Genomic DNA, 72,089 nt, shown 5'->3' on the forward strand with positions numbered 1-72,089 from the left:
TTAGTTACATGACTACTAAGTAAGTATTTTTTTACCTTAAAATATCACATCAACAAATATAACAAAAAAAAAGTAACAATATTAACACTTGAAGCTAAAGGCTAAATTCTGAAAATAAAAGTATAAGGACTAATTCTAAATTTATGAAAAGTAGATAGACTTATTAGACATTTTAACCTTGATGAGCGGTTGATAAGACACGAATCTTTCGAACAAAAGAAAAAAGACGAGACACGAATCTGATACCATTCCATTTACATCAAAAGTGATTAAAAAGTGTGAAAGGATGGACTTTGACGCCTTAACCATTTCCACTAAATAAATAAAAAGGAAAGTACGATTCTTCTATGCTGTAGGGGCAACTAAAGTTTGCCTTAACCCCTTCATGCTTGACAAATATCACATTTCCATTCCATAATTTGCTTAAACATCTCCAAATCTCAATAGTAAAAAACCCATGTGAAATTGCTATAAGATGATAAGGACTAAAAGGCAAAAGCAAATTAGTCTGTGTGAACACATTTAATGTCATTATTATGAGAATGTTGCTTTTCCAGATAATGGATTTACTTGTATAATTTGCAGCTGTCATACAATTTCAGAACAGAGAGGGAAGGCTAAACATGGTTTACTTACCTTTTCTCTTGATTTTCAACTTGATTTCATATTTTCCCTCTTCTTCACATGCACAAAATGCAGACCTTATTCTGCCATTGAAGGCTGTAAACCTTGGTAACTGGCTTGTTACTGAAGGATGGATGAAACCTTCTCGTTTTGATGGCATCATTAACAAAGATCTTTTGGTATATACATAGCTTTCCCTTTTCTTTAGCTATGGTTTCACTCATTTAATCATGAATTTCCAATTTTTTTTGTGTATTTATTTGGTATAGGATGGAACCCAAGTTCAGTTTCGTTCAACAAAGCTAAACAAGTATTTGTGTGCTGAAAATGGCGGTGGAACCGTCGTTGTAGCCAACCGTCCCTCACCTTCTGGTTGGGAAACCTTCAGGGTTTGTTCTTTCATCAGCTTTTTTGTTTAAACTACAACATAATACTTGAAGTCTTTCCAATTTTTTTGCTTGGTTGGATGCAGTTATGGAGGGTGAGTGAATCATGCTTTAACTTGAGAGTGTTCAACAAGCAGTTTGTGGGATTAGGAAGTCAAGGTGTACAAGCAGTTTCAGATACACCTACTGATACAGAAACGTTTGAGATTGTAAGGAAAGATGATGATCGTAACCGAGTTCGATTCAAAGCATCAAATGGTTTGTTCCTACAGGTACTTTTGCTGCACTCACTACAATTTGCAATGACTTTCATAGTAATGATTTTCCATTTTTAAGGAACAAAACTTTTCATAATTAGGCACAATCGGAGACACTGGTAACTGCAGATTATGCAGAGTCTAGTTGGGATGATAGCGATCCATCTGTGTTCATAATGACAATCGTAAACACCATACAAGGTGAATTTCAAATCACTAATGGTTATGGCCCTGATAAAGCCCCTCAAGTCATGCAGGTAAGGGCTCTTTTTTTACTCTTTAAACAAGCAAGTTATAGCAATAGTATCCGAATTGACTTTGTACGAAACCATGGTTATTTAGGATCATTGGAATTCTTACATCACTGAGGAAGATTTCAATTTCATGTCTGCAAATGGACTGAGTGCCGTGAGGATACCTGTAGGGTGGTGGATAGCGCAGGATCCAACTCCCCCTAAGCCTTTTGTTGGAGGCTCTTCAATAGCCCTCGACAATGCTTTCACATGGGCAGAGTAAGTAAAGGAAATCTTCTAGGATGAAGACAAAACAAGACTTATTTAATTTAAAGTTCTAAACAATCTTCTGGTTCATGTGTGAAATTGATGCAGGAAATATGGGATGGAGGTAATTATTGATTTGCACGCAGTCAAAGCCTCACAGAACGGTGACGAACACAGCGGAGCAAGAGATGGTTTTCTAGAATGGGGCGATTCCAACATTGACGAGACTGTGGCGGTAATAGAGTTTCTTGCAGCAAGGTTAAAGATGACACTAACCATTTCTATGTCATGCCATGTTCTATTGTATCCTTTTCCTTCTTTCAATTGAATTTAAAGGTTCAATATAATTGTTGGACAGATATGGTGTAAGACCAAATTTGGCTGCGATTGCATTAATGAATGAGCCTAGAGCACCGGGTGTAACATTAGATGCACTTACAAAGTATTACAAAGCTGGATACGATGCCATAAGGAAGTACACAAATGCGTATGTGATCCTATCAGCTCGTTTAGGACCAGCTGATCCAAAGGAGCTCTTCTCATTGGCCAGTACTATGAATCGAGTAGCCATCGATGTGCATTACTACAACCTCTTTTCAGACTCCTTTACTGGCATGACTGTCCAACAAAACATCGATTTTGTCAACAATCAACGAGCCTCCGATCTTGGCAGCTTGACCTCGGCTAACGGTCCCCTGGTTTTAGTTGGTAATTTAAGTTTTGGAACAGGTTTAGTTTTAGCTGTATGCAAATGTAGTAGGAATGAATTTCAAAGTGGTGTTTTTTTTGCAGGGGAATGGACTGCAGAATTTGCTCGAAACGATGCATCAATGGAAGATTACCAGAGATTTGCTAAAGCACAGCTAGATGTTTATGGTCGTGCAACATTTGGATGGGCATATTGGGCTTATAATTGTGACAGAAACCATTGGAGTCTCAAGTGGATGATTGAGAACAACTTTATTCAGCTTAAGTGACCAACTATTTGATTATCAAGCTTTAAAATTACAATAAATGAGGTTGGCATTTAGTTCTCCTGTTAAAAAAGTTGATGCAGGGGAAACCAAGAAACTCTTTTCTTTTTTTTTTCCTTAAAATGATAATAGTAAATTTAAATCTAAAGTTTAGCTCATTCTTTTCAGATTCAATCATACCTATGATAAAGGAATAAATAATTGTGGTCGATAAATACTTGATCAAAAAAATTAAATTAAATATTGAATGTACTATTAACTCAACCATACAAATTTTTAATGTCAAACTCCAACATGCACAATTTTGCACCATTTTCTTCTTCAAGAGATATACTTTCATTTTTAATTTTTTATAATTATTAGTCTTTCGTCAAAGTTTCTTATCGATGTAGTTTTCCTCCAAACTGTCATACTTGAAATAGTACCTTTAAAATTCAAAATGCTTAGCTATTTTTCAATAACAAATAAAAATTATTTTCTTGATGATGAGATTACATTAAGTTTTTAAGAAAATTATATGCTATTGTTTTTATTTGATATTTAAAGAAGAATTTAATGAATTTTTACTAAGTTTATCAAAAAATTATATAAGTAATATACATTTTATAACAAAGTAAGATCTTTGTTAGTAATTTGATATATTTGGAGAGAGAAAAAATTGTTAGGATTCAAATATTACCACATGTCTTATTTTATTATTAAATCTTTGGGTTCATCTTGTGAACCATCATATCACTTCGCACCTACTTCGTAAGTCCGCCTCGTAAACCATCACTCCATCATTTCATAGGATGCATTTCACCGCCTTATGAAAATGTCCTTACCGTTAAGGTCTTGCTCACCATCCTATGAGATGCAACCATCTAGTCATTTCTCCATCACCACCTCGTAAGGTCACAAGTCATTTATCACTAGTATAATGTGAGGTGTGATCATCTCACCACCTCACCAAGTACATACGAAGGAGATCACATGTGAGCACTTTACATATTACCGATATCTCGTGATGTGAGATCACCTCACCTCTTTGCGAGTCTGCCTTGCCAAATAAGTATAGGAGAGATCATGTGTCAGCACCACACATACCACTGATACCTCGCGAGGTAGTCTATATGCGATTTGACCCCATCAAGCCTCACCACCTTGCATGGTGGAGCATGGGCACTGTCCACTCCTTACGATGACACCTTCTTACCAAATAGACACGTCTAAGGGAATGTGTCCAACCTAAAAGGGAGAATGTGTCATTTGCATGGCGTATAATTAGCTCCTAGCACATCATATCAGGGAATCATACCTTATAAATATGAAAGAATTTCTCCCAAGAGAGGGGGGATGGGGAGAACACCTCAATAGACTTCAAGCCAACTCAAAGTAACCTAACAAGTCTTTTAATAAGTAAATTTCATTTCATCTGATAAAGTAAAACTTTGCTAAAAAATGAACTCACAAAGTAACTTAACATTGTTTAATAAGAAAATTAAAAAAGAAATGTGTTGAAATGGCTCTGGGTAAGAACAGGGATAGAGATAAAAGGGGCTATTTTACCCAAATGATTCAAAAAAATAATTATTTAGTAAACGATCCTGGTTCAAAAACAATCACCTAAATGACCTAAAATGAATAATAAAATTGAGTTATGGGTATTAGATGGTCGACACTGCTATTTTTCTGTTAAAAATTTAATTTTTGGGGTTTTGAACACTTGACTACTGACACCCATGCATTTGTTTCAAACCGTATCATACTATATATTTATAATAGTATTTTTAAAAAAATTAGGGTGTTGATACACTAATAGTCGGCACCCCTTTATCTGATTAAAAAAGATATTTTGGGCATGTCAAGTGTTGGCCAACAAAAGCCCACACTGACCCAACAAAAAGGAGATGGAAATATTGCAACATTAATCCCTCTTTGTTGTCCCACCTTTTTTATTTCCCAAGTTTGATTACAAATTTTATATTTTAAAATAATATTGGACTACTTATCATGTTGTTAATTAATATTTCATCATTCATATTATTATTAAATTTAACAATTTATTTAAATTTAATATGCAAAATTAAATTAATTTTTTCCTAAAATTAGAACATGCGTTAATGATTTTCATTTTTACAATAATTCAAATAAACATTGCTAAATTATTGTTTCTTTTATTTTAAAAATAACGTGTAATATATTTATAAATTTAGAAACAATTAAATAGTATAATTTTAAATAGACTTAAAAATTTTAAATTTAGAAATAAGGTGTAATATATTTATAAAAGACACTTAACTTAAGTTAAATTAATTTATAACAAAATAATTTGAAAATATTTACATTATTTTTATATTTTAAAATTTAATTTATAAATAAATTTATCTTGTATATTTCGAAAGAAAATAAATTATAATCTATAATTTAAAGTTACAAAATCATAATCTATAAGGTAAGTTTTATCAACAATAAGAAAAATAAATTTATCTTGTATATTTTATATTTTAAACCTAAAACCCTAAAAATATACCAGATAAATTTATTTATAAATAAACTATTTTGTGCTCACTTAGCTCAATCATTAGATTGAAGAATGAAGCTTTCTATTTCAAAGCAGAATGCTTGTCCATCATTTCAATTTTTTGAACTGACCTTTTCTCTAATCACAACAATATACTCTTTATAACTTTAATCATGTGAAATTTTCCATAGCATTTTAATTTGAATTTAAATTTAAAATTGATGGTTAAAATATTCTTAAAATTGAAATTTTCGACAAATATTAGGAAGTGAAAATATTTTTCTTTAGTTTTGTATGACTTATGATGATGGTGAATAACATGTAAGTTCAATAGTCATGAAAATAGTGTTCCACGCGATGAGATTAAGGACAACTATCATAACGTGAACATTTATTTAAAAGGTAAATTACATAAATGATGCTCCAATTATTAATTTTTTATTAAAACATTTAACTTAAAAATTACCAAATAATTATTTAATTTATCAATATATTTACTTTAAGTCTAAAACCGTTAAAATGCTAATAATAGACTGACGTGAATGGCATGAATTTTAATCATTAAAATTTTCAAATAATTTCCATGTCATTTTATATTTAAAAAAAACTATTTTTAAATCCAAAACTTATTTCAACCACCTTCAACCTCACATCCCCGCCATTATCAGCAATACCTGTGATCTTTACCACCTGAAGAGAGGGAGGTGAACCTGAAGCATCAACAAGGTAACTATAATGTTGTTTAGATTTGGCTGGACCTTTGAGCAGCGTAACAAGCCAACTTCCAACTGATTTAAAAGGGTGAGTAAAGCCATTTTTAAGCTGGAGGAGTGATGCCTCAAAGACTTGCCAGAATAAAGTGACGACAATCATCGCCGAAAGAAGGCAATGGGTTATAGTATTCTGCTTCGTTATTGCTTTAAGCTCTTTCACCAACTCTTCAACAACAATTCCCCCAGACCCACTTCCATTTTCACTTTTTTGTATTTGCTTTATCAGCATCATTATCATCATCCTTTTGAAAGTTTTAACTCCTAAACTTCAGATATTGCTTCAGGGTGTTATCTTCTTTTAACGATTCTAGCTGTCCAATAATAATAAGACGGCATTTTTTTTTTCTGATGATGTTTAAATCAGTTCTTCAAGATGAAGAAAAACCCATTTTGTTTGGGGGGAATCAAAACAATGGGGTTGGTGATTCCAAGGGCATCTTAAATGGGGATTTTGAAGAGTAGGTCTGGTTAGTTCATATGGAGTTGCTATGAATGGCTTGTTTGGTTTTAGATTAAGATTTGGATTTTGTTATGTATTGTACATACCTGAGAGAACAATGGGGCGAGGAGGTGATCATCATCGTTTCTGTTGTTCTGTTATCTTGAGTTGATTTCAGGATTGCCTGATTGACAAGCTCAATATCTTGAGTTGATTTCGATATTGGGCATGGAGGGTAGTACATATATCTTCTCCACGCGTTATTGGAATGTGGGATTGGGAAGCCTTCGACGGTAAAAATCATAGGTATTGTTGAAGATGGCGGGGGATGTGAGGTTGAAGATGGTTGAAATAAGTTTTGGATTTAGAAGTATAGTATTTTTAATTATAAACTGACATGGAAATTATTTGAAATTTTTAATGATTAAAAATATAAATTGAGCGATGATTTCGTAAATTTTTCCTAGTTAAAATGATTATTTATGTAATTTACATTTATTTAAATTTTAATATGGAAATTTTGAGTTTCTCCTATTGGTGGAGATCCAATAATATAAAATATATATAAAAAAATAAAAGTAAATTAAAAGCATACCGAAACAAACTTTCAAAACCCTTAAATTAATCTTCAATTTGCTTCAAAATTTAAAAACAAAACAATTTTTTATTAGAAACACATTAAAAATCAATTAAAAGAGTTTAATTTGCTTTCGACGGAAATAAAGGAATACGGCTGTTTGTAAAGAGTCCACTGAATATTACTAGTTAATAGTGTTTAATTCATTTGTTTGTTTTACATTAAAAAAATCATAAAGTTTAAAAATAAAAGAAAATACAAATCACCAGAATAAGGTGAGATGGCAAAAATCGCTCTTAACTTAACTAGTGGTTAAAGGTTTGATCTTAACTCCGAGTTTGAAGCAGCTTTAAAACTCGTGTCTAATATCTACCGTTTAATATTCCTACATAATACGAGTAGAAACGTAAATAATCCTATTAGTTGAAAGATATAAAAAAAACAAAATCACATTAAAACTCTTAAAATTTTGTTAGTTTAAATTATGTTTTATATAATAAAAAAACAGTCTAAATTATGTTTTAATAAAAGAAGAAACAAAATTGTTGTTAAATTTCATTGTTAATTTGTCCAATCTAAACCATAAAATTAGCTTTTAAGTGAATAGGATATAGATTTGATTTTAGTCAACAATGTTAAATGGAGCAGTTTTGAGAATTTAAGAATTTGGTTGAAAATCTTTAAGAATTGATTGAGAATCTTAATAAAAAAATGTTAAATGGATTACTTTTGAGAATTTAGGGGTCGAAAATCTTTAAGATTTGATTGCAAATTTTAATCAACAATGTTAAATGGAGCACTTTTGAGAATTTAGGTATTTGGTTAAAAATCTTTAAGATACGATTGGGAATCTTAATCAACAATATTAAATGGAGCACTTTTGAGAATTTAGGGATTTGGTTGAAAATCAATAATGTTAATGGAGCACTTTTTAGAAATTAGAGATTTAATTGAAAATCTTTTAAGATTTGATTGACAATCTTAAGTAGATAACTTTTAGTTTGTATCTTTACATATATAGTGTAGCAATATCACCTTAAATTTTTTTATGTGATATAATTTAAAAATTGACATTTTCATGATAATAATTTATCACGTGTAATTATTAATTATATTGAAAAAATTTATTCAATACAAATTTCTTATAAAAATATAGTGACAAATTTGGAATAAAAACAAGTCCATATATTTTGTTAATATCTCCAATATTCCTATTGTACAATAAAAAGTATTAGACTGTATTTAGTATAAAAATCTATTACAATAATAAAAATTTTAAATTTCAAATTTAATTTTTTTAAAATGTAAAATCTAAAATGGAAACTATATAATTTTAATAATTATAATAATACAAGATAACATAATATTATTCGATATATTTAATTTATTAATTAATTTTAAATATATTTATATTTATTATTCACAATATATACTTATAAATAGCATGACATAATAAGTTTTTATTGAAAACTTTCTAAGTGGTAGAAAAACTTTAGATAGAAGATAGTATAAACTGAAAACTCAAATTAATTACTAATTGTTTGAAATTGTAGAATATCAATATGAACATTCAAGGCAAACGTGGAAAGGGTAGACCTCGTAGAGTTGTACTCTGGAACAACTCATAGTTTAGGGAGAAAACCCAACTAAGGAATATATAAAAAACTTTACTGCCAATGATGGCAGAGGCCATGAGAACAGAGATATGGGAATGAGAAATCAGAACAATGGAATCGTGGGAGACGATGTTGTGACTCAATCTATGTTGAGAGCACTCCAAAGAGTCGCTGGATCGAGTAATAGAAATGAAAACGGAAAGATGATGGCCGAAAAGCTCAAATCAAAGGGGGTCAAACTGTTTAAAGGAGTCACTCATACAACTCCCACCACAGCCGAATATTGGATGGAAACGACAGAAAGAATTCTATAGGATCTTCAATGTACTTCTGAGCAAAAATTACAAGGAGTCGTATCCCTATTAAGGGACGAGACTTATAGGTGGCGGCAAGCAATTGTTAGGGGAACATTAACGAATAACTTGGAATTATTTCCAAGATACTTTTAAGAAAAAGTATGTGGGTCCTTTTTACGTGGAAACTCACAGGTGAGAATTCATCGGACTTAAATAGGGAGATATATCGGTTTTGGAGTACGAGGTAGAATTTTTGAGATTAAGTTGCACTCGAATTAGTAGCAACGAAGGAAGGCAAGAGTGCGAGGTTTGAAGAAGGGCTAAGAAATGACCTGAAAGTATAGGTGGCACTCCTCCAGGAAATGAATTTCGAAAATTTGGTTGAAAAGACTAAAATCTTAAAAGAAAATTAAGCGCATGAAACGAGAAAAGAGACAGAAATTTCCAAATAAAAGAGATTCAAGTTCAAATGATTCAAACCGCATACCTATAAAAAAGGCTAGGCCACAACCCGAATCCAATGACGAACGTGCTCCAAAGTGCTAATATTGTGAAAAACACCACAAAGGTGAATGTTGGAGAAAGATCGGTGCTTGTTTTAAGTGTGGATCAAAGGAGCGCAAAATAAAAGATAGTCCTCATTGGAATAATTCCACTCAATCACAAAATCAACACCAAAACTAAACTCAAACACAAGAAAACTGTGGTCTTAACCAAAACGAAAAAAATAGAGGCCAGAGAGCACTAGCACGAGGTGTAAACCGTGCAGAAGCGAGACAACCAACTTTAGTTTATACGACAAGAGGACGGGAGGATAAAGATGTCGTCGATGACATCATAGGTTCTTAAAAATCTCACCTTAAAAAGAAATCAGAGTGGCGCAGCAGAAGCAGATCAACCTAATATCTTATCAACTTGAACTATCTCCTGAGCTAGATCGAATCCACAATGTGGTCCACGTATCTATGTTACGACACTATCGTTCTAGCCCTTTTCATATCGTTCTCGTTAAAGAGATCGGGCTCTAACCAGACTTTTCGGAATAAGGTAAGTTAAAATTCGAGGACGAATTTTCTTAAGGGAGGGAGATTTGTCACATCCCAAAAATAGGGATAAAATTTAGAATTATTTTTAAGCAAATGGTAAGAGAATTTAGTATGCCTTCAAAAAATTTTTGTTAAAAGTTGTCAAAACATTTTTTGTTAAAAGTTGTCAAGCATGAACTTCCTGATTCAGTGGTAAAACCTAAGCTTACCCATAGATCTCAAGTTTGAAACCCCTTGTGTACATTCAACCAAAATATTTTATTTTTACCCCATAAAAGTGTTGAATTTGCAAAATAGTCTAGCCAATTTTTTTTTCAATATAGTCTTAATTTCACATGAATTCCCAAATATCTATTTCAATTAGGGAAAAAGAGTTTATAAATAGCCAACCCTTTTCAAACCTATAATTGATATCTAGAGAATTTTTCAAGAAAACTCCCAAAGTTCCTTCTTTGCCAAAACAATTTCCAACTGAGGAATTCAAAGTTTTCAAAATCATCCCTCTCCTCCTAAGTAGATCATCAATCTCCTCATCCGATTAAGGTTTTTGTGCCTCCAAATCAGGTGTGGGATCTAAGCTTAAAATTATTGTGTACAGTTAATTGGTGTACTAGAAAGTAAGAAATCAATATAGGTGAACCCCATTAGAATTGTTATACAAACCTATAGGAAATAACATGCAAACCCTATAAGAATTATAATACAAACCCCATAGAAATATTATGCGGACCCTTAAAAAATTGCATGTGAACCCTTAAGTAGATGCTAGGCGAACCCATATATACGAACCTGTATGTGAACCCTGGATACTATGTGAGTTACACAGGACATGTGAACCCTAGGCACATGTGAGCTACATAAGATGAGCGAACCCTATATAGTATGCGAATTATACATGTTTAGTTATGTGAAACATACTTGTTTATTATGTGAACCTTACATCATACAATATGTGAACCATTTATTCATGCGAGCCTATTAAACATGTGAATCTTCAAGTAAGTACTTGTATGAGAATTGTATGTGTGAGCATGTGTGTAAAACCTATGTATGAACCCCTGTGTACGAGACCCCGTGTGCGAACCCCTATAAGCAAACCCTAGGTGTGAACTCATCTGTGTGAACCCTAGGTACGAACCCATCCATATGAACCCCTAGGTGTGTGAACCCTAGGTGTGTAAATCCTAATGTGAAAACCCGTAGGTGTAATCCCTAATGAGCGAACCCCTAGGTGTGACCCCTAAAGTGTGAACCCACATGTTCGAACCCCTCAGGTGTTAATCTATAGGTATGTGAACCCATATGTGCAACCTTATATGTGTGACCCTTGTGTGCACAAACCCGACTTATGTATGTGTTAACCAAACCAAGTGTGTTAGATCACACGAAACCACTATATATGTGAAACTGTTTTAGTTCTAAAATTAATTATATATATGAAACTGATGAGAATGAACGCATGTTCACATGTCATTAAATATGGGTATGAAATACTGAATGTAAGCATCGAAAGATGATAAATAGCATGATATGCTAAGAATATGTGCATAATTATATTAAAAATGTGTATAGAGGACAGAAGAGTTCCTTAGAAGATAGTGGCAATTTAAGTCCACACCGAAAGTCAGTACTGCACAAACAAGACAATGTCATCAAAACCGGATAAGTCAGAATGGTAGTTTAAAAATCCATCAAAATCGAGTAGATCGGTATGATAGTTTATTACAGTAAAAAGCTATCAAAATCGGGCAATCGGGATGGTAAGTTATTGTAGGAAAAATCATCGTCACAAATGAAAAGTAAATGATCATCTTCACCGGGAAATCTAGGATGGTTAATTTTTTATATGTGTTTTGGTATGTCGAGCGATCCTCAAGGGCAGTTAGGATGGACGGGTGGGAAATTTGCATTTGCATTGCATCATACATAAACAATATATACATTGATATACTATATGTTCCATATGTTATGCTTAACTCGTTATTATTTCTAGGTTTTTTTGTTTGTGGAGTTATATATATTGATTTATAAGTTAGTCTCACACTGAGCCGTTGTAAGCTCATTCCCCCTTTTCCTTTACCTCTCAAGTAACGTAGAAAATTAGGACTTGATATGGCATCGGAGGACTCTTTGATTAGCAGCTTGTTTTATTATTTAAAAATATTTCATTTATCATTTATTTTCGGGATTGTAATTATTAATTTCTTGCTTTTATATCTTAAAGTTTGGGATTGATTAGTTATCTATTTTAAAGTATGAAACTTAGTTAATACTCGATATTTGCATGTTTTTCAGTTTAGAAAATCCTTACTTTAAATATTTTTCACTGCTTTGCAAAATACTTAAAGTTTTGATAAAGTCTTTTCTTAAATACCTAAAATTATTGTCCTAAAACTTCACATTAATAATATTGTAATCAATTTATTAAGTAAAGTCGGTTTAAATTAATGAACATCTTTCTTAAAAACAAAAGAGTGTTTTACATACAAACCAACCCTTAAAAAAGAATGATATTGTAGGATCACTTCGGTGGTTGAATGTAACGCCTTTGACTTAGTTGAAACTCCTAGGTCGAGTTGGGGGTGTTACAATATCCATTAAAAAAATTATAGTCAATAATAAATCACCATACCACATAAACTTAAAAAATATTTTTTTTAAAAATAATTTTATTTGTATTTTTTTCTTTTACATTATTTCTCTCTTTATTTTTTCTATATTTCCTCTCTTTTTCTTTCTTATTCCTTTATAATGTATGAAAATACCAACAATGCTAAAAAACTATCCTTTCAAAATCGAGACGTTGGCGATTAATTCTGTTTTTGAACTTTTTCATTTACTTACTCTACTTGACGGGATCACAAAAGTTATTTCATCGATCAAAACTAGTGTTTTTAAAATCAAACTGGTTGGATTAGGGTACTGGTCCAAAGATAGGGGTTGAATTAATTAACTCATGAATTGATACACACCGATTGAACCATGCTAAAAAAACCAGTTGAACCATTTTCTCTATTTTTTAAATTTTTTTATTTTTATGAATTTTTTAATAATTTATTTGATTGAACCATACGAATTGATCAAACCAAGAATTGGTGGCCTGACTAGTTCAACCATCGGTATAGTTTTAAAGAAAGAAAAAAAATACATAAAAGAGAAAATAATTGCCACATGTCAATTTTTAATTGGTTATTTTTTTAAATATATTTAATGGTTTATGTAAAGATTGAACTAAAAAGTGTACCAATTTGGAAAAAAAAATAGGTACTATTTATGACCAAAATATGTTTAGGTACCAAAATGGGAAAAAGAGACATAGTTTAGGTATCAAATTGTGAGTTAAGGCTCTTTTGAAATAGACTTAACAATTCGACTAACGAATGTACCACTTGTGACAAAAAAAAGTTTAGGTACCAATGTAACACCCTATACCCGGCCTAGATGACAAAGGCCAAGTCTGGGAAGCTACTTCGAATATTTCTCAAGCACATTATTCTGAAATTTAGTCTTAAGCAACACCAAAAGAGTTTAATAACTGTAAAACATAATACGACAATTTTTATCTTAAAACATCACATGTCTTGAAATTTCTAGAAATAAGCTAATGATACTAATAATAATAAAGTGGCTAAACAATATGATTGTGTAACACCCTTAACCCGTATCCCTCGCCGGAATAGAGTTATGGAGTATTACCGGACAAACGGAATATTAAACCATTCAATTCATACATCAAAAATTAAGACTAATTATATAAATCGTAACATGTTAGACTACTCATTAATTTATTTTGATATTAAATTCTAAACCGTACGAATTTACCTGGACCAAATTGTAGAAGTTACATAAGTGTAGGGACTATTTCGTAATTTTTCCTTTTCCTCAAGTATCTATAGGATCTTGATCTAAAATGTAAAATTCTTTATTTATCAACATATATTTCATTTCCATCCATTTTACAATTAATACTCTTTTATTTTAAAAATTACACAATTACAGAAACTTTTATAATTTTTGTAATTTAGTCTTTTAACCCCAAATTCATCAAATTAACCATTTTTTTCTCAAATAAATATTTATCCAAATATACTAGGCCCTCAACAGCCCATAACAAATATCAAATTCACTATCAAATCCTAATATTTTGACATTTTCACAATTTAATCCTAAAATCAAAATTAAACAAAAATCACTTTACAAAATCATCAAATAATATAATCAAAATTCCAAATACATGGTATTCATCAAAAATCATCAATGGAAACTTTCAAAATTTTTAACAAAATAAAAAACAAAGGTACTGACTAGCTGGGCCTAGTTGCAATAATCTCAAAAACATAAAAATTACAAGAATACGAGTAAATTTACATACCATGCAAAGCAAAGAAGCAACCGAAACTTCCTAGGTCAAAAATGGTGGTTTCGGCCAAAAGTTGAAGAAGAATGAAGAGAAATGATTTAATGTTTCAATTTGTTTTAATTAATTTTAACTTATTTACCATTTTGCAATTAAACATGCCATTTTTTTATCATATTTTTTCTAATTGCCGTAAAAAATATAACTAGGGTTTAATTATCACTTAAGTCCTTCCTTAATTATTAATTAACCTATTTAATCACCTAAATGCATTAATTAACAAGTTTTACACCTTTTTTAGCTTAGTCCTTTTTCTTTAATTAACTATCTAAACATTAATACTTCTAAACCAAATTTTAATACAACTATATTGACTCCATAAATATTCTAAAAATAATATTTACGAGTCGATATGACAAAAATTTATGGTCCCGAAACTACTATTCTGTCACCACTGAAAATCAGGCTGTTACAGACCGGGTTCCCGATCCGTTGACCCGATATAGGTTATTTGTAATTCAGTCAACATAAGAAATAAATTAATAATCCTAAAAAGAAATAATTATATATTCAACAGGTTTAAGATAACAACGGTAAAGTCTCAAATTCGAATTCAGAATCAGATTTAGAAGGTAAATTATTCAGTTTAACAAATCGAAACAACTCAGACCAATAGTATGTTAAATTATTCTCAGATATAGAACAGATCAAAGTAGATGCAGTTTCCCTATCCCCTATCCCCTACCCGCTACACACCATCTCCGATCAACCCAACACACCAAATAGGGTATTGAATACCTATCCAACCCTACACACTAAACAGGATCGGTATGACACGTTCCGATAATTGCAAACTAGTTGCTTGATCAGAATACAAGTACCAATTGTTTAGCCATTGTCTTATAATAGAATACTTCCTCATTTACTCAATTCCTACCCAATGCAGATGCAGATTTCAAATGCCAGTTAATACAGAGGCCTATACGACTATTTAGATACAGTTCATACTTGTAAAGAATAAATCAATATCATTAACAATTTTCACACACAATACACATACAGATTTTCAGTACTCAGTCTTAAATCACAGAATAATAGTTTTTATAGTTTAATTCAGTTCATACGGCCCCCATAAAAGGCCTAATTCATGTTAAACGATGCTTGTGACCCGAGGGAAAAATTTCAAATATTGGGCCACACACCCATATGGTTTTACACAACCTAAATAACTGATCCATGTGGTTCCACGCGGCTTAGCACATGCTCGTGTCACTTTCTCATATGGTCCTAATGTACAAATAGAGTGTTACACGGCCAGGACACGGACATGTGTGACACGGACCTGGACACATGTCCGTGTCCTTGGCCCATGTGAACCCTGCACAAAATATTCTCACACAATGTTTGGACACACACTCGTATCCTCAGCCCGTGTGTCTTTAATTCGTGAACAGTGAGTTACACAACCTGCCACATGGCTTAGCACACAACCTTGTGGTTTACACGCCTACCACACGACCATGTGGCATTGATAACCATGTTTTCCAGCGTTTGAAATTCACAGAAAGTCAGGTTTTTGGTACGCACCTGAAATAGCTTTGAAGTAGGAACCATGTAGAAGACTCCCGAGACCTAAAACAATCATTCAATAACTAATTAAGCGGTAGTTCGCAACAAACGTTAGGATTAACTTACAACCAAGTTCATCAAAATGTTTCGACATAAAATCTTAATTCAAACCACAATTACTGTAGCACCAAATCGAAATTCACGAATCTAGAACGTTAAGGAGACTGTTATCCTCGAGACCTTCTTTAAAAGACAATAATCAAACATATAATCAAAGGATTCGAATGGTTTAAGCAAAAAACCAATTTGGAAAAAGTGACAACAACCAACGATTCCAGAAATTGAACAACTAAACTCACGAACTATCGGAAACGAACTTACTAGACAATAGTAGTAGATAAGAAGTACGAATCTAAACGACAATAAACCGAAAAAGATGAGGGAAGAAAAGGGAAAATAACGAAAAGAAGAAAAATGAAAATGAAAGAAAATGAAAAGGAAGAGGGAAAAGAAGAACGTTTAATTCTAAACTACTGATTAGAATTCTAACATTTAGTAAAAATAAAATATATTCCTTAATGTATGCACTGAAACTCAAACACAGGATCAAGTAGAATACAACTTAACTATCGGACCAACTGACTTATTCTTGACGCAAATTACACAGAATTAATCTTAAGTCAACAATTCAAGGAAAGAGGTTAATTTAGAACAAAATAACAAAATTTTCTAAAAAGGTGACTCAAATCCTCAACCTCAAACTTATAAACAAATCACATAGTATCGAATTCCACAATTAAAATATTCATATTTTTGGGGCGTTACAACTCTTTCCCCCTAAAAGAAATTTTGACCTCGAAATTTACCTAACTCAAATAGATACAAGTATTGCTGACGAATCAAATCTTTGAGTTCCCAATTGGGTTCTTCAGTACCATGGTTCTGCCACAGAACCTTAAACAGAGGGACAATTTTCTTTCTCAATACGTTGACATCTCGATCTAGAATCTGAACAAGTTTCTCCTCAAAATTCAGATCCATTTGTACCTCAATTTCTTCAATAAGGACAATGTGCAACAGATTAGACCAATACCGCCTCAACGTCGAGACGTGAAACACATTATGAATCCGATCTAACTCAAGGAGTAATTCTAGCTGATAAGCAACATGTTCAACACGCTTTAGAATATGGTAAGGTTTAATGAACATTGGGTTCAACTTGCCCTTACGTCCAAACCGATGAATATTTTTTCCACACGGACACTTTCAGAAACAACCGATCATTTACAGAAAACTCGATAACTTTTTTCTTTAAATTTGTATATGATTTCTGTCGGTCAGGAACCACTTTAAGATGATCTCAAATCAATTTATCTGTATTCTTAGTCTCAAAAACTAGCTCAGGGCCTAAAACTCGATGTTCACCTAAGACAGTCTAACACAATAGTGTACGAAACTTAAGACCATACAGAGTTTCGTAAGTTGCCATCTGAATACTAGACTGAAAATTGTTATTATATATAAACTTAGCCAGCAGTAGATAATCTTCCCAACTACCCCGGAAATCGATTATACAACTTTGAAACATATCCTTCAGAATTTAAAAAACTCGCTCAGACTGTCCATCAGTATGAGGGTGATACGCGGTACTAAAATCTAATCGAGTGCCTAATTCCTTATGAGGCTTCTTCTAAAATCGATACGTAAAACACATATCTTTATCTGAGATGATTGAGATCGAAACCCCATGCAGTCTCTCGATTTCAGAAACTTACAGCTTAGTGAGCTTCTACAATGAATAATCTGTCATGATAGGAAGAAAATGAGCGAACTTGGTCAATCTATCAACGATAACCCAAATTGAATATTTTTTAGTGGGTGTTAAAGGCAACCCACTAACAAAATCTATCGTTACGTGCTCCCACTTCCATAAAGAAATCTAACCAGCTGAAGTAATCCAGAAGGAAAATGATGTTTAGCTGTAACACCCAAAACCTGACCCAGACGTTATGACCGAATCTGGCGATGTCACATGATATGGAGTTTCAAATCGGATTTGACGAGTTAAAACCATTCTAGTTACTTAGTCTTTGTTGTGATTAAAACGTATCTCTTTTACTCGGAAGCTTTAGAAATATTCTATTTTAGAAAAATCGTTTTTATTTACGAAAACCTTAGTTTTTAGGAAAACTGAGTTTTTGAGGAGTTGCAGTTCAAATAATCATAAAACCATATGAAGTTCCAAGTTAAAACCAAATAGTCCAAGTCCAAAATTACATCCAAAACCCTAAAAAAGTAATAAAAACTAGAAGTAAATGAAAAGTCAGTCTAAAGTTTTACGTGTGGCCACCATCGAGTCCTCCGCTACACCGATCCGTCAAGACTGGGGATTACCTACACAGATTAAACAGAAAAAGGTGAGTTTTCACAAACTCAGTGTGTAATCCCCATAGAAAACACACATAATAATCATTAGAAGTCAGAAATAAACAGTCTGGGGTCGGAGCCCATTACAGAAATTAGTTCGGGCCTTAGCCCATTCAGATGCAGAATCAGATATAAATTAGGGCTTTAGCCCAATCAAATACAGATGCTGAACAAAATATCAGAATCCTACCCACTAGCCTCTACACACCATCTCCATCCAGCCCTACACACCATGTGGGGATAAAATTGACCCACCCATCCCTACACACCATGTTGTACCGAAACGCGGCACATAAACAGATATTTGCAGCTGAGTTGCCAGATAATAGGCTTAAGAGCCTTTTGACACTTCCTCTAGTAAATCATTAACCTACCCCGATGCAATACAACATACAATGAATGACATGCTAATATGTAATAATCATTCACACAATCAGTTCAGTATTGTCAGACTCAGTACATATATCACACAATAGATCACATATTTAGGGGTCCAGATAATGCTTACCGACCCTACAATAAGTCACAGTCGACTTGGGCGACCCGTACAATCTTACATAACAGTTTCAGAAAATAAGGCTCACATGCCCATGTGTCCTGCCCGTGTGGGCCAACACGCCCGTATGGCCCACATGGCCCAAAATAGCCTTGGTCGTATAGATCACACGGCTTGGCCCAGAATTCCACACACCAGTGTGGTTCACCAGTGTGGGCTCACACGTCCGTGTGGCCCACACAGCCCAATAGGTTAAGCCCGTATGTCGCACACAGCCTCACCGACCAACACATACCTGTGTCATACGCTTGTGTCTTGGGCGCATGGCCTGGCTCGTCAATCACACGCCTATGTATTGCCATACGTCTTACCGTACTAGTAATCACACGCCCGTGTGACGTCGACAGAATCATTTTTTGATTTTCGCCATTTCTCGTTTTCTGTGTAATTGAGTACACACCTGGTTCGATTTCGTTCCTAACTCAACCACAAGCACTCCAAAACCTAAAACCGACAATTTCGAGTCCACAATCAATCCTACTTGCGATTAATTAAAATTCTGAAACCAAAAATATTCATCCAACAAGCGATGAACACTTACCGCAGAACTTCGAATTGACTCTATAAATATGGTGCGACGGAAACCTTAAACCCCATGACTTGCTGCTATTAAACCCCGAAGATCAGTCCAAACGGTCAAAGAAATAGATTATCAAAGCATTAAACTCCACTTACCGGACCACAAAAACAGGAATTGTGTATAAAGAATACGAATTGAAATAAGAAATTCCAACCAAGAAGAAGAAAGAGGGCAGGATTTCGGCAGTGAAGAAAGAAAAAGAAAGGAACACAGAGAGAAAAGAAAAACGTCAGATTGGAAAAATTTTGGAAAAAGAATTCAATTAACAGAATCGGCAATCCTGTGACCACCCTAATTTTCCTCCCACTAATCCACTAACAACCCACAACTCAGGTTTTCAGTACGACTCAAACTCTCAGCCACCAAACCGAGCAAAAACTATTCCCCCTTGCCCACGCAAGGATTCGAACACTAGACCTCTAGCATGCTAATACTCCACTTAACTACTAGACCAGTAGGCCCATTCTGATATGAAATTACAAATAGTTTAATATAAGCCTGTTGACTAGAAGTTAAGGCTTAATTCAAGAAAAAGCTAAAATTTTCCAAATACAAGGTTTGAACTTGGGACTTCCCACACACATCTAGAACACTTAATCACTCAAGCAGACAAATATTTGTGCCAATAAATAGCAAAAGCTGAAACATAAAATTTGGGGCGTTTACATCAGCCTTAACCTTTTGACACATTAAACAATGCGACACAAAGGCAGTCACTTCCCGTTTCAGACCAGGCCACCAGTAAAGTTCTTTGGAAGTCTCGATACATTTTATTCCCACCAGGATGCATAACATAATGACTACTATGCACTTCCTGTAGAATTTATATCCTCAACTCTTTGTCGTTAGGTACACGAATCTGACTTTGAAACACAAAACATTTTCATGGTTCAAACTAAAATCAGAAGTTTCACTTGAATCAATTTGACGCAGACATTGAACTAAAGACTCATCACTTAGTTGTTTGGCTCGAATCTGATCAACCCAAACTAGTTTAACCTGCAACTTAGCTAGCAGACTTTCGTTCCAAATAAACTCAAACGATCAAACATCGCTCTCAGATTGGTCATCACTCACGGCTAAGGGCATCAGCTACAATATTAGCCTTAACAGTATGGTACTTTATTGTAAAATCATAATCCTTAAGCAACTCAATCCATCTGCACTGCTTAAGTTTTAACTCCTTTTAAGTTAACAGATATTTGAGGCTCTTATGGTCGGTGTAAATAATACACCTTTCACCATACAGGTAGTACCTTTAGATTTTCAAAGCAGATAAAATTGCAACTAGCTCAAAATCATGTGTAGGATAGTTACTCCCGTGCATCTTAAGTTCTCGTAATGCATAAGCTACCATTTTACCATCCTGCATCAGAACACACCCCAGACCGATGTACAACGCATCACTATAAACCATAAACTCCCAATCCGATTTAGGCTGAACCAAAATAGGAGCTTGTGTCAGAGCTGACTTGAACTTTTCAAAGCTCGACTATTGTTCGCTAAACCACACAAATAGGGTGTTCTTATGCAATAACTTAGTCAGAGGAGACACAATCAGAGAAAATCTCTGAACAAACCTCCGGTAGTAACTTGCTAAACCCAAGAAACTCTGAAGTTCAGACACATTCTTCGGCTGTTTCCACTCAATTACAGCCTCAATTTTCTTGGGATCAACTTGAATCCCTTCGACAGCTACTACATACCTAGAAAGGAAACCTCTTGCAACTAGAATTCACACTTACTAAACTTAGCATCACATTACATTGGCACATGTGAGAAAATGATAGTGGGTGATTGTTTTGTTATTTTCCTAAAGTTTAGTGACTGAGTTAAAAGTTGAGTGACTGTTTTGTTATTTTCTCAAAGTTGAGTGACTGTGGGTATAGTTTTCCCTTCATAATATTATAAGACTATATTCTTTTTTTTAAAGAAATAATTTTTCTTTATACATGAAATAGCTTCTTTTTGAAGTGACCTTCGTTGAAAAAACATTAATTTTTATACAATATTAAGGGTGAAGAGATTAATGTTTGACAAAAATTTTAACCACCGTTCCATAAAAATCAAGATAAAAATATTAAAGTTTAAATCAATATAATATACTAAATATATTTTTTACATAATAAAATAAATTCATATCTTAATTTTTATTTAATTATATAAATTTTATTTTAAAAATTTTAGGAAAGAAATTGATTAAAGGTTAAAAGTACCATATAACTTAAAAGTTTAGATATATTTAATATAATTAATTTGATTTTCCATGGGAGGACTAAAATTCGCCTCCGTATGCAAATAAGTTGATTTTGCATCAAAATTAGGCATTCCTACAAACGTCCCTTTGTTTTCTTTTAATGTTGAGTTGAGTTGAGTTGATTTCATTAGAAATGAAAAAAAAATCTAAATTTAACGGGTTTTGATCTTATCTCGATTTTATAAATTTTTCTAAAATTTTTTAATTAAAATATTTGGGTTCGGAATCAAATTAAGGTAAAATTCGGTTCGATGTATTAAATTTCTTTTTGAAAGGTAATGGAACTTCTATAATGCAACAAAACCAATTTTACAGGATAAACGTGTTTAAAAAAAAAAAAACAAACAGGGACAAGCAACACAACTTCTATGCTACACTAACCCCCTGCTTTAATACAACTAGAACAGAGGCATGAAACCTCAAAAAATAAGAAACTTTAACGGGAAACTTGACCCAGCTCACTATAATATAAAATTTGCAATAGATCCCTGCTTTTCTTCACCCAGCTAGAGCACGGCTCGATGTATTATTAATTTAAATTATGATATGTGGCATATTCTGTTAGTTTAATAAAGTCTAATGATTGGATTTAATCTAATTTAATTTCATTTTATAGTCATTGTTTAAATGTATATATATTTGCTTAATTTATGAGGCTTTCTTGACAGTATATATATTTGCTTATAATTTGAAAGTGTTCACCACTGTCATGAACAAAGGAGGGCTAAACATGGTTTACTTAGCTTTTCTCTTGTTTTTCAACTTGATTTCATGTTTTCCCTCTTCTTCACATGCACAAAATGCTAACCTTAACCTGCCATTGAAGTCTGTAAACCTAGGCAACTGGCTTGTCACTGAAGGATGGATGCAACCTTCTCGTTTTGATGGAATAGTTAACAAAGATCTTTTGGTATATTTTACTATACACATATCTTTCCCTCTTCTTTACTCTATAGTCTCAATCATTCAATTCACTGAATTTCCATGTTTTTTATTATGTTTTAATTGGTATAGGATGGAACCCAAGTTCAATTCCTCTCAACAAGGCTGAACAAGTATCTGTGCGCTGAAAGTGGTGGTGGAACCATCATCGTAGCCAACCGTGCCTCGGCTTCCGGTTGGGAAACCTTCAGGGTTTGCTCTTCTATCAGCTTTATTGTTTAATGAGTTTGCAACACTTTTGTTCAGATCCATCCTCCTAATATTTATTAATTATTCATCCCGTTTGCATGTGAGAAGCGTATTGGAACTTAAATATAATAATCGTAACGCAGTTATGGAGGGTGAATGCATCATACTTTAACTTTAGAGTGTTCTTCAAGCAATTTGTGGGATTAGGAAATCAAGGTGTTGTACAAGCTGTTTTGAATGGACCTACCAATTCAGCTACATTTGAGATTGTAAGGAGAAATGGTGATCCCAATAAAGTTCGCCTCAGAGCATCTAACGGTTTGTTCCTACAGGTACTTTTATTTGTTGCACTGACCTCGATTTTGCAATAACTTTCGATCCAAGTCATTGACTATTTTGGTTTTGAGATTAGGCATAATCGGAGACAAGAGTAACTGCAGATTGTAGAGGCTCTAGTTGGGACGATTGGGATCCATCTGTGTTCAGAATGACAATTGTAACCACCTTACAAGGTGAATATCAAATCACAAATGGTTATGGACCTGATAGAGCCCCTCAAGTCATGCAGGTAATTAAGCCTCTTTTTGTACTCCTTAAACAAGTTAAAGCAAAGGGTACTTAACCATGGTTTTTCCAGGATCATTGGAATTCTTACATAACAGAACAAGATTTCAATTTCATGTCTTCAAATGGACTTGATGCCGTGAGGGTACCTGTAGGGTGGTGGATAGCACAGGATCCAAATCCCCCTAGGCCTTTTGTTGGAGGCTCTTCAAGAGCCCTCGACAATGCTTTCACATGGGCAGAGTAAGTAAAATAAATCTTCTAGGATCGAAACAAAAAGAAGACCCTTATTTACGTGCGAATTTGGTACAGGAAATATGGGATGAAGGTCATTATTGATTTACATGCAGTTAAAGACTCCCAAAACGGTAATGATCACAGTGGGACGAGAGATGGTTTTCAGGAATGGGGAGATTCCAACATTGGTGAGACTGTGGCAGTCATAGAGTACCTTGCAGCAAGGTTAATTAAGATCAGACTATGTCGAACCATGTTCTATTATATACTTTTCCTTATTTCACTTCATTTTGAAGGTTTAATTGTTGGACAGATACGGTGGAAGACTAGGCTTGGCTGCAATTGAATTGATGAACGAGCCACTAGCACCTGGTGTAACTTTCGATGCACTTGCGAAGTATTATAGAGCTGGATACGATGCCGTAAGGAAGCACACATATGCATATGTGATCCTATCAGCACGTTTAGGACCAGCTGATCCACAGGAGTTCTTCTTGTTGGCTAGTAGCATGAATCGAGTAGTCATCGATGTGCATAACTACAACCTGTTTTCAGATATGTTCAGCAGCATGTCCGTGCAACAGAACATCGATTATATCTATAATCAACGAGCTTCTGATCTCGGACGCTTGATCTCGGCTAATGGTCCCCGGGTTTTTATCGGTAAATTTGAGTGAAAAAACAGTTTAGTTTTAGGTATGCAAATGTAATAGGAATATGCATTTGAAAGATTTTTTTTTTTTTTTTTTGCAGGAGAATTTGGTCGAAACGATGCATCAATGGATGATTATAAGAGATTTGCGAGAGCTCAGCTAGATGTATATGATCCTGCAACATTTGGATGGGCATATTGGACTTATAAATGTGTGTACAACCATTGGAGCCTCAAGTGGATGATTGAGAATAACTATATAAACCTTAATTGACCACTATGATGCTGTTTTCTTTTCTAAGAAAGATTAGAATAAGATGTAACCTTTAGCATTTAAAAATGCTAATTTATATTTTATGCGTATTTTAACTAAGTTTATTTATTTTTGTTTTCTAATTGTTAGAAAATGATTTATGCAATCATAATTAACAATATTAAATTAAAATTTTACACTTGAATTTAATTAAATAGGTAATTTTAACTGAATGAAAATAATTTTGTTGTAACGATGACAATCATTATAACAAAAAGAAGAGGATGGAAAATTTCAAACTCTCAAACAATTTTTGTTTGCAAATGGCTATGATTGTAACGATATTATTATTTTTCGCTTGCTCAAATAATTTTTTTAAAAATAAGATAAACAAAACAATGTTTGCAATTACAATAATACATCGCAATAACAATTAATTTTAAACCATAAACATAATGTTTTTACATCAATTATTATTTGTTTGGTTCGATTCTTAATTTATTCATATTAAATTTTTATTTTGAATTTTTTATTTGTTTTGACAAAATAAACATGAACTTTTCTTTAATTTTGTTTTTGAAAAAATATTTTGTATATGTAATTTTTAAATTATTTTCACTATTTTAAATATAAAATATTTATTTTACATCACAAAATTAAAATTAATTATAAATTAAATTAAATTAAGTTCGGATAACCACAATTTTAAATTAATTTTTTTTTTTTTAAGTTTTTCTTGCCCAGCCCTAACCCCGTGAGGCAACTTATCACATTGCCATTGCATAATTGCTTGAACATCTCTAGAAATCAAGAGTAAAACCTCAGAGGCCCCCATGTGCAATGCTATAAGTTATTTAGACCCATGTGCGATGCTATAAGTTATTTAGACTCATGTGCAATGCTATAAGTTATTTAGAAAGTGCTTTTATATATGGTAAAGTGACGAAGGAAGAAAAAAAGCAGATGGCTTACTTATAATTTGACATTATGTATTTACTTATATAATCTGGAAGTGTGCCCCAAAATGTCGTAAACTTTCAAAGCAAAGGAAGGCTGAACATGGTTTACTTAGCTTTTCTCTTGTTTTTCAACCTTATGTCATGTTTTCCCTCTTCCCATGCACAAAATACAGACCTTAAGCTGCCATTGAGGGCTGTAAACCTAGGCAACTGGCTTGTCACTGAAGGATGGATGAAACCTTCGCGTTTTGATGGAATCATTAACAAAGATCTTTTGGTATATTTTACTATATGCAGACCTTTCCCTTTTCATTACTTTATAGTCAATTCAGTGAATTCCCATGTTTTTATTATGTTTAATTGATATAGGATGGAGCTCATGTTCAATTTCTCTCAACAAAGCTAAACAAGTATTTGTGCGCAGAAAATGGAGGTGGAACCGTCCTAGTAGCCAACCGCATCTCACCTTCTGACTGGGAAACCTTCCGTGTCTGTTCTCTCATCAGCTTTATGTTGTATATAACTTACATTTATATAGTTATTAAATAACTACAATTCTTAGATTCATTCTAATTTAGAACAATTCAAAAAATGCACCTTATGTTTGATGCAGTTGTGGAGGGTGAATGAGTCGTACTTCAACTTGAGAGTGTTGAACAAGCAGTTCGTGGGATTAGGAAATCAAGGTGTAAAAGCTGTTTCAAATACACCTACCCATTCAGAAACATTTCAGATTGTAAGGAAAGATGATGCTCCCAATCGAGTTCGCCTTAAAGCATCCAATGGTTTCTTCCTACAGGTACTCTCTTGCACGGACTCCAATACGTAAATAGCTTTGATTAGTAAACCATGGATATATGTATTTGATAACATACATAATAAAGAATAAATGTTAGTTGAAGTCATTGACTATTTTGCTTTTTTCATATTGTAATTAGGTACAGTCGGAGACACTAGTAACTGCAGATTATACAGGGTCTAGTTGGGACGATAGCGATCCATCTGTGTTTAACATTGCAATCGTAAACACCTTACAGGGTGAATATCAAATCACAAATGGTTATGGCCCTGTTAAAGCCCCTCAAGTCATGCAGGTATGGCTCTTTTAACTCCTCAAACAACAAGTTATAGCCATGGTATTCGAAATGATTCTTTATGAAAACCATGGTTTCTTAGGCTCACTGGGATTCTTACATCACTGAGCAAGATTTCAAATTCATCTCTGCAAATGGACTGAGTGCCGTGAGGATACCTGTAGGGTGGTGGATAGCACAGGATCCAAATCCCCCTAAGCCTTTTGTAGGAGGCTCTTTAAAAGCCCTCGACAATGCTTTCACATGGGCCGAGTAAGTCAATGAAACCTTCTGGGATTGAGACAAAACAAGACTCTTGTTCTAAACAATCTAATGTTTTCGATGTCTGAAATTAATGCAGGAAATATGGGATGAAGGTAGTTGTAGATTTGCATGCAGCTAAAGCCTCACAGAACAGATTTGAACACAGTGGAGCAAGAGATGGTTTTCTAGAATGGGGCGATTCGAACATCGACGAGACCGTAGCTGTAATAGAGTTCCTTGCAGCAAGGTTAAAGATGACACTAACCACTTCCATGCCATGCCATTATCTATTACGTACTTATATATAATTGTTAGACAGATATGGTGGAAGTCCAAGTTTGGGTGCAATTGAATTGATGAACGAGCCTTGGGCACCGGATGTAACATTAGATGCACTTACGAAGTACTACAAAGCTGGATACGATGCCATAAGGAAGCACACAAATGCATATGTGATCCTATCAGCTCGTTTAGGACCTGCTAATCCAAAAGAGCTCTTCCCGCTTGCCCGTAGCTTGAATCGAGTAGCCATCGATGTGCATTGGTACAACCTCTTTACAGATATGTTCATCACCATGACTGTGCAACAGAACATCGATTATATCTATAATCAACGATCTTCCGACCTTGACAGCTGGATCTCGGCTGACGGTCCCCCGATTTTAATTGGTAACTTTAAGTTTTAAAAGGGTTTAGTTTTAAGTATACAAATATAATAGGAATGAATTTGAATGGTGGTGAAAAACTGTTTCTTTGCAGGGGAGTGGACAGGAGAATTTGGTGCAAAAAATGGATCAATGGAAGATTATAAGAGATATACAAAGGCTGAGCTAGATGTATTTGGGGGTGCAACTTTTGGTTGGGCCTATTGGTCATATAAATGTGAGGAAAACCATTGGAGCCTCAAGTGGATGATTGACAACAACTTTATACAGCTTAATATGAGATGATTAAACACTTGACTAATTTATAATATAGTTATTTCTGTTTATGAACTATCAATATATTAAATAGACATTATGTTGAATTTAATTTTCTATCTATACCATAATATTGAAGTTGTCCCAAACTTTCATATGCTTCAATTGGAAATTTCATTTCGCAAATGTCGTTCAAGGTAATTCCATCATTAGCAAATAATGAAATAGGAAATATTTATATTAGTGTTGGTATTTTTAAAACTTAATTTGTATTAAAAATTATAAAATTTTATATATTAATAATTAATTTTCATGTATGCTAGATTATAACACATCTATAAACAAATTATTTGCATGTAAAATTATATACCAATTTTGATACACAACAATATAAACACCAATATAATTATTTGTTTTACATATATATTGATGTTCAAAAACATTAACTTAATTTCTGCAAATATAGTGAGGCCATATTGTAATACTATTTAATTACCTATTTACAAACATTTTTCTTTACAACTCAACATGGTTGAACAATTTACTTAAAGGCTATTTTTGATAAATTAAATATTAAAAATTAAATGTTGAATTTAAATTATAAAATTTATTTGGTGTATTATTAAAATTAAATATTAAATATAAATTAAATTTTTGATAATAAATAATATAATCTTAGAATAAAATAAAATAAAGTAACTAAATTTATTCTTTATTAAGTGATAAAAAGTCTCCATCTACTTATTATTTTTCATACTTTTTAGTTAAAAGAAATTCTATCAAATAATTTTCATCAAATGTACTTAAAAATTAAATTGTTGAAAATATTAATCTTCAGTCTAACCCTTCATAAAAAGGGCCTAAAAATTACATCATTTGTTTTAAGAAAAGAGTGGCATAAAAGCATGCGTGAATGATTTTTGAATTGCTATTTCATTGGTAATATATACTAATTTTTAATGTTATGTATTAATTTTATGATTTGTATAATTTATTATTTAATTTAAAAATTTATGTGTTGGTCTTAATTCTTAAACATAATGATTCATTTGACTCTCTAATTTTATAAAATAAAATCATTTTACCTTTTGATTAATTTTTATCTCAACCCTTGAACTTGCGTTGTTTGTCAAATCACCTCAAAATAGATGAAAAATTAACATTTGTTAACTTTGCTGATGTGGCATATATATAGAATTCCATGTGGATGTCATGTCAACAATTAATTAATTTTAAAATTTTAAAAACTATAAAATTATTAAAATTATTAAAATATTTTTAATATTTAAAAAATTAATTAATTGCTAATGGTATACATATGGACTACCATGTGAATGCTATGTCAACAAAGTTAACAAATTTTAACTTTTCATTTATTTTGGGGTGAATTAACAAACAATACAAGTTCAAGAGTTAAAAGAGGTAAAGAATTTAAATGGAGGGCTAAAATAATTTTTAGTAAAATTAGAGAGCAAAATAAATTATTATGCCTTCAATTTATTACATGTTTATTACAATTTGTCACAGTACTTCAATTTTTTTAAATATCTATGTGGATATTTTAAATTTATATAATTTTTTTATAATTAAGAGTAGGGATTAAATCCAAATTCTCGTGTTACAATACAAATACTCTTATCGTTAGACAAAAGATTATTGGTAAATTTATATAAATTTTTATACATAAGTTCCATATATTCATGTTATTTTCATTTTATTTTTTATTTTGTGTCGCAACATAAATCATCTTATATTTTGTAAAGTCTAGTAAATGATATGTTTAAACCGGGTGGTTCACATGCTGAGTTACCAATCAATTTAGAATATTATTTAACCAGTTAAAAAAAAAGTTAGTGTATGTATGATAAATTGAAAAATTTAAGTAATGAATTTTATTATTAAATTTTATAAGTGATTTAAGTAAATAAGTAAATATAAGTAATGAATATAATTACGTTGTTTGATAAAAGTAAATATTAATTTTTAAAAAGTCTTTATTTTTAATTTTAACCTTATTTTAGATAATTTTGATTAAAGATAAATATAGTAATTTAAATATTATTTTTAAATAATAAAGTAATTACTTACTTACTTATTTTATTTTATTCGAACACTTCAATTAATAAATATTTATATTAAATAAAAGTTAAAATAATTATCAAACACATTATATTGTTGAAAATTTTTACTTGGATTAAAATAAATTTTTTAATAATTTATGAAAATTATTTTATTTTAATTCTAAATGATGTATTAATTAAGTTGATTTTCACTGTTTATTGAGAAGTTAATTTAGAATTCATATCAATTTGGTGTAGGAAAACATTTAATTTTTAATATTTTGAAGGGAAAAAAAAGACAACTCCTAATATATAAAAGTAATACAAATTTTAGTATTCATAGGTCGTCTCTGTGTAATTTGATCGTAGCATCTTGCTCGATTATTTGTCAACAAAAATGTTATGAAATAAAAAATAATTTGGTTAGAACGATGACGATGATTACAATGGCGATGACTATAATGAATTTTATTTGGTACCCGACCATTGAATAAAGTACTACAGGCAAGCATAAATAACATGGTCTAACCAAAGCCCTTTACAGTTTCACTTGATTTCAAACTCGAAGTCTCCGCCACTACTACCAGCTTTCTATTCATCGCTCAACCCAATGGCAGTCGCTTCCAACTCGCTCGTTTCTTTCATCCACGGCTCATTGAGTCAACCCGGAAGGACCTCCCACTTTCTTCCTTCACCTTCTCTTTCTTTCCCCGGATCTCGCTCGCTCTCTCTGAAACTCACCCGCCGCTCCAACTCGCCCCTTCTTTGCTCTTTAGATGCAACCAACGCCACAGATAAGGACACCCCAATCGAAACAAGTAATCTCTTTTTTTTTTTCCCCCTTTTTTACTCTCAATTTTCAGTTTTTGAAATCTTTATGTTCTAAATAAAATCTGGGTTTTTTTTGCCCCTTGATTTTTCAGGGTTCCCAGCTTATCCAACTGTGATGGACATCAATCAAATAAGAGAGATATTACCACACAGGTGAACTAATTTTATTATTTTTTAAGCTTTTCTTTTGCTTGTTATTGATATATGTTTATTGGGTTCTTTTTATTTGGCTTGTAGATTCCCATTCTTGTTAGTGGATAGAGTGATAGAATATAATCCAGGGGTATCGGCTGTTGGTATAAAGAACGTGACCATAAATGATAACTTTTTCCCTGGACATTTCCCTGAGAGGCCCATAATGCCTGGTGTTCTCATGGTTGAGGTATTTCTTTTTCTCCTTTTTTTTCTGAATTATTGGAAATTTAATCACTTTGTTTATGATTTAAATTTTGACTTTTTTTTATATTAGGAACTGGATATAGGATGTATGTAAAATGTTGTTTAATTTTTATCTGATAACTTTTTAATTATTAATCTAACAAAGGAGGTGGTAGGCTGGTCCTGCTTTGTGATTACCTAAGTTGTAATTTTTAATATCAACAGTATTAATAATGGTGAGGGTGTGTAATCAAATCCCGGGATGAGCTATGCTCAGAAGCTGGCACTTGACTTAAAATCCGAGGCTCAAATCTCAGCTCAGTTTGGATTGAATCTCAGTTTTAAGCTCCAGCTCTATTAACATTGAACTGCTTGAGCTTGTTCGATTAAGCTTATTTACTTGGTAAAAGTTGATCTCAATTCCCTTGCTCTACTTCAAGCTTGATTATTATACATTTGTTCCAAATTTACTTAACTAATCAAAGCTTCATTAATCAATTAATGTTTCTCAAAACATAATCTAGCATCTTTCTATAATTGGATTTTTAGGAATGTGCAATGTTTCTCTCCCTTTTTCTTATATATATATATAGAGAGAGAGAGAGTTTCTTTTACATTATTCACTGGATAACTAGTTCTGCATTCTGAATGTCAGCAAGTTTTGACCTTAAAGATGCTATTTTTGCTATGTAAATAGGTTCTTGGATTATTCAGTTTCCAAAAATTAACTCATTAAGATCTCTATGAACTATGATCAAAGATATTGCTATTGCTACCTGCATGCATGAAACCGCAGATGTATAATTCTAGCCAGTTTGGTTTTTGGTCAATACTCCATAGCTCTGCACATAGTAACTTTCACCCTTTTTTTTTTCTTTTTTGGTCATACCTCATTTTTCAATCACATAAATAGAGTAGGTTATAGATAATCTTAGTGCTGAGGTAAAATATGGTTGCATGAAGCCTTGGTAGCAGTTTATGACGACATAGATGTAAAACTAGGGGCTTGACTACATAGATTTGTTAGGGAATTAGCTGTGAAGTCTCACCCCTGAGGCGCTATTGGCAGCTGACATGAACTTGCGTAGAATATGTTAGCATTAATAAGTACTATCAATATATTTTGATTCTTTTCTTATTCAATGCATTTTTTTCTTGTTGAAAGTCAAGCTTAATTAAGCTCATTGCACATGTTCTGAAAATTGTGGCTTGATTTTATGCCATTTGAGATCCTTGTTTCTTCATATAATGTCTCGCTTTTTGGCTACTATGTACTTTTATGCATTTACATCCTTTGATATACTGTGTTATTATTTTTTCAATTTTATACTTTTTGCACCTCCTGATAGGAATTCTGTCTGAGCAAACTTTGAGTTACATGATTGGTAATCCCCCTCAATGCAATGTTTTATTCTGGCTGTGCTTGGGAGCCACTCCTTTAACTTGAATGATAATGCAAAGGAACTAAGAATGATGTTTTACACCACTTGTTTATGGCCTTTTTTGCATCGGTTTTGTTCCAAATTAGTAATGGTGTCATAATGTCACCTCATTTCAGGAGATTTACTGTTCAATATATATTTTTTTTTATTCTCGAAATCAACATTAAATTGGCTTGATTTGATTGTCTGCTACTTTGCCTCTTTGTTTTATGCAAGTATTGTGGTATGGTCTTTGACTACTGCTGTATATCTTCTTTCATTCTTCTGTTTATTTCTAAAATTAGCTATTCTATATTTGTAACCAAAGTTTTGACCATTACCAAAGCCTCCTCTGCCAGTGCTACTTATTTACATCAAAGTCATCTTTATAGTTGCTTAGGGTACGCTTTACCTTTTAGCATTCTTTATCCTGAATACAAAGGCAATTAGAGAAACCACGTGGAGCATGGAACAAATGTGTTGATGGAGATGATCTTGGTGTTTCTACTATTGTTGGCTCATTCACGATCAGAATGATTAACTTTGTCAATCTAGTAACCTAGAAAAGAGATGAATGCTCTGTTAGCACCCACAATCTTTTAATCCAATAATTCTTGAACTCTATTTCTTCTTGGTTTCTTACCTCTCTCTGTCCACCACATGTTTTGGTGGACCTTAAAGGTTGGCGGGTTCATGTTACCATGAAGATACCCCAAGGCGGCCTAGGTTACCAAAACATGTAGACTCTTGTTGCAGGGGTACTAAAAATTCGAATTGATAAAGATGTTTGTTATTTAGATGACCAATTTCCTGAATACCACACTGATAATTTCATTTTTAGTATTAGTAAGTACTAACAGAAAACAATTGCTTGGTCTAGGCGATGGCCCAAGTTGGAGGTCTAGTTATGCTGCAACCTGAGGTGGGAGGTTCTCGGGAAAACTTCTTTTTTGCTGGAGTTGACAAAGTAAGATTTAGGAAACCAGTCATTGCAGGAGATACTTTGGTTATGAGGATGACACTTATTAAGCTGCAAAAGCGGTTTGGAATCGCAAAGATGGAAGGGAAAGCATACGTTGGAACTGACTTGGTATGCGAAGGTGAGTTCTTGATGGCTACTGGTAGTACTTGATTGTCTCAGTATTTTATACTTTGTGTATCCACTAATTTTCGGGGAAATCACCAGCCGTGTTGTACCCGACGCTTTTGTTCTGTATGCATCCCTTTTTAGTGAGATTTTCATTGGGGTTTTTTTCGACGACAGTATGTTTGTAAGTTTCATTGTACTTTGCAGACAAAGAAAAAGGTTTTCTTGAAGTTTCTTCTATATGTTTGTAAGTTTCTTTGTACTTTGCAGACAATGAAAAAGGTTTTCTTGAAGTTTCTTCTATCATTTCATGTAGACTGAAATCAGTTATCAGTTATGAAAAAAAGAGGTTTAACAATTTGCAGTGACCATTTGGTACCATCAACTATGATGTGGAATATATGCAGTGTTCAATTAATTTTATCATACATGTAAACTATTGGGTTATTTCTTGAGAACTAGGTACAGATGAGGAGAAATAAATGCCTAACCCTTTTCCATAAATTCACTGCTATGGAATTATAAGTAATAATGCTGAAAGGACTATAATTGCAGGGGTGAGACATTTTTTATTTGGAATAGAACCTGAACTCGGCTCAATTATTATTTAGTCTAGTTATCAAATGATCCGAATTTAATGCTTGATTCGAGTAGTGGGTAATTCCATTTGAGTATTTTTTTTTTTTAGTATTTAAATTTTGGTAAAAAATCTTTTCAGTCCATGCAATTTTGAAATTGGGTAAATTGGTCCCTCTTAAAAAATTAGAATTTATTAATTTTGAAAGTAAGCAATTAAGGATAATTAATTACAATATTAATGTGTTCCATGAGTTGTATATAATTTTGATTGGTATTGTAGCAAATTTAGTCTTCTATGTTTATATATTTTGTCATTTTGACCTTAATTTTAAAATTTTCAACAAATTCAACCTTAATATTTACACAAATATTGTTAGATAAATTTGTTAAATTAGGACCAAATTGACAAAATATGTAAACTTTGAGGGCTAAAATTATTATTATATCAATTAAAATTATGTACAATTAATTATTCTTAGTTGTTCACTCTCAAAATTGATAAAAATTAAATTATTTTAATTTTTTAGAGTTCAATTTACTAAAGAAATCTTTCCACCTAAAATTTTTAATTAAAGTTGATATACAAAAAATATACAAAAATTAAGTTTGAAATCAAATAAGAGAATGTAGCTCATTTTTTTATTATAAACCAACAAGTACACACTTCATTGTTGGACTTGACTGCTACATTTTTGGATTGACCTATAGGTATATTTGATGAAATTTTTTAACATATATGGATTTTGTTTTAAATTCTATATAGTTTCTTGAAATAAACACTTTATCAAATATTATTTTATAGCTTTTAAGTACAAATTTATTAATAATCTCAACATTTGTAATCCTAAATTTATTTCTAAAAAAAAAAAAAAAACCCAAAGAAGGGGTTATCACAGATGTTGTGAGGGTGTCCTAATGTTGGCTCCCAATGATGTAGCTGATGAATGCATTTAACCATTTTTTTTTTTAACTTTTTTGCACACAAAATGTAGTGGGACTTAGTGGTAGGAATAGACTATGTCTTTCATACACCCATTGAGGCCGCTTTACCTTTATTTTGCTTTTAAGTTGGTAGGAAACATCAATTATCACATCTTTTGTTATAATGGAATCTCTTGCTCTACACCCATTCACTTGTTTACATGTGTTAACATCCCCCCATCTTTGTATCACTGAATGACCCTACTGCAACAAGTATTGCTCACCACTGCCAATATTTTATGTAGTCAAGTTTAATATCTTTCTGTTTTAAGAAAAAAGAATGTATCCCCCTGGATTTTGATTAACTGTGGTGAAAGTTAATAGCATTTCATATCAAATTTCTTCACCTTGGACCCCCCATTTTTATTTTTTCTTCAATCAGTGAGAAAATTTCATTTTCATTCAATAAAATTTCACTTCCATTATGATTCACACTTCATTGTTTTTAGTCAATGGACATAAAGATTTCACACTCAGCCCTCAAATGTCAATCACTAGAAATTGACATGCATTTGTGTTCATTATTACCCGGTTTTCGTCTCGAAAGTTGTTAATAAGAATGTGATAGGTGATACATTGGGTAAAATAAGATGAAATTATGAAAAAAAAAATTGTAATTTAAAGAGAAATACTAAAATAAAAAGGAAAGTGAGTTGGCAAATGGAGGTAGGAGATTGGTCACCACCTGGAACCTTTGAAATCTGCCCTTAGAGCCATAATAATGGCAGGTCCATTTCATGTGACCACACTACAGCTTGATTGCTTGTTTTATTTAGGTTCCTAAATTTGCTATTTTATTTGGTACGAGTATTTTAAAGATATTTATTTATGGTAAAAATATAAAATCAAATATATATTGATAATTCTGTTTATCTTTTTAATACATTAAATATTACATATAATAAGATTAAAAATGCTAATACACTTCTTGAAAATTATGTGTTCTTGAAAATTATGTGTTCAAAAGAATTTAAGTGGGTAATATTATTTATATGAAGTAATTAGATGTGAATGTTAAATGTATGAACTTAAAAAAGTCATTAATAAAATCGTTATTTATTTATGTTTTTTTAATATAATTTCATCATATATGTACTTTTAACACAATATCTAGAATTATACAACCTTTCCTCAACTCATAAATGATAGAATAATGTGCTTCAACACACTTAAACTCATGTCTTCTTACATAGATAATAATACACATGTCAATCGAACTAATGCTTAATCCACGTTTATTTACATTTTTACATATTTGGCTTTTATGAGAACAAAACTGTGGGCTAGACCTAGGGAAGTCCAATAATTGACTAATAATTGCTAAAATAAATTTTGAATAATATATTGATTGATCAATATTCATACAATATTAATAAAATTTTGCTTCAAGCAGTGATTATAATTTTTAATACTAAAATTGATATAATTTTATAATGATAAAAATTTAGTCCTATAATCCTACACAAAGCCAAGAAAACATCTCATTAGAGTTCTTAGTTTTCTTTTCATTAGGAGGAAAAAAATATAAAGATAACATAGGATTTAAATTCAAAGAATTAAATTCAGATTTTCTGGATATTACATATTAAAAATAGTTTGGGGAATTAATTAAATTAAACTTAGAATCATATATATTTATAAATATAGTTTTAGAAAAACATTATAAATATTTTATTAATAAATAAAATACCTATTTTTTCTTTGTCTCTTTTTTTTTCTTTATTTTTATTATTTTATAATAAGTTATTAGCACGGTCTTGCTCAGAAGTAATAGTTTTTTCGTATCGCTAATCAAAATTATAATCCCTGATTTCCAATCTTAAACGGTAAGATGTAAAGTATTACAGGAAATTTCATTTTTAATATTTCATATCGATTAATTTTTTATTTAGCTAATTAGTGATTAATTATAATTATTTTGATTAATTTATTTTATTTTTATATTTTAAAGTGATAAAAGATTTGATCTCAATATAAATCTTACTCAGAAGTTATAGTTGTTAAGTATCAAAGATTATATTTATTCATCTAAGGCCCTAGACGAATGATGAAAATTTTAATAGCAGTATTGTAACGCCTCAAAAATTTGAACTTTTGTTTGATAAATTCTATCATTAAATATATGTTTGCTTTAGTGATTTAGAGCCTAAATTGTATGTGTGAGATTTGTCAAATCTTCATCACTGAGCTTTCATCTTAAATTTAATTTTGTGTAAATTTATATCAATAATGAGTATGTTAGTTCAATAATTAAGCTTAGTTCAATAATTAAGCTTCTATATACTTTTTTGGTCTTGTGTTCGAGTTCTTGTGCAAACAGTAGGAAAATATTTTATACTATTTTTTGGAATCAGATTTATAATTCTTTTTATTGATTGATTTTGCTTTTTCCCCAAAATCCTTATTTTTTTACGTTTTGAAATTTTCTTTTCTTTCTTTTTCCGTTACTGTCATCCATTCTTCCTCCTTTTTTTTTCTTATTATTTCTTTTATTAATTTTTTGGTTGGGTTGTCGAGGAATAAGGTTGTTTCTTGTTCGATTGAAAGGCTAATAGCATAAGTTCTGTTGTTGTTTTCTTCTGTTTTCGCCCGACTTTGTCTATTCTTGTTGAGGTTAAACATTACTGCCATTTCGTTTTGAACTTCCTGTTAAGTAACATTCCCTCATCGAATTAGGTTTATGTGTTGTTGTTACGTGCGAGGGTAAGCGTATAGTTTTTTATTTGGGCTTCCGTGTTGAAGTTATTTGAAGTAATTTCAGTTTGGATGTGAATTTAGCATATTTGGTTGCGAATAAATTGTTTGATTGGGCAATTGAATGTCATTTTTAGGTTCTGGAATCAACACTGTTCTTCTGTACCGAAATCGAATCAGGTGTGTAACGAAAACTTGAGAATTTTGCAATCGAAGAAAGCTGAAATTCACGGCTACCGACACCACACGATCGTGTGGTAAGCCGTGTAAGACATTGACATAGGTCACACGGGCGTGTGACACGACCGTATGCCCAGACCGTGTTAGAGATTGTTTTGATTTCTGAGTTACACGGGCGCGTGTCTAGATCATATAACTCTTTGACTTAAATCACAATGCCATGTACCAGGATGTGTGACTGTAACAGCCCGATTTTAGTTAAATCAGAATAGTGGTTTTGAAACCACAAATCTGAGGTCAAAAAATTCTTTTAATATTATTTTATGTGTTTACAGCATTTGATTATATATGTGTGAAAGTTTAGTGTGCTAATTTTATCGTTTAATAACTCAATTTGAGAAAAAGGACTTAATCGCGTAAAATATAAAAGTAGCATACTATAAGTTAAAAATGTTTATTTGCTATGAGGCATTAAATGAAAGATCCTTATATTGATATTAAACCATTGAATGTGACAATGGACAATTATGGACATTCATTATAAGTTTGATTAATGTTTTAATTAAGAGCATTTTTGTAATTGTGAAAATAAAGGTTAATTAAATAAAACAAAATGGATTTTGGTTGTCATTTTTCACCATATTTCCGAATTTACAAAGAAAAAGAAGGTTTCTATATTCATCTAGGGTCCAACCACATAGATCATTGATTTAAAGTATGTTTTTGCTCGGTTTTTGATGATTTTTACATTTTTTTTATCGTTGTTTTAGGCACTAGCTAGCCCATGGCTCAATTTTTAAAAGTGTTGATGATTTTTTAAAGTTCCATTGATGAATCCATGAGTTTTATGATGTTTGATAATGAATTTTGCAAGCTTGGTGTTTGATATACATGTTTTGTAAAGTGATTTTTGACAAAAATGTCTAAATAGAATTAAATTGTGAAATTTGCAAATTGAGGGGTCAAAATGTGAAATAAGTGAAAGATATGGGCTTATATGAACTAAGGGAATATTTGGCCAAGCATGTGTATAAGGAAATTATGTATATTTTGTGTTTTGTGAAATAAGGACTAAAATGTTAAAGTGTGAAAATATAAGGGCCAAAGTATAAAAGGGCCTAATTTTGTTATTGTGGATTGAATTGATTAAATGTGTGATTAAATTAGTGAAATCTGAATTTATTTAGATCAAGAACGAAAGAAAACAAAATTAGATTGGGGGAAATCGAAAGTGGTTAATTAGTAGTTCAGAACTGTTCGTATCCGTACGAGGTAAGTTCATATGCAAATAAATGCTTTTTGTAACAACCCGTTTTTAGGGGTAATTGGAATAGTGGTTTTGGGACCACAATCCGAAGTCAAAATATTTATTTTATTACTTTAATAAGGTTTACAGCATGATAGAATTATTATGTGAAAGTTTCGTAAAGAAATTTTACCGTTTAAATACTTAATTTGATAAAAAGGACTAAATCGCGTAAAACGTAAAAGTTAAGATTTATTAGTTAAATGCACTAAATCATTATGAAATAAATTATTTAAGGTTTTTATGCTACAATTAACCTTTTTATAATGCAAGTGGACGGTTTCATGCATGAATTAGTGAGATTTTAATGTTTTAAACAAAGGGCAGTTTGGTAATTTAGGTAAAAAATAAAGATTTAATGAAACAAGCCAAAGTTCTTTCTAATTGTCATCTTCATAACCGAAATGGAGAAAGCAGAACACCATTTTTGTTCATTCAAGGTTTGGCCAAGCTCCATTTATGCATGTAAGCCCGTTTTTATTTGGTTTTTAATAATTTCTATATTTTTGAGCTCGTTGCAGCTTAATCTAATTAGCCCGTATCTCCGTTTTCGAAACTTCTATAGATTTTGAATGATGCCATGGTTGAATGCTTGGTTTTTTAGATGTTTCATGATAGAATATTAATGTTTGAAGCTAGATTAACAAGTTTTATAAAGTGATTTTTGACAGAAATGTCAATTAAGGACTAAATTGAGAAAAGTATAAATTGAGGGGCTAAAATTTAAAATAAATTGAAAATATGGATGGAAAATTCGGCTAGCTTGGGTTTTTGCTTAATTTCATGAAATTGTGATTTAATGTGATAAGGATTAAATTGCAAAAATATGGAATAATAGGGTCAAAAGTGTAATTTTTGCCAAAATTTGTAAATTGTGTTAAATTGAATGAATTAATGATGAAATAAGTAAATTTTGTTATTATATAGATTGAGAAAAATGAGATTTGGATCTAGAACGGGAGAAAATAAAGTATCAGACTAGCCAATCTGTTCCGTCATATTAACAATCGAGGTAAGTTCGTATGCAATAAGCATTGTTATATTTATGCTTTTAATGCTTTGATATCATATAAATTTTATATACATGACTATTATTATGTTTGATGACATATCGGCTAAATATGACACTTAGTGTGCAGTTTGGTATAACTTCGTCTAAATTTGGCACTTAATGTGTGATTTGAGATAGCTTCGGCTATGTACAGCACTTAGTATGCAGGACATCAAATATGACACTTAGTGTGCGAAATATTGAGAATGGAACTTAGTGTGCGAGATATTGAGAATAGCACTTAGTGTGCAAAATATCGAATGATTCAACGGGCATAGTCAAGAGAGAATTAAAGTACGGATGGAATAAGTAATACAGGTACGTACAGAACTTACATGAAAATCGAATGAAAGTAAATTGGTGAGTTCATATTGTATTATGTATATTAAAAAAGAAAGAATTAAGTATAAGTATGTTTCATGTTAAAATGTGTTTATTTGACTATAATGAAGTATATATTGAATGTTATGCGATATATGAATAATAGTTGTTTAAACTAAATATATACAAATGGCAATCGACTAATAAGACCATAATCATGTTATGACACGTGAAAGAAGCATGGCAGGGTTTTGGCAATGTATGTGTAAGACCATAGTTGGACTATGGTATCGGGAAATCGATGAAATTGTAAATAGAAAGGTATCAGTACAGGTATGTATGGAAAACTACTCAAGTATTAAGTTATATGAAGTTAAGAACTTGTGAATGAAGATATGAATAATCTAATGTTAGCTCATGAATTATTTCTTTAAATCTTAATGATTTATCTATTTCAAATTTCTATATGAAGGTTGTGATCATTTTAGGATCACGTACGAACTTACTAAGCTGTGAAGCTTACTTTGTGTTATTTTTTTATGTTTTGTATTGTTTTGGACGTTCGCTCGGGTTGGAAGTCGGCGGAGATCGCATCACACTATCTGAATTTTAATTTCGGTATTTATATACTGGTGACTTGGTTATATGGCATGTATAGGCTTGAGTCTTTATGATAAAGGTGTTAGTTATTCATTTGGTTATTTTATATGGCTTATTAATGACTTATGTTTGATGTGTAATTTGCCTTGTGTAATGGCATAATTTGGTATGGTTGGTGATGGTTTAAGATGATTATTTGGTTAATTGGTTTATGATAAGTATTTACTTATGAAAACCATGAATTTGGACTTAATAAATGAAGGGCTAACAGATGATTTATGAGTCAAGCTTCGTGTATGATTGATGGTAGTAAAAATACATATTGAAATAAGTTGTATTGATAAGCATGATATGTGTTTTGGTATATGAGGGAATAGGTGTGAAATGAGAAATGAATCATGCTAGTTTTAGTATGTGTTTTGTACAGGAAATGGTATTGATTTGAGTATATGAATGTTTGATTTTGAAATGGTTTATAATGTGTATTGAAATTGATGTTTATGCTGCCTAATTGTATGATAAAATGGTATCATTGTGGTTGTTTAGGTGTGCATGAGAAAAGGATGGCAAGTTGGTTTTGCAATTAGCCTATTTTTGTCCACACAGGCAGAGACACAGGCGTGTGTCTTAGCCGTGTGCGACACACAGTCATGTTACACAGCCATGTGTCCCCTGGGATAGTCCTTCGAATTTAAGTCAGTATACCCTACAGGTTTGGCATGGCTTAAACACACGGGCGTGTCTATTGGCCGTGTGGCCGGCTGTGTGACCAAGTCAATAAAATCCTTAATTTTCCCACAGTCATGGCACACGGGGTGTCTCCGGCTGTGTGTGACAAGTCAGTATGTATGCCCTGTTTTCACACGGCTTGTGACACGGGCGTGTCTGGTGATCGTGTGAGGCACACGACCTGTTCACACGAGCGTGTGACCCTTATATGTTTGAAAATTTTCTAAGTTATTCCAAAGTTTGCAAATGTTACTGGTTTAGTCCCGAACCACTTCTAAGCATGTTTCAAGGTCTCGTAGAGCCTTACAAGGGACATTGTGAATGTTTTGAATGGATCTCGATTATGAATGCTTAAATGTATGTGAACGAGATGTGTTATCCGGTAATGCCTCGTAACCCTATTCTGGCGACGTATACGGGTTAGCGGTTGAATTATATGTGTTCACTTACCATTGAGATATTATGAATGTTGAATGAGCTATTACGAGTAAGAATCTACTAAGTTTTTGCATCCGAATGTCCCGTACGAACCTTAGGAATAGCATAGGATACGAATGTCATGACATTAGGTTATCGAGATGTGATTACATGTAAGATCATGTTTGGGACATTGGCATTGTATTGAGATTACGTGTAAGACCATGTCTGGGACATTGACATCTTATTGTGATTTCGCGTAAGACCCTGTCTGGGATAGTGGCATCGATATGTATTTACATGTAAGACCATATTTGGGATATGGCATTGTACGAGCTTGTGTGATTTCTGAGTATCCTTACCGATTCCGAATGGTTTAACAAGCAAAGTCAAGTTGAGAAAGATTATGTGAATGAGCTAAGTGGTTCAAATACGTATGAGATTCATACGAGCATTGAGATGAGAAGCAATTGATGAATTTACATGTAAATGTGAATAACTATGCACTGAGAAAGGTTTGTGTATCTATATGTGCTTATACATGAATTACAATTACTTATTGATGGATTCAAATATGATATTGTATATGACTTACTAAGCTTTTAAAACTTACGTTGTGTGTTCTTTCCATGTTTTTATAGATCATCGAAGCTAGCTTGAACTCTGAGATTGTCGGGAAACGTCATCGTATTATCGATCATCTCGTTGGTATTTTTGGAAGCTTTCTATATATGGTATATGACATGTATAAGCTAGTGTCATTTTGATATGTTTTGTGATAAGATTTTAGCCATGAGATTTGGTTTGCTTTTGGTTGGAAATATTGGTATGTATTTGGCCATTTAAGTTGGCCTAAGTGATGAGTTTGATAAGTTGATTATGTGATGAATATGATGCCTTATGTATGGCTTGATTATGTGATGTTGAAATGGTAAGTTATGTGGCATGAAATAGGTAAAAATGTGATGATAGAATGCATATGATGTTATGCAAGTTTAATGATCTTGGCATAATGATTTGGTAGGTTTTGGTCGTGGAATTGGACAGTTGAAATGGTTGTATATCGATGGCATGATATGTATATGAATTGGTATGTTTTGGCTGCCTATTTATGTGTTGTGATGGTTTCGAATTGGTTGCTAAGTGTGCATGAAATTAGGGTGGCAAATTGGCTTTGCAAATGGCTTATTTTTGTCCACACAGGTAGAGACACAGGCGTGTGTCTCAATCGTGTGTGACACACGGTCATGTTACACGACTGTGTGTCCCCTAGGGTACCCTTCGAATTAAAGTCAGTATACGCTACAGTTTTGACACAGCCTTGACACACGGGCGTGTCTATTGGCCGTGGGTGGCACATGGGCTAGCACATGGGTGTGTGGTTGGTCGTGTAACTCAAGTCAGTAAACCCCTTAGGTTTCACATGGCCGGGCACACGGGCTTGTCCTCGGCCATGTGATGCAAGTCAGTATGTATGCCCTGTTTTCACACGGTCTGTGACACGGGCGTGTGACCCTTATATCTTTGAAAATTTTCTATGTTTCTCAAAGTTTGCAATTGTTATCAGTTTAGTCCTGAACCTCTTTTAAGCATGTTTTAAGGTCTTATTGACCTAAATAAGAGACGTTGTGAATGATTAGTATGGACTTTGATCATGATGGCGTAAATAGATGTGTATGACGTGAATTATCCGGTAATGCCTCATAACCCTATTTCGATGACAGATACGGGTTAGGGGTGTTACAGTGACAGTCCGTGTGAGGCACTGATATGAGCTACACAACCATGTACCAGGCTGTGTGGGCCACACGGGCTAGTCATGTAAGCCGTGTGAATCTACATGGGCGTATGGACCTAAAATTTAAATATTTTCCTATGACCGTTAACGTTAGTCGAATCAAACGTAGGCCTTCTGTGGGGTCCGTATGATCTAAATTAGGCTATATAACTTGGGATCTGATGACATGGTGATGAAAATCCGTTATCTATATGTATATTTGATGTGATATCTACTATATGAGTATGATTTGCACTATCTGAATATAATATGAATTTATATCATTATATGCGTGTCTTCAATCTCTGGTAGCTCTGCATTTGCATTGGGTTGGGATTTTTTTAAAGGAGGAAGTGTGGCAGTTTAATAATCAGCCGATTTTGGTGGCTAAGCCACACACACACACAGACACACACACACACACATATATATATGATTTTGACAATTTATTGCACTTTAATCTGGCAACTAGTTTGTAATTATTCTAAAACGTGACATATAGTCACTATGCGATATGTAGGGATGGATGGGTACTTGATACCCTATATGGCGTGTAAGGATGGATGGATACAGTGTATAGCAGATAGGAGTAGGTTTATGCATTTGTATCTGATAACCTCTATATATGTATTTATATTTGATAAGCTCTATATATGTATTTATATCTCTTCTAACATACTTTGTTTCTGTTTCCGTTCCTGAATCAAAAAATTGCCTGAATAATAATATCCTGAAGCATGTTTGTTATTATTCCGCTTAATTGATTAGATAGGTTACACATTAAGTTTGTAAACTCATTTTGTCTGTTTGCTTGAATTTCAAGAAATCCTTAAGCTTAGGCGGGTTGGTATTTCAGGAGTTCGATCATTCCATTTAGACTTTCTATTATTTCTATTCTAGCTTTATACTTTTGCAAACTTTGTTTCTAACATACTTTGTTTCTGTTTCCGTTCCTGAATAAAAAAACTGCCTGAATAATAATATCCTGAAGCATGTTTGTTATTATTCTGCTTAATTGATTAAATAGGTTACACATTAAGTTTGTAACCTCATTTTGTCTGTTTGCTTAAATTTCAAGAAATCCTTAAGCTTAGGCGGGTTGGTATTTCAGGAGTTCGATCATTCCATTTAGACTTTCTATTATTTCTATTCTAGCTTTATACTTTTGCAAACTTTTCAGGTTGTTATTTTAAAGATGAGATTTTTTGTTATGGTTTACTTGTGTCTGTTTAAATGAATTGGATTTTTTGAATTTTAATTTCAAAAGGTTGGAATTTTCAAAGTAGTTATTATAACTCTCTAGATTTGGCATAACATCTAGATTTAGTGGTATCAGAGCCAGATTGCTAAAATTAGGTTGTGATTTTTGGGCTCTCGTTTTTATGAAAAGTGTTTTTGAATAAAATATTTATCGAATTAACTCTGAAAACTGATTTTATAAAAGACTGAGTCTCTGGCGTCAAACCTGTACGTACTTCTGCTTTAGCTATGCTATTTAGCTAGAAAACACTGTAGTGATTAAATTTACTTGCTTTAGTTAAAGACCGTAGCAATATTGGAAAGTATTCTAATATGAATTGCCATAAGACATCTTGTAACGACCCGAAATTTACGGTTATCGGAAAGTGCATTTTTTTGGTCTCCGTTTTCAAAAAATAGATTCGTAAATATTTATTAAAAATATTTACGAAGTTAGTTATGTGGTTAATTAGGTTTTAATTAGGTTAATTTGTTTAAATTAAGAGTAATTATCTATAAGGATTAGATTACATAAAGGGTAAAAGTTGAATTATAGGCTAAAGAAAATTGAAAAGACTAAATTAGCAATTAAGCCATGAGTGACAAGTGTGTGGTAATAGTGAAATACATGTGGTAAAATAATATATATATATTTAAATAATAATCTATTTACTTATTATTTAAGTAAATGTTATATTATATTATATTAACATATTATATTATAATAAAAGAATAAAACAAATAAATGAAACAAAAAGAAAAGAAAGAAACAATAACAGAATAGAAAACGAAATATGGGAGAAAAAGGAAAGAAAGAAAAAGGAGAAAAGCTTAGGGTTTTAAAGTTCAAACTCAAATTGGTAAGTCAATTTAATCCATTTTCTTATAATTTTGATGTTTTTAGAATCCTAGAACAAAATACTACTTGATTTATGTTGAAATTTTAGAAGTTAGTGAATTTTTAGATGTTGTTCATGTTGAACAAATATCAAGGATTAAATTGATAGAATTTCAAGTTAGAAATGAAAAAGGGATTGAGTTGTAAAATAAATCCTAAGTTTTGAGTAATAAGGACTAAATTGAGAGAATTTTGAAATTAGGATTATTGGTGAAATTTTAAAGTTGAAATTAGTCTAAAGTAGGATTTGAATGAAAATATGAAACTAGTTTTAAATAAAATAAAGTTAGTTTTGATTAGGGACTAAATTGAAATGTGAGAAAAAAATTGAATAATAATTGAAATATTTAATGTGAAATTGTGTGTATTAATGATTTTAAGTTGTTTTAATTTACGTAGGTAACGTTGAGTCGGAGACCTCGGCTAGGAAAGGAAAAGACAAGGTTAACGAGGAGTAGCTAGGGAATTACGATTTGTATTTCTATAATCCTAATTTAGTATTTTTTATTTGTAATATTTTAAATTAATGTGTATGGTAAGTAATTAAGGTGGGTGTTGATTATTATTATTTGGATAATGAGTTGAGATTATATGAATTTGTGATTGATGAAATTATTAATTAATAATTGAAATGTCAATATTGTGGCAATTGAATATTGAATATTGGTTGTGTTGAAAAGTGAATTGAAAATCCTATTAACTGTATCGGGCTGAGTCGGATATAGTTGGCATGTCATAGGATTGGAAGAGTTCAGGGATACTTCAACCATAAGTCGATGAGACACTGGGTGTCAAATTATTACTTTGGATAAATTCAATGAGGTACTGGGTACCAACTTACTTCAGATTGGCCGATGAGACACTGGGTGTCAATCTATTACTTCAAATTATCTGATGAGGCACTGGGTGCCAAACTGGTGTGTTTTGGTTGGATCCGTGTATCCTTTTGAGTCCGAGTCGTGTTAATAGGGGTAAATGAATAATAAAGTCTTACAATTGATATTGAAATGAAATTATATGAGAAATGAAAGTGATATAGTAAATTGAAAATATAATGTGAAATATGTTGACAATACATGGAATATATGGGTTATATACTCATGAATTGAGTATGGTATGAAATGATGTATTCATGAATTAAGTCTTGCATGAGTGATACCATTGTACAAATAAATATGGTTGATATGTGAATAAATATTTATATAATAATTGTGTGAATTAGGATAATGTTTAATAAAAAATGATAGTTATGATATGATACTAGACATTAATGAGAATTGAGTATGGTATGAAATGATGTATCCATGAATTGAGTATTGCATGACTAATGCCATTGTATGAATAATATGGTTTGATATGTGAATAACCATTTATATAACAATTGTGTGAATTAGGATATTGTTTAAATAAATAAAAATAATAGTCATTATACTAGACATTAATATGTCCTTATAATTTAATTGTGCCTATTATATTATTTTGTTTTTAAATATTGATTATAGAAATACCACTGAGTTTTTATTCGGATTATAAAAATACCACTGAGTTTTTACTCAGCATACGATTTTGTTTTATGTGCACAGATCAGGTACAGTGATTTTGAAGAGTTGTAATTGAGGTTGTGAGTATCCATCTCATCACATCTCCAAGTGCCAAGAGGGTATGTTTCAAATTTTGAATAGAATGACATGTACTTAAGAAGATCAAGTATGTTCCAAGTAGTAGGGACAAATATATAAGTTGTAATTTTTTTTTAATGTCCAAATATATTAGTGATTAGCCAAAATATCTTTGGCACCAAATGTAATATTCCTATATTAGGTTCCTTAGGTCAAACCGAGTATAAGGGTGTTACATTTAGTGGTATCAGAGCTTTATTTTTCTGATTTTTGGGTAAAGAACAAGTCTAGAAGTACATGCTATATAGGATATATCAATGTGATGAGATGTGATATGTATATTAGAAGTATTGATAAGTTTGAAAATCTAAATTGTTACTGATAAGGAAATAATTTTGAATTAGTTAGTAATGACTTAAGAGGGAAATAGATAAATACTGAAATTTGATAAAAACTCATTTTCTGTCATAGATATTGGAAGAAATGACAATAAATCTGATATTGCCTGATGATATAACAACTTCAGCACAAAAGGAGAAAGTTGATAGGATGATGAGAGAAATGCAAGATTATAGAATGAAACCAAAAGAAGACATTGTTTAACACCTTATTACTGTAAACTGAAAGATGCAAGAAGTGTTATGGAAGGGTCATGAACTGATTAGAAAGAATAAGGTACAATACTTGACCTTTAGAGGGACATTAATAAAACGAGAGCATCAAATGATTTTAGACCAACTTTGGAAGATATTGATAACACAAACTTATTGGAATATAGTTATATACTACGTGAAGTTTATAATCTCTCATAGAGCAAGGAAAATAACGAGACAAAGTGTAGGTTCGTGAAAATTGACTAGGAAGCAAAATGTCTTTGACATGCCATGGATGAAAAAATTAGTTGTTAGAAAATTACCAAGAGAATTTATATATTCAATACCCGTTATAAAGATGGAAGAGGAAGAAGATCTTGAGGAATTTCCAAATTGGATCGTAGAAGATGAGTTTGAAGAGAATTTAGAATTTAATATAGGAAATTTTCTAGGGGAAGATACAGAATCAGAGATGGAAGAAGACGTAGAAATGGATTTAAGTGGTTAAAAGTAAAAGTTAGGGACTAGTGAATGTGAAGGAAAATGAGTATATATGTATATATAGTTGTACATGTACAAAATGAGAACTTGGAAAGTCAAAGCTTTTAAATGAAAAGTTTGGTATATTAATATAAGGTTAGTTTTTTGGAAATAGGAGAGACAATAGAAATATGAGAAGTGGAATAGAATAGTAATATTTTTCAATTTTAAAGATTAGAAAATGAGAGAAAATAGAGGTTCTTGAATGAAGAGAATATAATAAGTCTAAGAGATTGATGGTATATAATATTATAATGTATTAATAAAGATAAAATATAGTTAAGAAGTATAATATTTTTTTTTAAAAAAATGTGAAAATTATCAATGGTATATTTTTAAGATATAAATTCTAGTGAGAAGATGAATTGGAGATTTTCTTGAAAAAGTACGGAAAGAAGAGAAGAGAAAAGAGTTAGGCAAAAGAGTGATGACAAGTTCAATTCTATCACGATCAACTAAGAAAGGTAAAGAAGCTTGAGAATTTGTACTCGTATATGAATATGAAGAGCAAGATAAAATAAGGTCTCAGGTTATCTCCAAGGCAAGTATTAAAGGTTTAAGGAAAAGAACTATTCGACCTTGTGATAAATGCGAAAAAGAAAATCTCATTTAGGTGAATATTGGATATTTTCTGAAAGATACTTTTAAGTATGGCTCTAAAAGACATGGAACAAAAGATTGATCAAAATTGTTGAGAAAACTAAGAAATAGTCTATAATGGGCATTAGTAAAAGGATAAATTGAATATAAAAGAGAATTCAAAATAGATTATAGAATATAAGAATAGAATTGACCATGAAAAACAGTGTTAGTACTTTAGAGAGCATAAAAAAATAGCAAAAAGATTTTAAGGATTAGTGAATAAAGAGCGATTTAAAGTGTGAAAAGAAGAAGAAGAAGAAGAAAAAGAAATATCAAAGTTGTAAATTGTGTAATAAAAGAGGCAAACCTTGGAAGGAACAGTTGCCTTGAGGAGATTGTAGGCAGCTACCGGGCCAATAGATTTCTAAAAGGTTTGGATTAAAAGTAATAACTCTGATCTATAACTGGGATAATCATTGTTTGCTTCGAAAAAAGAAAGGAAAAAAAGGAAATGAAAATGAGAATATAAAAGTATAACAAAGTAGAGCCTAAAAAAATGTTAAAAAGAATAGTGTCGTGATTTGTATGAGATAGTTGTGATAAGAATAATAATAAAAATAAATGAAAAAAAAGGATAAAGAATGAATATAAATGATAAGCTAGGTAAATATGTGCAGAAAGAAACTATAGAATTATAGAGATGATTTTAGGAAAACTAAATGAAGAAAAGACTTCTGGTTAAGTGGAAAGAAAAGAAATAAGAGACCAATTGAGTAAAAAGGAAATATAGGATTATAAGAATAACTCCAAAGGTAATCTACTAAAGGTCTTCGATTCTTATGGAAAGGATTATGTCGTTTATAGTGATGCTTCCTTGAGCGGTCTTAGTTGTATTTTGATACAAGACAGGAAAGTGATTGCTTATGCATTTCGTCAGCTAAAAATACATGAACATAATTATCTGACATACGATTTAGAGCTACTTGCTATGGTATTTGCTCTAAAGATTTGGAGATACTATCTATATGGTGAAAAGTGCTATATATATACTAATCATAAGAGTCTTAAATACCTCTTATCTCAAAAGGAATTGAATTTGAGATAGCGTCATTGGGTAGAACTTCTAAGAAATTTTGATTGTGTTATAGATTACCACTCTGGTAAAGTTAAAGTTGTAGCTGATGCGTTGAGTAGGAAAGTGGCAATTGAATTACGGGTAATGTTTTCTCAGTTTAATATCAATGACGATGGAAGCCTATTAGCTGAACTAAAAATCAAACTGGTGGTATTTGATTGAATCAAGTCAGCACAATTAGAAAATGACAAGTTGGTGCAGAAAAGAGAAATGGTTCAAAATGGTATATTAGAAAATTTCAGCATTGATGATTATGGTTGTTTGAGATTTCATAACTAATTTGCGTTCCGGATGTTTTAAATTGAAAGAGTTGATATTTAGCGAAGCTCATGATAGTCCTTTTGCTTTGCATCCTGGATGATCGAAAATGTATTGTAATCTGTGAGAATCTTATTGGTGGCTGGGAATGAAACAAGATGTTGTTGAATATGTGGTTAAATGTTTAACTTGTCAACGCGTTAATGCAGAACATCAGGTTCCTGCTGGACTACTTCAGCCTAATAATATTCCTAAATGAAAGTGGATTGTATCACGATGGATTTTGTAACGGGGTTACCATTATTGGCAAGTAAGAAGAATGCTATTTGGTAATTGTTAATCGACTTATGAAATCGAATTATTTTATAGTAGTCAGAACTAATTGGTAACTTCAAAAACTTACTGAAGTTTATATTCAAGAAATTGTGAGATTGCATGGTGTTCCTATGTCGATAATTTCTGATCTAGATCTGTGGTTTACTTTGAGGTTTTGGAAACAGTTGCATGAATCTCTTGGTACGTGACTTAATTTTAGTACAGCTTTTCATCTGCAAATTGACGGGCAATCTGAACATGTTATTTAGATTTTGGAAGACATGCTTTAGGTAATTTATTGAGAGTATTGCTAGAGAGGTTTCTGTGATTAGTCCCCTAGGTCAATAGGTTCGAGTTAGTAAAATTTATAAGAGGGTCCCGTTAGAGATTTAGAGTGTTGTGTTTCCAACTAATCTGATGGAATTAACGTTTGGAGAGTTTAATCTAATTCTGGGAATGGATTGGCTCCTGGAACATCGAGTAAGTTTAAAATGTGCCTCTAAGAGGGTAATTCTTATATCTGATAATGACACTGAGATTGTTGTGATCAGTGAGCATCGAGATTACCTCTTTATCATGATCTCTTCTCTAGTAGCCGAAAAGTTAGTTTGGAAAGGTTGTGAGGCATATCTAACCTTTGTGCTTGATTTCGGTTTTGCGAAACCTTCTGTAAAAATATTCGAACTATAAAATACTTCCTGGATATTTTTCCTGAGGAATTACCAAGGTTACCTCCGGACAGAGAGGTTGAGTTTGGTATTGAACTCCTGCTATGTACAACTCCTATGTCCATTGCCCCTTATTGTATGGCACCACAAGAGCTTATGGAATTAAAAGCTCAACTTTAGGAACTTCTTGATCGAGGGTTCATCAGGTCGAGTGTGTCCTTGTAGAGAGTATCGATTCTGTTTGTAAAGAAGAATGACGAAACGATAAGAATGTTGCGAATTATTGTCAATTGAAAAAGTTGACGTAAAGAATAAATATCCACTTCTGAGAATTGGCGACCTATTTGATCAATTTCGTGGGGGCATCCGTATTCTCCAAAATCAACCTCCATTTTGGGTACCATCAGCTAAATGTTAAAGAGGTTGATGTGTATAAGACTGCTTTTAAGACTCGTTATGGGCATTACGAATTTCTAGTCATGTCATTCGGTTTGACGAACACTCCAGCTGCATTTATGGATTTAATGAATCGGGAATTTCAATCGTATTTGGATCAGTTTGCTGTGGTTTTTAACGATGATGTTTTGATTTATTTTAAAAGTAATAATGAGCATGATGAGAACCTTAATACTCTGTGAAAAACAACTCTAAGTTGAGTAAATAGGAGTTTTGGCTGCGAAAGATTACCTTTCTGGGGCATGTTGCTTCTGCTGAGGGGATCCAAGTTGACTCTAAAAAGATTGAGGTTGTGATTAAGTGGAAACAATATAGGAATGTGTTTGAGATCCGCATCTTCCTTGGTTTGATAGGTTACTATTAGAGATTTGTTGAGGGGTTTTTGCTTATCGTAACTCTTCTGACTAAGTTGTTGTGTAAAAACATGCCTTTTGTTGGTCTGATGAGCAGTAAACAAGCTTTGAGAAGCTCAAGTCCGTTTTGACTTAGGTACCTATTCTGGTACAACCTAAATTTGGTAAGAAATTCATAGTCTACAGTAATGCGTTGTACGTCGAATTGGGCAGCCTATTGATGCAGGATAGTAAGGTTGTGGCTTAAGCGTCCCGATAGCTTAAGTCACACGAAGGCAAGTATCCCATACATAATCTTGAGTTGGCTACAGTTGTCTTCGCTTTGAAAATCTGGAGGCATTATTAGTATGGTAAGTGGTGTAGTATTTACACCAGTCACTAGAGCCTCAAGTATCTGTTGACTTAGAAAAAGTTTAATCTTAGGCAACGTAGATGGATTAAGTTGCTTAAGGATTACGATTGTACTATGAATTACCATCTAGGTAAGGCTAATGCAGTAAGTGATGCTCTTATTAGTAAAGCAATAACTGATTTGGGGGCGATGTTGGCTCGCCTAAGTCTATTTGATGATGGTAGTTTTTTGGCTGAGCTGCAAGTTAAGCCGACTTGAACTAATCAAATTCAGGTTAAACAGTTGACTGATAAATATCTGATTTTACAATTTTGAAAGGTTAAAGCAAGTGAAACTTTTGATTTTGGGCTTAATAGCAATTGGGTTTTGTGTTTCAAAGGTTGGGTTTGCGTGCCTAACGATTCAAAGTTGAGGCAATCGATTCTGCGAGAGGGGCATAATAACTATTATGCTATCCATCCCGGTAGAAATAAGATTTATAAGGATCTCTGAGAGTTGTACTAGTGGCCTAGTTTGAAACAGGATGTCACTGTTTTTGTCTTCTATTGTTTGATGTGCCAACAAGTTAAGGCTGAGCACCAACTGCCTTCAGGTTTGCTACAACCAATTAAGATTCCCATTTGGAAGTGAGAATGTGTGACTATAGACTTCGTTAGTGGGTTACCCTTGACACCTATTAAGAAGGATTTGGTTTGGGTCATCGTAGATCGATTGACTAGGTCTACTCAATTTCTTCTTGTTAGGACTGACTATTCATTACAGAAGCTAGGTAAACTATATGTCTACGAGATTGTGAGGTTGCATGGGCTCCAGTTTGAATCATCTCTAACAGAGACCCACGTTTTACTTTATGGTTTTAGAAGAAACTTCACCAAGCACTGGCACTCGATTGGATTTCAGCACTACGTATCATTCTCAGAATGATGGACAGTCTAAGAGAGTTATTCAGATTCTGGAGGCTCTGTTGCGAAGTTGCGTGATTGACTTCCGAAATAGTTGGAAGGAGTTTACTTATAATTAAAGCTTTCAGTTCAGTATACAGATGACACCTTACAAGGCACTGTATGGTCATAAGTTTCGTATCCCTTTGGTGACAGTCAGATTTTGGGTCCTAAGTTGGTTTTTAAGATTGAAGAGAAAGTTAGGCTAATTCGGGGTCATCTCAAGGTAGCTTCTGATCAACAGAAATCGTATTCGAATTTGAAGAGGCGAGATATTGAGTATTCTGTGGGTGATCAAGTTTTACTTAAGGTATCTCCTTGGAAAAAAGTTCTTCGGTTCAGACGTAAAGGCAAGTTGAGCCCAAGATTAATTTGACCCTATCGAATTCTAAAATGTGTATGACGGGTCGCCTGTTAGTTAGAGCTATCTCTGAAATTTGATCGTATTCATGACATGTTTCATGTCTCTATGTTGATATGGTATCAGTCTGACCTGTCTCACATTGTTACTATTGAGGAGATACAGGTAAGACTGGATATGACTTTTGAGGAGGAACATGTTCAGATTCTAGATCGAGACGTTAAGGTCTTGATAAGGAAAATTGTCCCTTTAGTTAAGGTTCTATGATAGAATCATGGCACTGAGACAGCCACTTAGGAACGTGAGGATTCAATTCAAAAACAATATCCTCATCTGTTTGAATCGGGTAAATTTCGAGGCCGAAATTTCTTTTAGGAGGAAAGAGTTGTAACATCCCAAAAATTTGAAATTTGATATTTTGTTTGATAAATTTTGCCATTAAATTTATGCTTGCTTCAGTGGTTTAAAGCCTAAATTGTATGTTGCTATTTCTTTTAACTTAATCTTTATCACTGAGCTTTCAACTTAAATTTAATTCTGTGTAAACTTGTGTCAAGAATGAGCCTACTAGTTCTATGGTTAAGCTTCTGTATACTCTTTTGGTTTTGTGTTTGAGTCCCTATGTAAACAGTAGGAAAATATTTTATACTATTTTGTGGAATCAGTTTTGATTTTGCTTTTTCCCAAAAATCCCTCTTTTCTTACGTTTTGAAATTTTCTTTTCTTTCTTTTTCCATTAATGTTGTTCATTATTCCTCTTCATTTTTTATTTCTTTCTTTTATTAATTTTGTTGCCTGGATTGTTGAGGAATTGGGTAGTTTCTTGTTCGATTGAAAGGCTAATAGCGTAAGTTCCAACATTGTTTTCTTTTCTTTCCGCCTGACTTTGTCTATTCTTGTCGAGGTTAAATATTACTGCCACTTCGTTATGAACTTCCTGTTAAGTAATTAACTGGTCTTTTTTTTAGGTGAAGATTTTGAAAGTAGCATTCCCTCATCGAGTTAGGTTTTTGTGTTGCTGTTACATATGAGGGTAAGTGTATAATTTCTGATTTGGGCTTTCGTGTTAAAGTTATTTGAAGTAATTTTGGCTTGGATGTGAATTTAGGGTTTTGGTTGTGAATAAATCGTTTGATTGGCAATTGAATGTCATGTTTAGGTTCCAAAATCAACGTTATTTCTTTTGCTCCGAAATCAAATTAGGTGTGTAATGAAAACTCGAGAATTTCACAATTAAAGAAAGCCAAAATTCATGGTTGTCAACGCCACACAGCCGTGTGGTAGGCCATGTGAGCCACAGGACCGTGTGGTAAGCCGTGTAAAACAATGACATGTTTTACACAGGTGTGTGACACGACCATGTGCCCAGACCTTGTTAGAGACTGTTTTGATTTTTGAATCACACGGGCGAATGACATGTGTATTTGTGTAAACCATGTAACTCTCTCACTTGAGTCACATAGACGTGTGCCAGGCCGTGTGACTCTCTAACTTGGCTCACACGGTCGTGTGTCAGTCCGTGTGAAGTACTGGTATGAGCTATACAACCATGCGGCAAGCCATGTGGGCCATACGGGGCAGTCATGTAGGCCGTGTGAATCCACACGGGCGTATGGACCAAAAATCTAAATTTTCCCCTAGGGCTAGAAACGACATTCAAATTAAACGTAGGCCTTCCATATGGTTTGTATAATCTGAATTAGGCTATATAACTTGGTATCTAATGACATGATGATGAAAATTTGTTATTTGTATGTATATCTAATATGATATCTACTATATAAGTATGATTTGCACTATCTAAATATGATCTGGGTCTATATTATTGTATGCACATCTCTGATATCTGATAGCTCTATATTTGTATTGGGTTAGGATTTTTGTAAATGAGGAAGTGTGACAGTTTAATAATCTACCGATTCTGGGGCTAAGCCACATATATATCTTAATTTGGTGTTTATCACACTTTAATGTGACAACTAGTTTGTAATTATTCTGAAATGTGACATACAATCACTATGCAGTGTGTAGGGATGTATGGGTACTTGATACCCTATATGGTGTGTAGGGATAGATAGAGACGGTGTGTAGCGGATGGGGGTGGGTTTATGTTTTTGTATCTGATAAGCTCTATATATGTATTTATATCTGCCTCTAACATACTCTATTTCTTTTTTCGTTCCTGAATCGAGAAACTACCTAAATAATAATATCCGGAAGCATGTTTATTATTATTCTTCTTAATTTATTAGATAAGTTACACACTGAGTTTGTAAACTCATTTTGTCTGTTTGCTTGAATTTCAGGAAATCCTCAAGCTTAGGTGGGTTGGCGTTTCAAGAGCTCGGTCATTCCATTTAGACTTCTATTATTTCTATTTGGGCTTTATACTTTTGCAAACTTTTAAGGTTGTTGCTTTGAAGATGAGATTTTTTTTATGGTTTATTTATGCCTGTTTAAATGAATTGGATTGTTTGAATTTTCATTACAAAAGGTTGGAATTTTCAAAGTAGTTATTTTAATTCTCTAGATTTGACCATAGCGTCTAAGCCGAGTTTGGGGTGTTGCAAGTATGGATATTCTTGTTGATTTTGAGATTTGTCATCGTATATTTGAAGTACATTCATAAAATTCTCGCCTTATTTCGACATTCAGGCAAAATTTTAGGTTGGACTCTGTCACAATATTTTTTTCCATCACCAAATCATCAGAAGTAAAAATATAGAAACACAAAAAGAGTAACAAAAAAATTAAATATAACTATTCAAAGGGGAAAGATTAACTCATGTTCTAAATGCATGATGGTCATTGGTTACGTTAAAAAGAAGGAAAACATATAACTCGCAAACAACAAGATAATGCATATGAAAAGTGTTTTTCTTATTTGATAATAAAGCAAACAAATATCAATGCAATATTTAGCAGTACAAAATTAGTTGAAAGTTTCAAAAGAGCTAATATATCAATATTCAAAAGAACATGATTTGTGATAGTTAATACATTATATTCTAGTTAGAGTCATGTAAATTATTAAGTGTCAAAATATATTCGTTGTAATAGATATCTTATTGCAACCGTGAATGAGGAAAAAATTAATTTCTATTACACTATTATATTAGGTAAGAATGTGTAGTGATTACATTTTCCTCTAGTAAGCCAGAAGTTTACTCGTTCAAAGACTTTAATTAGTCGGCAAGATTGATTAAGCCATCCCAATCAATAGTGACACAAAAAATGAGACTTTATATAAATATTTATTAAAGAACCAAAAGATTCTTCCATTTAACGAGTTTTCATGTCATTGTTCTCGAAAAAGATTGATATTGTAACAACTCGATTGTGGGCAGTGTCAAAAATTGCAGTTTTGGAACCCCATTTCTATAAACTGAGTACGTAATGATAAAATAGGAATAATTATAAAGTTAGTATGAAAATATATTAAAGACCGGTTAAGTAATTTAACCAAGAAAATCATTAATTAAAGTTTAAAGACTAAATTGTAAAAATCAAACCACTATTAAATTTTAAATTAAAAAAATACTTAAGGACCTAATTAACAATTGTTATTTAACCATTATTTGAAATGAGCTAGTGGACATTAGTGAACATCCAATTTCCTTTAATTAACTAAGGTTAATCATTAAGTAAACATGATTACTAAATAATAGAATTAATTAATTAAACTTAAGGAGAAACTAATATAGTAAATGTTAGTGGGAAAAGATGAGGTGATCATCTTCTCCCAATTTTTGGATGTTCAAGTGAAGATAAAAAGAAAGAAAGAAAGTTTTTACTATTTAGTAATTTAGTCTAAAACCCCTAAAGTACTCATGTTTTTCCTTTGCATTTTTCTATGTTTTCATGATCGTCTAAGTTTGATTAAGCTTGCACATGCCTTGGATTTTTCAATTGTTACATGTTTATCAAATTTTCATTAATGGGTATTTAACGAAATTGAGTTGTATTTTGATAAAAAAAAATAAAGTAGGAGTTTTGAACATGTTAGGACAAAGTTGCAAAGTAGAGAAAAGATGTTGGAATTGATTTGAAATTTAACTAGGTTTGATAATTAGTTTTGTCACATTAGGGACTAAATTGAATAAATTGAAAGTTGTCAAGAAATTATGCTACATATTAGAAGTACAAAATCCCTAATGATTTTGATTCGATGCTACATAATGAAAAATGTGAGTATTTCATATATAGAGGCTAAAATGAATGAAATGCAAAATATGCTTAGTTATATGTTTTATGTAAATGAGTGGAATCTAATATTGTTTTTATAATTGAATTATTGAACGTTGCTAAAGACGACGTTGAGCCATCTCGAGAGAAAGGAAAGGCAAGAGTTGTATATGAGTAATGAATACGGTTTGTACTTACATGATTTGAGTTCAATGTATACAAATATACATACATGATTTGTTTACAAACTAGCTTATTTTAGTTAAACATTCTACTTGTCTCATGATTCGATTTATGTGAAATGTTAAGAAATATTGTGGTTTGAATAGTGACGAGCAAGGTAAAAACAAGTATTATATGAAATTACAATATATGATCAAGAATATGTGTGTGTAGAGGGATGAATAATTGGTTACCCTTTTAACTGTCTCAGATAGAGCCAGGTATAGTTGACATGCCATACAATTAGTGTACAGAATTATATTTCTGTTTATACTAATGAAACGCAGAGTACATATTATACTTTGGATGTTTCGATGAGGCATTAGGTGCTAGATATGTTGGTGTGATGGTTGAATGATCCATATATACATCTCGAGTTTGAGTCCGTTTAGTAGGGATCATCAAACATAGAATTTGATAAATTCTAATTGATACAAAATGTTAATAGAAAATAGTGTATCACATATATAAATGTTAAAGTGACAAAGGATAACATGTGAAAGATCATGTGAATTGGTTAAACGAGCCCTAGGAGTTGATATGGGTATGAAAGGAATCAATAGATTCAAGAAAGAAATGAGAGAATGAAATGAATAAGTGAATGTGATGTAATGATAAAAAAACATAGTATGATAAATTCATATGTGTTTGTCAAATAAGATAAGGCATGAATTTTGATACTTAAGATATGAATGGTGTATTGGAATTGTTGAAAACTAAATCATGTTTTAATTGTATTCTTGACATGATATCTTTATTGTATTATTGATGTGAATCATGAAAGTATCATTCTGCTCTATCGCTTAGCATAAGATTTGTTTATTCCCCTGCAAAGGTATTGTAAGATCTTAAGGTCCCGATGAGTGAAACAACATCTAGAATCAGCAAATTTGTATAGTCTCATTATGTTATCAAAAGTGGCATGTACCTAAGGTTGATGTAGCACCCCAAAATTTGAATTTTTTTTTTTGTTAAATTCTGTCATCATTAAGTATCTGCTTTAATGGTTTAGAGCCTAGATTGCGTGTTCGAGATCAGGGTTTCAAATTTAACTCTTGGAGAATTTTGTTATCTTTTTTTTACTTTACCTTGGTTTTGAACTCTCGACTTAAGTTTAATTCTATGTAAGTTTATCTATATGTTGAGCCTAGTGGTTCAGTGGTTAAACTTTGATGTACCATTTGGTATTTTCTTTTTCCCAAAATTGGTTTTCTTCTTCAGTTCTCTGTTTTTTTACGTTCTATATTTTTTTCTTTCTTCTTTTGTTTTCTTGACTTAATTCTTGACTCGGGTGTGGTGAATTTTTTCTTGATATCTTGTTAGGTGTTCTAATTCAGTCGAGTAAGAGTGTGATTTTGTATATATCACTAGTTGGTGGTTATTTTTTTTGGTTTGGTTCTTCAGATGCTATGTAAAGGTTGTTTCTTTGTTAGATATTGTTTTAACTGGTTTTTTTGAATTAGGAGAAGAGCGAGTGGCATCTAACGTTCCTCTGTCAAATTAAGATTTGTGTAATTTTTGCTTGTTCAACAGTTCTACAATCACCATGGTTACTTTTACATCAAAATCGTATCAGGTGTGTAACGAAAATCCAAGAAATTAGTGAATGGCGAAAGTTGAAATTGGGGTTGTCGATGCCACACTGTCCTGTGCCAAGTCGTATGGTAAGTCATGTGTGGCACTGACTTGAGTCATATAGGCGTGTGCTAGGCTGTGTGCCATGACGTGCAACTCTCTGACTTGGGCCATAGGGGTATGTGTTAGGCCGTGTTCTAGACCTATAACTTTTTTACTTGAGTCACACAGGTGTGTGCCAAGCCGGGTGCCTGACTGTGTAACTCTCCGACTTGAGTCACATGGCTGTGTGACAAACAGTTTGAGGCACTGATATAAGCCACATGAGCGTGTGCCAAGCCATGTGGAGCACAGGGGCCAACCAGGTAGGCCATGTGAATCCACACGGGCATGTGGGCCAAAATTCTGAAACTTTCCTTAGGGCCGTAAACGTCATTCGAATCGAACGTAGACCTTTCGTAGGGTTCGTATGATTTGGATTTAACTATGAAACTTGATATCTAATGATTTGTTGGTGTATAATCTATTTTCTTTACATATGTCTGATATGATATCTGCTTAATAAGTATGATCTGTATCATTTGGATTTGATTTGAATCTGTATCGTTGTATATGCATATCTGTCATCTGTTAGTTCTACATTTGCATTAGGATGGGGTTTGTGATAAGGGAGGAAGTGTAGGCAGTTTAATTAGCTACCGATTTTGGTGGCTAAGCTACATACATATTTGATTCTAGTGGTTTATCATAATATGATCTAGCAGCTAGTCTACAATTATTCTAAAACGTGACATATAGTCACTATGCGGTGTGTAGGGATGGATTGGTACTTAATACCCTATATGGTGTGTAAGGATGGACGGAGATGGTGTGTAGAGGATAGGGTAGGACTTTGAATCTGTATCTGATATGCTCTGTATGGATACTTGATATACTTTGTTTCTGTTTTTGTTTCTGATTCTGAAAACTGTCTGATTTTAGAAAACCCGAAAGTATGTCTGATATTGTTTTGTTTTAATTGATTACATATGTTACACCCTGAACCCGTAAACTCATTTTGTCCGTATGTTTGGATTTTAGGTAACCTTTAGACCTAGGCCAAATAGTACAATAGGAGCTCGGTCAATCAGATTTCCGTAAACTTACCATTTTATTTGAAATTATATTGTTTTGGTTTATTGGGATTGTTTACCTTAAATATGGATTGTTATTTCTTTCAAGTTTGGATTCCTATATTTGTTTATGTTCAGTTAAATACTTCTGATGGTTTTAAATTTGATTCACAAAATACTAGACTTTTTCCATATGGGTCATAGTAACTCTCCAAATCTGACCATAACATTTAAGCTAGGTTTGGGGGTGTTACAGTTGAGTTGGTCTTAAATTATGATTTGTCATTTTGGCATGTTAGATAGAAAAATGTTAACATGAATATGAACATATAAATTGAAAGTATATATGTATGAAGTATAATACTAAAATGGATGTAGATATACTTAAGATCATATGTATTAAGTTGTTGTGAATATCAATAAAGTTGATTAGACATTTGAATTAGTGCTTATGATGAGTTGAATTGGATTTTTAGGTCACATTAGAACATTTGAGTTGTATTATTGATGAGTTTGAGTTAAATGAGGCAAAGTTTGAAGGAATTTTGTTTTAGAATCGCAAAACCACCCTATTGATCTCGCAATATCGAGCTTCTGTCCCCATAGTTGTGATTCCCCCTTTGAGGTCACGACATTAAATTCTCATGTTCTCATGGTTGCAATGTTCCTTTGTTGAAGTCGTGACATCGAGATTCTGCCTTCAATGTCGCGACATGATTCCCACATGGTCAAGACATCATCCTAATACTTTAAAAATTTTACATTTTAATCCTTTATTTAACATCGATTTTTTAGAAGAGCTTTTTTACGCTCGTTTATAACTTGATCTCGATTTGGGCTACCGGGCCCAATTTACGATCCCAGGTTTAATTTTCAAGTTCAATTACCTATTGGGCCAATTGTTTGACTTGAAAATTAACTTCTAAAAATATCATATTAACTTTAATTAATTTGATTAATTTAATTTTACTTGATCAAAATTAACTTTTCCAAAAATTATTTAAAATTTCCAAATTAAATTTTCAAGAAAATTTTTTAATCAAATTCTCTAGTTGAACAATTCTTACGACCATATAATTTAATTCCACATTGAATAAATCGACTCAATTAAATTATTCCCAAAGTTGTAGAATTTCTTTCTGATTCAAATGCAGTCAAATCGAGCTTTTGTTGACTAGTGGAGGGACAAAACGGACATATACATTTAGGCTTTAGTGATTGCAATCATGTCCAAAAGCATCGTTTCGATAATTCATAATTACTTAATCATGGAGTTAGTCCACAAGAAGTATCATGATTGAAAACTCCTTATTGTATACTCTTTACAAAAGCAATTCATCCAACTGCTTTGTCCAATGACCTCGTCATATGTGTGTTACCCTTATATGATATCCATGATTCCTTTGAGTTATATCCATTCACTCAATACAATCCTATTTTAACTCATTGTCACCATTATGTCTTCTTAATGATTAATATGATCAGTGTCAACAAATGACTATGATAGATTGCTCGTTCCAGAACTAACAACTCGTGGCCACGTTCCATATTTATCAATACACACATTATCAATTAGAGGATATCATTAACTTTTTAATTAAGCTATGAATTCTACTGCTTCTAGTAAAGTCATGTCATACACAAGTCATGCACCCAATATATCGGCTATGGGCTCGATCATCTTTACAGTATAAACCTCCATTTATATCAAAACACATGAGTTGTATATGCATGGTCTGTGTTTAACTTAATATTTAGGTAAATCACACCATGAACGTCACAAATGAATTAATTTACAAACGGATTCAGAATTAATTCATCTTAGGTCTAGTTCAATGTATCATTCTACCAATGAATACATCTATGTCTCTACTCGTGGAGTCAACTGCTTCGATAGCCAAGACTAGCCATCTCCCCAATTAGAATTGTAGACAACATAATAATCCTTCTCAGTATTTGAATCAAATGCTCACTTTGATTCTTTTACAAGATTACGAACTTATTTAGATTATCTACTGAAGTAAGTTGTCTTTCTCACAATGTAAAAGTTCTTACAATGCCATTTATCTTTAGTTTGTACTTAGACAATCAATGAGCTAATATTTTTTTGTCACAATTTCGCTATGCATGCAAAATATAAAAGACATAATTACAAAAGGCACAATAGTGAAATGTGAAATTAACTTTATTTATTTATTCATTATTCAAATAAATAGAAAACATTTACATGTTTACTACAATATGGGCACATTTCCCAACTTTTCATCCTTAGACTGATGGAAAATCTGAGAGGGTGATTCAGATTTTGGAGGACATGTTATGGATTTGAGTGATCGATTTCTGAGGTAGATGTGAGGAGTTTCTGCCACTGGCTAAGTTTGCATATAATAACAGCTTCCAGTTCAGTATTTAGATGGCACCTTATGAGGCTCTGTATAGTTGTAAGTGTTGTACCCCTCTATGTTGGATTGAATTAGGTGAGCATTGGGTTTTGGTTCTGGAGTTGGTTTCTAATATTGAAAACAAGATTAGACTAAATTGAGACCATCATAAAGCAGCTTTTGATAGACAGAAATCATATTCGGATCTGAGGAGGAGAAACACTAAGTATTTTGTAGGTGGTTAGGTTTTTCTTAAAGTATCTCCGTGGAAGAAGGTTCTCCGACTTCAATGCAAGAGCAAGTTGAGCTCTAGGTTTATTGGGCCTTATCGAATTTTGAAACATGTTGGACCGATCATCTGTCAATTAGGGCTACCTCTAGAATTAGATCGTATTCATGATGTGTCTAATGCCTCTATGTTAAGATAGTTATATTGTTCTTGTTGAAGATATAGAGGAAAGACAGGATCTAACTTTCGAGAAGGAGGGTATTCAGATTCTGGATCGAGACGTTAAGGTCTTGAGGAGGAAAAATTTCCCTTTAGTTAAGGTCTTATGGCGGAATCATGGCACTGAAGAAGCCACGTAAGAATCTGAGGATTCAATTTGATAACAATACCATCATCTGTTTGAATCAAGTAAATTTTGAGGCTGAAATTTCTTTTAGGGGGAGAGTTGTATTGCCCCAAAATTTGAATATTTGTTGGTTAAATTTTATTATCATTAAGTATCTACTTCAGTGGTTTAGAGCCTTGATTGTGTATTTAAGATTAGAGGATCAAGTCTAACTCTTGGAAAATTTTGTTATTTTTTTTGACTCTACATTTGTCTTTGAACTCTCGACTTAATCTTAATTCTATATAAGTTTATTTCAACATTGAGCCTAGTGATTTAGTAGTTAAGCTTCGGTGTATTGCTTGATCTTGTGTTTGAATATTTGCGAAAGCAATAAGGAAATATTTTACATTTTTATGGAAATAAATGAGTTTTATTTAAAATTATTTAATTAATTACTTTCACACGTTTTCTTTTATTTTTCCCAATTTTTTCTTTAGTTTTCTATTTCTTTACGTTCTCTATTTTTTCCTTTTTTTCTTTTGTTTTCTTGACTCAATTCTTGACACGGTGTGGTGAATTTTTGCTCGATATCTTATTAGGTGTTCTAATTCAGTTGGGTAAGAGTATGATTTTGCATATATCGCTAGTTGGTGATTTGTTTTTGGTTTGGTTCTTAAGATGCTTTGTAAAAGTCGTTTCTTCATTGGGTTTTGGTTTAACTGGTTTGTTTGAATCAGGAGAGGAGTAAGTGGCATCTAATGTTACTATATCGATTTAAGCTTTGTGTAATTGTTGTTTGCTTAGTTGTTTCGGAATCACCGTTATTACTTTTACATCGAAATTATATAAGGTGTGTAACAGAAACCCGAGAAATCAACGAACAAAGAAAGTTGAAATTAGGGTTGTCAATGCCACACGGCCGTGTGCCACGTCGTGTGGTAGGCCGTGTGTGACACACGACCGTGTGACATGTCGTGTGTGGCACTGACCTGAGTCACACAGGTGTGTGCTAGGCCGTCTTCCAGATTGTGTAACTCTCTGACTTGGGTCACACGACCATGTGTTAGGCAGTGTAACTCTCTAACTTGAGTCACATGGGGATGTGCTAGGCCGAGTGCCTGACCGTGTGACTCTCTGACTCGAGTCATACGATCGTGTGCCAGGCTGTAAGGTAGACTGTGTGAGGCACTGATATGAGCCATACGGACATGTGGGTAAAATTTTGAAACTTTCTTTAAGGTTGTAAACATTGTTCGAATCGAACATAAGCCTTTTGTAGGGTTAGTGATCTGGATTTAGCTATGAAACTTGATATTCGATGATCTATTAGTTTATAATCTATTTTCTGTACATATGTCTGATATGATATCAGATTAATAAGTATGATCTGTGTCATTTGGATTTGATCAGACTCTATATCACTGCATATGCATATATGTTATCTGTTAGTTCTGCATCTATATTGGGATGGGGTTTGCGATAAAGGAAGAAGTGTGAGAAGTTTAATTATCTTTCGATTCTGGTGGCTAAGCCACATACATATCTGATTCTGGCGATTTATCGCAATATGATCTGGCAGCTAGTCTACAATTATTTCGGAACGTGACATACAGTAACTACGCAGTGTGTAGGGATGGATGGGTGCTTGATACCCTTAATGGTGTCTAGGGATGGATAGAGATGGTGTGTAACGGATACGGGTAGGACTCTAAATCTGTATATGTTATGCTCTGCATTGTACTTGATATACTTTTTTTCTGTTTCCGTTTCCATTTCTGATTTTGAAAACTATCTGATTATAGAAAACCCAAAAGTATGTTCCGTTTAATTGATTACATATGTTACACAATGAGCCGGTAAGCTCATTTTGTCTGTATGTTTGGATTTCAGGTAACCCTCAAACCTAAACAGGACAATGCAATAAGAGCTCGATTAATCAGATTTCTGTAAACTTACTATTTTATTTGGATTTTTTACCTTAAATTTGGATTGTTATTTCTTTTAAGTTTGGATTCCTATACTTGTTTATGTTATGTTAAATACTTCTGGACAGTTTTAAATTTGATTTACAAAATACTGGACTTTTTCCATATGAATCATGGTAACTATCCAGATCTGGCTATAACGTTTAGGCTGGGTTTAGGGTGTTACAGTTGAGTTGGTCTTAAATTATTATTTTTCATTTTGGCACGTTGGATAGAAAAATGTTTAACTTGAATATGAACATATGAAGTGAAAGTATATATGTATGAAGTATATTACTCAAATGGATGTAGATATATTTAAATCCATATGTATTAAGTTGTTGTGAATATCAATAAAGTTGATTAGACATTTGAATTAATGCCTAAGATGAGTTGAATTGAAATTTTAGGTCACTTAGAACATTTCAGTTGTATGACTGATAAGTTTAAGTTAAATGATGCAAAGTTTGAAGGAATTTGCCTTTAGAGTCACAAAACCACCCTATTGATGTCACGACATTGAGCTTCTATCCCCATAGTCGCGATTCCCCCTTTTGAGGTCACGACATCAAATTCTCATGTTCTCATAGTTGTAATGTTCCCCTATTAAATCGAGACATCAAGATTCTGCCTTCAATGTCGCAACATGATTCCTACATGGTCAAGACATCATCCTAGTACTTTGAAAATTATACATCTTAATCCTTCAATTAACATCAATTTTTTAGAAGAGCTTTCTTACGCTCGTTTATAACTTGGATTTGATTAAATAACATATTATAATTAAGTATTGAACCTAATGGCTTGTGTAAATTATTTATTTGATATGCAAATAAAGTTGTAGTTTCTCCAACAACGAATGTTGCATCTCACATCCCGGATCTGACGATCAGGTCAGGTGGGGGTGTTACAAATATTTAGAACCTCACTAGCTAAAGTTGAGATTGAATGTCTTATATTTCTGAAAGAAATATGAGTTCATTTATCTAGCAAGTGGGTGTTTTGATACAATTTTAGTAGATGAGTCTACAAGATATTTGCATATAAGTTATCAACTCACAACCTATCATTTGCGAGATTTTTTGTTAAATGATAATTAAGAGTAAAAACTTTTAGATTATACAATTAAGACAATCTTGTTAATGTTAGTAGCTTATTACTCAAACTTTCAATGATTATTGTATCCTAGATTAATACTGCAAATAACTATTGCAAAATTTGTTATTTAAACATATAAAATGGTTTAGCATTATTATGACTAGATGCCTCCCCTTAATAACTAAATCATTACTTTTGAGAATAAAACTTTTAGTATATGTATAAGGATGAGAAAGGATTGTATGAAACAGAGATATTATCCCTTTCCAATAGTTTAATGCCACATCAAAAGTTTCATCTTAAATTTTAGGATTTTTATTTGGATTTAAATTTTTTAGGATGAAAATCCTGAAATTCAGGATGAAAATACTGATGTGGCATTAAACTATTGGAAAATGGATAAAGATGATGTGGCATCACTATTTCATACAATCCTTTCCCGTATAAGGATATAATATTTTACATCCATCAGCACTTGTATGCATCATGCCAATAAGCAATGACTACTCTCGATTACAATTGACTTTTGTGATATATGTTCAAATTGCTCCACCACAATGCATAAAATTGGTATTTAAATAAAGTTGGGAATATATATTAATAATGAGTTTCATTTTATTACTAGATATTTTGAATAAATTGGAGATTCAATTATGACATGATTTGATGATTACTATTTTTATTTGACAATATTTCCAACATTAGAGGGGGAGAAATATTAATAGTTGGATGAAATAATTAATTGGAATGAATTATCATTATCTAGATGCATGTTGAAAGTAATTTGAACCAAAAGTTCAAAAAATAATTTACTTTATTGCAAGTTAACTATCAGATGCATTTATTGACCTAGTGAGAAAAATTAAGTGTTATATACCAGTTAATGTTTTAATTTGAATTGAAGCCACAGTAGGACAACTTGTTAGAATAAAGAAAAGTAATACGCGCCGAAGTATAGTAAATCGATTGATTCCAAAGATGAAAATTCTCGTAAAAAATAATAAATCTAGACATTCATATATTGGAGGCGGGTGCTCTAGAAGACACTCAAGACACAACTAATCATTAGAACTCCAAAAGAGATTCAAGTATTTGAAGTTGAAAATAATGAAAATTAAGATATCTTAATAAGTTATGTCAATACGAGAAAATATGAAATCAAAATGAAAAGTTTTCAACAACGGTTTTGCATGTAATAATATTGTTGAAATAATAAAAAGAATTGAGGATCTTGAATAAATCTATCAATAAATAGAGATATGAAATAGATTGATCAAAAATAAAAATAGAAAAAGAAGCAATTCAAGTATAATTAAATTCGTGAAGTTTTGGACCAATAGTCTAAACATTTAAAGGGGAAAGCCATTGTGGTACAAATAATTAGTTTTGCAAAAACAAAATAAGAAAAATGAAGTTTTTCGCAAGTCCTGATATTGATTATGAAAATATTTAATATTCTTTTTAGGTGGATGCAATGACCTTTAAATATCTTATTAGTTCTGCAATTCATGAAAGATTTTGATATGTGTCTAATATTTGTTATTACAACCTTTTGTTTAAGTCACTATACAGTGAAGTTCGTATTAAAATTGTAACGCCCCAAAATTTTTGGTTTTAATTTGTGTAAACATGTTGAATAATTTGATTTGGTGTGTTGGTTAAGTGCCTTGGAAGTATGCTTAAGGTCTTAAGTTCAATTCTCTTATTTTGAATTTTTCTTATCAATTCTAGCTTTATGTTAAGCTTGAGCATTAGGGCTTAAATAAATTTCTTTATTAGGTTATGATAAGAATGAATTTGCTAATTTAGTGGTAAGACTTTAGTTTATCTTTTGGTATTGAGTTCGAACCTTATGTTGGGTGCATTGGAATTATTTTTGCTTCTACTTTTGTTTTGTGGGAAGTTGAATTCTATTGGAATTTTACAAAAAAGACCTCATGGATAAATCTTCAATTATTTTATTTTGTGTTTTCCCCCAAATCCCTATTTTTCCTTAACCCAAATAATCGTCCATTGCTTCCGTTCCCGTTCATGTTTGTTTCTTCTTCCCTCTTTCTTCTCTACTATTATTTTTCTTTTCTTTGGTTCTTCTTTCTTTGTTTTCTTTTCATTATTTTGAGATTTTTTTTTCTTTTTCCATTGGATATTCTTTACTTCCGTTGTTCTTGCGTGATTTTGGTGATCCTCTGTATTCAAATATAATCAAGGATAGTGTAAGTTTTCAGTTATTTTGGCTGTGATTTTAGGTTCTATTTTGTTCATCGTGTAAGGATGAAATTTTTGGTACTATTCTCGAAGTTGATTGATGAATATTTATTGGCTTCTTTTTAGGCGAATGTAGTGTGAATCAACACCCTCCGGCGATGTAATCGTTGTATTTTTTCGCTGTTTGTGAAGAGTAAGTATTTGAATTTTACTTTGGGACTGTTCTTTATGGAAAAAGGCGTTGTTTTGGAGTAAGATTTTCAAATTTAATTGAGTTGTACTTAGTTCGTTTTAACGATGTATGTAGGGTTCGGAATGTGTTAATTTTGGGTTTCATCGTTTCAGCAATCATGTGTGTGAAATCAACCCAAAAATTCAATTGAGACTCGATTAAATCATGAAACTGGCTATTTTTTTAAACTACCCGATGTCACATAGCCATGTGTGCAAGTCATGTGACTAACTGTGTGTTGCCACACGGCTTTGTGGTAGGTCGTGTAGGGCACACAGCCGTGTGGTAGGCTATATAGGGCACACGACAGTGTGGGCCTTTTTGGTCAAATTTTAGGCTCGATTTAGGGCCATGTAAGGAACTCAAAATTTGGGACCATAGGCATCGTATAGGGCCAGAAAAGCGTAAGTTCTAATATGTAAAAATACATAGGTAAGTTTAAGAGGTATGCTAAGTAGGATATGTTACAATTTAACCATATGTTATGCTATGATTTGTATAAAAGTATGCGAGTATGTACGCCCTATGATTCATGATATATGTATGTATGATATATGAATATAATATGCTTGTGATTTGGGGTGGGTTATGGTATGATGGAGGAAGTGTTATATGGCAGTTTATACTGCAATTATAGCGGCTAGATCGTAAATTTTTGTTTGGCGACTCAGTTGTATATATATATATATGAATGACACATCGCCACATTTTGGTCTGATTGGTTAGATGGACTCTTGTAGTCCTATACGATGTGATTGGCTAGTCAGAGATGGTGTGTAGCAAATAGGGGTAGGATATGATTTGATATAATGTGATAAGCTATGATTTGATATGATATGATACATTATGATATGATAAGATAGGATATAATTTGTATGAAATATGATATGATATGATATGAAATATTAAGAGATATGCTATGAGACGTTTTGCTACTTATGTATAATTGTACTGAGATTACGGGCGAAATCACACATCGGGCTTAAAGCTCAAGCCTTTGTCTGTTCGTTTCAGGTGATCCTCCGACTTAGGATTGGACGGTGACACTAGAGCTTGGATTTCGTATTTTTAGCTTAAGTATTATGGACTTTCTTTTTGTTTAATATAGACATTTTGGACTTTTCTTTTGGGTTTTATAGGCTTACGGACATTTTAAGTTTTGTTTAGAATCATTAGGATTATTTTGGTATTTATTCCGCAAAGGTTTTTAACTTTTAATGATACTTAACATAAGATAACTAAAAACGAACCACGACTTTAGAATCGATATGCTATAAGGTTTTCTGTTACATGATTAATGGATTCTTTAAAGAGGGTTATCACGCAAACACTTAAGTAAATTGGATTTGATTTTAGTAAATTTATTTAAGCTGCGGTTTCGGAAATTGCTACGATTTTCAAAGGGCTATTCAAATTGAATTTTTTTCTCTTCACAGAAAATTGGTTTTCTTCAAAACTAAACATTTGTTTCTTTTGCAAGTACGATGTAACCTTCATGCCCTGACCATAGCGTCTAGGCCGGGTATGAGGTGTTGCAAAAATCCTAAGAGGATTTAAATGTCAAAAGCATATAGAAATTTTTGGAAAATTTTTCAATTCATATGAATTGAGTTGATTTGAACATATGTATTTTTATAGTAGGATAAAATAAAAATTCCTATGATTATTATAAAATAAAAAATTTCTATGATTATTATAGGAACTCCTGAAGAGATAATAATATATTTTTTTCAAAAACTAATTTCACTCGTGATTTTCAAAAGAAGAATAATACAAATACTTAGCAAACTCATTCAAGTGATCATTTGAAAAGCTAGTACTCGAGATTGAAATATATATGTACTCAAGATTGATACAAGTACATGTTGTACTTTTTTCCCTTAATGGAGATTTTGCCCCCACTAGATTTTTTGGTAAGGTTTTTAATGCTATAGCATGTTATACATATTATAAATATATGTACTCTTTTTCCTTCATTAAGAATTTTTTTCCATAATTTTTATTTTAACGAGACACATTATCTATCGATTGACATCCAACAGAGAG

General features: G+C 32.3%; 4 protein-coding genes across 4 annotated transcripts; all 4 read left to right on the forward strand.

The window, feature by feature from the left end:
* Nucleotides 1–354: 354 nt before the first annotated feature.
* Nucleotides 355–2,889, forward strand: LOC108465503 (probable glucan 1,3-beta-glucosidase A). The gene is made up of 8 exons (XM_053024025.1): nt 355–803; nt 894–1,013; nt 1,097–1,282; nt 1,369–1,524; nt 1,610–1,779; nt 1,876–2,025; nt 2,126–2,475; nt 2,560–2,889. Exons 1-8 carry the CDS (start codon nt 624–626, stop codon nt 2,742–2,744), a joined length of 1,497 nt encoding a protein of 498 aa, XP_052879985.1. The 5' UTR covers nt 355–623; the 3' UTR covers nt 2,745–2,889.
* Nucleotides 2,890–22,443: 19,554 nt separating this feature from the next.
* Nucleotides 22,444–24,703, forward strand: LOC128279324 (glucan 1,3-beta-glucosidase-like). Its single transcript, XM_053024033.1, is given in 8 exon segments — nt 22,444–22,647; nt 22,752–22,871; nt 23,012–23,200; nt 23,281–23,436; nt 23,506–23,675; nt 23,745–23,894; nt 23,983–24,332; nt 24,423–24,703. Coding segments are annotated over 8 exon segments (1,509 nt in total). The 5' UTR covers nt 22,444–22,446; the 3' UTR covers nt 24,596–24,703.
* Nucleotides 24,704–25,493: 790 nt separating this feature from the next.
* Nucleotides 25,494–27,939, forward strand: LOC128279323 (probable glucan 1,3-beta-glucosidase A). Its single transcript, XM_053024021.1, has 8 exons — nt 25,494–25,810; nt 25,903–26,022; nt 26,147–26,332; nt 26,472–26,627; nt 26,710–26,879; nt 26,968–27,117; nt 27,190–27,539; nt 27,630–27,939. Exons 1-8 carry the CDS (start codon nt 25,634–25,636, stop codon nt 27,818–27,820), a joined length of 1,500 nt encoding a protein of 499 aa, XP_052879981.1. The 5' UTR covers nt 25,494–25,633; the 3' UTR covers nt 27,821–27,939.
* A 2,255-nt stretch (nt 27,940–30,194) lies between these two features.
* LOC108461370 (uncharacterized) lies at nt 30,195–33,925 on the forward strand. The gene is made up of 4 exons (XM_017761207.2): nt 30,195–30,668; nt 30,774–30,834; nt 30,919–31,063; nt 33,361–33,925. The coding sequence occupies exons 1-4, from the start codon at nt 30,461–30,463 to the stop codon at nt 33,610–33,612; spliced, it is 666 nt and encodes a 221-aa protein (XP_017616696.1). The 5' UTR covers nt 30,195–30,460; the 3' UTR covers nt 33,613–33,925.
* Nucleotides 33,926–72,089: the final 38,164 nt, after the last annotated feature.

This window comes from Gossypium arboreum, chromosome 2 (assembly GCF_025698485.1).
Source record: "Gossypium arboreum isolate Shixiya-1 chromosome 2, ASM2569848v2, whole genome shotgun sequence".
Classification (NCBI taxonomy): Eukaryota; Viridiplantae; Streptophyta; class Magnoliopsida; order Malvales; family Malvaceae; genus Gossypium; species Gossypium arboreum.

Bases quoted from the DNA above. Each gene is read 5' to 3' on its own strand.
- LOC108461370 (XM_017761207.2), top strand. From the start codon at position 30,461: ATGGCAGTCGCTTCCAACTCGCTCGTTTCTTTCATCCACGGCTCATTG. The intron at 30,669-30,773 runs GTAATCTCTTTT...TTGATTTTTCAG, and splicing joins GGACACCCCAATCGAAACAA to GGTTCCCAGCTTATCCAACT. The intron at 31,064-33,360 runs GTATTTCTTTTT...TGCTTGGTCTAG, and splicing joins CTGGTGTTCTCATGGTTGAG to GCGATGGCCCAAGTTGGAGG.
- LOC108465503 (XM_053024025.1), top strand. From the start codon at position 624: ATGGTTTACTTACCTTTTCTCTTGATTTTCAACTTGATTTCATATTTT. The intron at 1,525-1,609 runs GTAAGGGCTCTT...ATGGTTATTTAG, and splicing joins AAGCCCCTCAAGTCATGCAG to GATCATTGGAATTCTTACAT. The intron at 2,026-2,125 runs GTTAAAGATGAC...ATTGTTGGACAG, and splicing joins ATAGAGTTTCTTGCAGCAAG to ATATGGTGTAAGACCAAATT.
- LOC128279323 (XM_053024021.1), top strand. From the start codon at position 25,634: ATGGTTTACTTAGCTTTTCTCTTGTTTTTCAACCTTATGTCATGTTTT. The intron at 26,333-26,471 runs GTACTCTCTTGC...TATTGTAATTAG, and splicing joins CCAATGGTTTCTTCCTACAG to GTACAGTCGGAGACACTAGT. The intron at 27,540-27,629 runs GTAACTTTAAGT...GTTTCTTTGCAG, and splicing joins CGGTCCCCCGATTTTAATTG to GGGAGTGGACAGGAGAATTT.